The 66,671-nt window shown below is 32.1% G+C and overlaps 3 protein-coding genes across 7 annotated transcripts; 1 reads left to right on the top strand and 2 right to left on the bottom strand.

Moving 5' to 3' along the window:
- The first annotated feature begins 5,392 nt into the window (after positions 1-5,392).
- LOC18097025 (uncharacterized) lies at positions 5,393-10,564 on the top strand. 5 transcript variants are annotated; one of them, XM_024598214.2, is made up of 3 exons: positions 5,393-8,273; positions 9,201-9,296; positions 9,659-10,564. In XM_024598214.2, the coding sequence occupies exons 1-3, from the start codon at positions 5,963-5,965 to the stop codon at positions 9,700-9,702; spliced, it is 2,451 nt and encodes an 816-aa protein (XP_024453982.2). In that variant the 5' UTR covers positions 5,393-5,962; the 3' UTR covers positions 9,703-10,564. The 5 variants fall into 5 exon arrangements, with proteins under 5 accessions (XP_024453982.2, XP_006385740.3, XP_006385739.3 ...); XM_006385678.3 differs by lacking the exon at positions 9,201-9,296 and having other exon boundaries at positions 5,394-8,273; positions 9,662-10,564; XM_006385677.3 differs by lacking the exon at positions 9,201-9,296 and having other exon boundaries at positions 5,394-8,273.
- Positions 10,565-34,757: 24,193 nt separating this feature from the next.
- Positions 34,758-46,609, bottom strand: LOC7465807 (SNARE-interacting protein KEULE). The gene is made up of 22 exons (XM_024597536.2): positions 46,227-46,609; positions 45,540-45,598; positions 45,027-45,108; positions 44,441-44,519; positions 43,718-43,768; positions 43,512-43,608; positions 43,316-43,348; positions 42,238-42,363; positions 41,969-42,160; positions 41,796-41,879; positions 41,598-41,696; positions 41,443-41,519; positions 40,309-40,405; positions 38,663-38,788; positions 38,486-38,581; positions 38,217-38,336; positions 38,049-38,129; positions 35,781-35,971; positions 35,361-35,451; positions 35,189-35,278; positions 35,020-35,091; positions 34,758-34,879 (listed from the first exon to the last, which is right to left on the bottom strand). The coding sequence occupies exons 1-21, from the start codon at positions 46,300-46,302 to the stop codon at positions 35,038-35,040; spliced, it is 2,001 nt and encodes a 666-aa protein (XP_024453304.2). The 5' UTR covers positions 46,303-46,609; the 3' UTR covers positions 34,758-34,879; positions 35,020-35,037.
- An 11,597-nt stretch (positions 46,610-58,206) lies between these two features.
- LOC7479229 (IRK-interacting protein) lies at positions 58,207-60,084 on the bottom strand. The gene is made up of 2 exons (XM_002303498.4): positions 59,899-60,084; positions 58,207-59,721 (listed from the first exon to the last, which is right to left on the bottom strand). Exons 1-2 carry the CDS (start codon positions 59,998-60,000, stop codon positions 58,336-58,338), a joined length of 1,488 nt encoding a protein of 495 aa, XP_002303534.1. The 5' UTR covers positions 60,001-60,084; the 3' UTR covers positions 58,207-58,335.
- Positions 60,085-66,671: the final 6,587 nt, after the last annotated feature.

Below are 66,671 nucleotides of genomic sequence, written 5' to 3'. Positions count from 1 at the left end.
ATACTTTAGAGATTATCAACTTTTAAATAGAAATAAAATGATATTCAATATTTTTTCCTTCTGTTCAATTTTTGACCACTTAATTAATTAAGTAAATGCGGTAGAAGTTTGAACTAATCTTTTAGGTGAAACTTCATTGTAACAAATCAAGCGATGGCCCCTTTTCTATTTTCGTCCTTTGTTCGATGGACCTGTTATCATAATCCTTCAGCAGAAAATCCGTCGTGTGATACTATGCTTTTACTATTTTGAGAGCATTGTTGAATTGTTAAATCAAGATGCGATTGAGTTATTTTTGTAAGAAAAATAATGTAAATATATTTTTAGAGTTTTATCTCATAATTAAAAATTTTAGATTAATTTTTTAATATGATATTAAAATCTTAATAAATCAATTATGAAAACTTTTATCTTCTAAAATTAAAAATTAAGCACATGGACCCATATTAATTTCAAATCTCAAAAGCATTTATGTAAAGAAATATATTACAAATAATATAAATCATCAAGATTTTATTCAATAACTTAAATTTTCAAGTAAGAAATGATTCCTTCACATCTTTATAATGTATTTGTCATTTGTAAACTTTGTTATTTGAGCTTCGACACTCATTGAGAAGGAAACAATTTTCTTGACTTGAGACGCTACTCCAAAGTTTCCACGTTTTTACTCGGTTACAAAAAACATAAAGAATATCTATTCTCACTAAATGGTGAATCGAGAGCAAGAAAAAACAATATATGTGATGATTTAAGACCCAATTTAAAAGCTACGGGGTATATTTGAAGATGATCTAGGATTTGGGTTTTCGACAAGTGATTTTGAATACGAATTCTCAAGTTAAAAGCACTAATTTAAAACTGGATTTATCTCTAATTAATATTACCACCCTCATCATTTCCATGCGTTAGTATCATCACCAGCCAAAGATTACGAAGTGCGTTATAAGAGCCAACCACCCATGAAGTGTGTCTCACCAATAAACTACTTGTTTGTCTAATTTGCCAGCCAATTATGTGTGTGCGTGTACACACACATGTTTATAGACTAGCCCTTTCCTTTCTGCGAGGAAGATAATTACATCTTTTGATGATTTGCTTCATGCCCTAGACAACCTCTCTCTCTCTCTATCTTTCTCACGCAATTAATGGCTGCAATATGGAAATATTCCTCTATAATCCCACATTACATATACACATACATACATGCATATATGCATGCATATGTATATCAGTATATGTAATGTGGGATTCTAGAGGAATTCTATAATTTTTACAGTGAAATATACGAGCAGTGTTCCGTATAGATATTGTAGGAGTACCAAAAGTTTTTAGTTGATTTGGGAGGAGGGCACGAAGAGTACTTAGGTTTTACTGGAAACTTTTTCAGTTATATCTCCATGTACTTGTAGTGTAATTAATTTTGCTACTTTTGCCATTTTCTTATACGTTCCTAGCTCTACTCCATTATCATGATATACCTACCAGCTTGTATCAAAGCATTTAGTCTCGAATTAATATAGATAAAGTTGTCTTCTTGTAAACTTTAAATATAAACAAACAAGCAAACGAGAGATTAACTGAAATGCATCAATTATGTACGGAAAATTCGCTCGTAGCTCAATAAAGAAGACCCCTAAGAGTGAGATATCAGATATCAGATACATCAATATTACGTATGTTGAAGAGGAAAGAAAAGTGTACAGATGTTACTTAAGTTGGGAAGACACTGAGCAATCAGGGACGAGAACCTTGTTGGAAATTAATGCTTAGAGAAGGGAAAGCTAACATCCAGCATGCACTAAAGTTCTGAAAATAACAAGCCAGAGATGATTTCGTATCTTGAAATTTAATCCTCACCCCCAAACCTTCAAGACGATCTAAATTGGGTTAGAGCAGGAAGGTAGAGACCAACCCATATGGCCGAATATTCAATTTTTTTCCCCTTAATGAGCATGCATAGAGAACTTTTAGGTAGCTAGCGAGTCACTGCATAGCGACCATATTTGAAAACCTTCATCAAAGCTCTCCAAGGTATCTTTTATACTTCAAGTTTACACGTCAATAGCCAATCAGAGGCCAAAAGCTCTTGATTTCTCTTTTTTTTTTTGGGTGTTCTAAAATCCAAGGTCAGATTTGAAGGTGGGTGACAGTTGTGACATACGTTATTGACTAGTTGGATATTGGCAAACCAGAGACATGTAATAACTGAGCACTAATCAACCTCATTAATTTAATACTTCATTAATTGCTACCTCCTTTTGGCAGTTCAATATTTATTTTTTCACATCAAGGTTTTGAAATTTGAATAATAATATATGCTAGTTCATCATATATCAGAACTATCCCATATCAAAATATATACACTTAAATATTATCTCCTTTGAACTTTAGCTTCGTCATATTGCCATCCAATTACATAGAGGAAGCCACATTGAGAGAGAATACGCTTCCGTGACTCCGTCCCATCCAGTTTTAACGAAGCTTCAAACGTTTTTCCCACTCCCCAACATTATAGATTAGAGATTGCAAAAGAGAAAGTTAAGATGAAATTCCATGTATGCAAGAAGCTTTCTCGAATTTCTCTTTTCCTGGAACATTCTTCTCCTTAAATGCAAATGAGGGTATCCTTGAAACTCTTCTTTCGAAGAAAAGGAAAGACAGCTTGCTGGTAATAAATCATTTGACCATAACAACCACAACAATAAATAGTGTCATGATTTTAAGCACTTTACAGTGAAAGCTTATATACTTGTGACAGCCATTTTGGGAGGATATGCACAATCAAAGTAACTTTTTGGGCAATATAGCATAAAACTCCTCTGGGTTTCCAAAATCATGCTAAACTCCTTTTGATATCTCAACACGCCACATTCTTGAGTTCTCATGTTCATATTCCTTCCTACCCAGTGCCCTAATAGGACTCCTCTTTTTCCTTTTCTTTTAACAATATGTATTTACATATAGACGACATGTACGTAGTAAGAGATCATTAACAACTTACAAAACACACGCCAACAGTACCCTTGTAATTACTTCCTGATTAATAGTAATATAACAATGAGATTATTACCTTATATTGCACAGTACTAGCCTGCCACGACAGTAGCAAATGAATGGAATGTCACCTTCGCAAAGAAGAAGAGGAGGAGGAGGAAGTATGACACTATCCCCATTCTATAACTTTATGTTATTTGGTGACTAGATTTAAAAATAGCCCTCTTTAATCCTCGTGTTCGATCTCTTAAATTAAAGTTTAAGAAAACTATAAATAAAAACATTTTAAACCTAGAAATATAAATTAATTACACATTAAACTTAAAGTTGTATATCAAATTTGACCTCATTGATATTTTTTTGTTTTTTTTATATAATTAAATTAATATTTGATCACAAAACAAGTTAAATTTTATTATTACTAGCTTATTATAATGCAAATAATATTTTATATTGACACCGACGTCATCAGAAGAGTATCTCTAACATATTTATTTAGATATTAAAGATTTTTACTCTAAAGAAAATCTCTTAAATTTAACGTACGATGAAATTTAAACTTAAAGAACCACTTCAAAATAAGGGTTAGTTTTGTCACTCTAAAAAACATGGAATGAGAATCACAATAAAAAAATAAAAAAAAGTGAAAATGATTCCTTAAAAAAACAACTGCTCCAACTAGCTAGCTTTGGTTGATCGTGTACGTACCTTCTCCCTTGTTTTAGAATCCCCATGGCCATGGCCCTCCTAAAAGATAAATAAAAGAGGGAAAAAAGAGAGGATTGTGAAGTAGTTTGAAACTTATGTGTTATTTGCATGTGGTTTCCCATTTTATTTTTTTAATAAAAAAGGTAATTAATTATTAGATGAATCTGGTCCATCACCTAAGATTGCAAGAGAGCATATCATGCATCTTATTTAATTGTATCGTCAACTTTGAAATTATAATCAAACAACAACTATGATTGAATAAATTAAAAAAAGAATTGATTTTTTAAGAAGAGAGAGAAAATTGATTATTTTTTCTAATATGGCAATTAATAAGATAGATTTATAGTTCTTAGAATATCAGAGTACTTTCACTTGATTTTCTCTCAAAAAGAATTTGTTTTTATTAATTTAATTTGTATTCATATATCATTTATAACAAGGCAAAAAGAACATCACGATATTTGAAAACTATTGCGTTTATCTTTAGAAAATTTGGTAATTGGTTGTTAGTTTTTATTTTAAAAAATAGTTTTTTTTATCTTTATTTTATAAATTAGAAAAGAAAAGGAAATGGAGAACAAAAACAATATCAAAAGATGTGTTATTTAGACTGCTAGATGATATACGTACCCGCATATATATTCTAATAGTTAGTGTAGATTATATCTTATATGAAAGCATGTGTGGATTGTAGACTCTTAAATTTAACGTACATGAAAGAAGATATATATATATATATATATATATATATATATATATATATTTCTGATATACTTTTTCTTGTCAGTTTCATATTTATTTTTAATTCATTTTCTTTCTTGAAAAACAAAATCGAGATAGAATTAGGTGAAATGAGATATTGTAAAATAAAAAACTATCAAAATCGAGAATGGTCAACAAAATTAATTTTGGTAAACTATAAAGATTAAATTATAATAAGATTAATTTAAGAAATTCCACTGCACATATGAATTAGAATGTGCAGACCATTGTGTAATTTCTAGGTTGGTAAAAATCCTTACGAGGCAGTCCTATTCTAAAACTTGGGGGGGTAATTTGGCCTTGTTTGTGATTGAAAATCCTCTCTCTCTCTGTTTTCTTTGTTTTTTTTAAGAGCATGGTGAAAGCTCCTCGTGCACAAACAAAGTCAACAAAATTAAAACGATCAACAACGACTCCTGTGTCATGGAGTGGGAAACGGGACGCATTATAGTTACCTGTAAATTAGCCACCTCTTTTTTACGGTGTATGCTACCTACTCTTGAGGCTCTTTTAAAAAACACCCCCACATAATAATAATAATAATAAATAAAAAAGAAAAAACAATACAGAAATGAATAAAGAAGGGGAGAAAATTCCAACCCTTGATTGCATATGGCATTTGGTGAGCTTTTTCAAGGCAATTCTCCATGGTTGTCTTGGTCAACACTGCCCCCCCTCCATAACGGAGAGGCTGGTGGATGGTGGAATTCATTAAATTCCTAGGTTGCCCTTTTATGTCCACGTCATGAATAAAATCACATGTACAAGTCACAAAAAGGAAATAGCCAAATTATATAATACTCCCCATAAGGAAAATAAATAAATATATATATATATATATAAAAACCTTAAATTCATTTTTAAAGTGAAAAAAAATAAAGGGAGAAACAGACAAGAAGACTCCCTTCCCTACCAGACCCACAATACAAAAAAGAAAAGGAAGCAAGAAACATGAAAAGGATGCCAAAACTAGAACCTTTGTTTTCAATGCGCGTGAGCTTCCCTCTCCAATCAACAGGAAGTGACAGCCAATGCAGTGGTGTTTTCGTACGTCGGACCGTGGCGTTAGAGTGCTTCTTCAAGTGTCAAAGCTAGTTCCCATCAACATGGCTCTCTCCTGTTTCCCCCACTCGCAAATGAACCTGCGCGTTATACCACACTCCCTATGCCACCATTGAAACTCCTCTCTCAGTCGCTCATGCCTCCCTTATTTCTCTCTTACCCCATCACCTCTCCCTCTCCCTCCCTCTCCCTCTCCCTCTCCCTCTAAGAAAACAGGCCCTTCGAGAAAGACCAAACTAAGCCAATCCCCGTATTGAGAACAATAAGAAAAGAGACCAAAACTTTGACATGGACACTCGCCGGAAAACGAAAATCCGGCGACAACCACTCCGGCAGCCTTTCCAAGTTGAATGACAGTCTTGAATCTCCCGTAAGGTTTCAAACTTTGACCATTTTTTTTGTTGAACTACTATACATACAATATTACATAATGGCAACAAGTAACACAACAACTACACCACCACCACAACACCAACAAGTAGACACAGCCACGGCAGAGGAGATAACAGCAAAGGCAGCACACAAGAGATATGAAGGTCTAATGATGGTAAGGACCAAAGCAATAAAAGGAAAAGGCGCGTGGTACTGGGCTCATTTAGAACCTATGTTGGTCCACAACACCGACACTGGTCTTCCAAAAGCTGTGAAGCTACGGTGTTCATTATGCGACGCCGTTTTCTCCGCTTCCAATCCTTCAAGAACTGCCTCTGAGCATCTGAAACGTGGTACTTGTCCTAATTTTAACTCTGTACCGAAACCCATTTCTTCAATCTCTCCAAACACTGCCTTACTGCCTTCTCCTTCTTCAAGCGGTGGTGTTGGTGGTGGTGCTACCACAGTAGTGCATGGTAGTAGTAATAGGAAACGACCTGTCGTTTCAAGTTCAGGGCTTTCTGGTTCTGGTGGAGTTGCATCATCAGCGTATCCAGTGACAGCCGTTGGTAGTACGTACCAAGTAAGTCCTCTTGCTATTGTGGATCCATCAAGATTCTCAGGTGAGATGGCTATGCTGCCCCAACAGCCACATTTGATGTTGTCTGGTGGGAAAGAGGATTTGGGTGCTTTAGCTATGTTGGAAGATAGTGTAAAGAGGTTGAAGAGTCCGAAAACTTCGCCAGGACAGGCTCTGAGCAAGACCCAGATTGACTGTGCACTTGATTATTTAGCTGATTGGGTTTACGAGTCTTGTGGGTCTGTGTCCTTTTCGAGTTTAGAGCATCCAAAGTTCAGGGCTTTTCTGAATCAAGTTGGTTTGCCTGTGGTTTCAAGGAGGGATTTTGTTGGTGGGAGATTGGATGTTAAGTACGAGGAAGCTAGGGCTGAGTCTGAGGCAAGGATTAGAGATGCTATGTTTTTTCAGATTGCATCGGATGGGTGGAAGTTGAAGAGTAATGGGAGCTCTGGTGATGTAAATTTTGTGAATTTGACAGTGAATTTGCCTAATGGAACTAGTTTGTATAGGAGAGCTGTGTTTGCTAGTGGTTCAGTGCCTTCCAAGTATGCAGAGGAGGTTTTTTGGGAGACCATAACAGGCATTTGTGGGAGTCTTGTGCAACAGTGTGTAGGGATAGTTGCAGACAGGTTTAAGGCCAAGGCATTGAGGAGTTTAGAGAACCAGAATCATTGGATGATCAATCTTTCTTGTCAGCTGCAAGGTTTCACTAGTTTGATTAAGGATTTTAGTAAAGAGCTTCCACTGTTCAGGACTGTGAGCGAGAATTGCTTCAAGCTTGCAAGTTTTGTCAATAATAAGACCCCAGTTCGAAATAGTTTCCATAAATATCAATTGCAGGAGTATGGGAATGCAGGATTATTGAGAATGCCGTTGCGGGAGTATGAGAAGATGGATTTTGGACCTGTGTATACAATGCTAGAGGACGTATTGAGCTCAGCTCGAGCATTGCAGTTGGTTTTGCATGATGAATCGTATAAGATAGTATCCATGGAGGATCCTACTGCAAGAGAAGTTGCTGAGATGATTGGAGATGTGAGATTTTGGAATGATATGGATGCGGTGCATTCGCTAGTTAAGTTGATAAAGGAAATGGCTCAAGAGATTGAGGCAGAGAGGCCATTAGTCGGGCAATGTCTGCCGCTATGGGATGAACTTAGGGCAAAAGTGAAGGCCTGGTGTTCAAAGTTCCACATTGCTGAAGGAGCAGTGGAGAAAGTGATTGAAACAAGGTTCAAGAAGAATTATCATCCTGCTTGGGCTGCTGCATACATACTCGATCCACTTTATTTGCTGAGGGACAACAGTGGCAAATACCTTCCTCCTTTCAAATGCTTGACCTCGGAGCAGGAAAAGGATGTGGACAAGCTTATAACCAGGCTTGTTTCAAGGGAGGAGGCTCATATTGTACTGATGGAACTCATGAAATGGAGAACAGAAGGGCTTGATCCTGTGTATGCAAAGGCTGTCCAGATGAGGGAGAGGGATCCCATCACAGGAAAGATGAGAATAGTAAATCCCCAAAGCAGTAGGCTTGTCTGGGAGACTTATCTTACGGAGTTCAAGTCGCTGGGCAAAGTTGCAGTTAGGCTTATTTTTCTTCATGCCACTTCATGTGGGTTCAAATGCAATTGGTCTTTGCTGAGATGGGTGTATGCCCATGGGCAATCAAGGGCAGGCATGGACAAGGTGCAAAAGTTGATATTTATCGCTGCTCACTCAAAGCTAGATAGGAGGGAGTTTTTGAGCGATGAAGATAAGGATGCAGATCTCTTTGCATTGGCAAACGGTGAGGATGATGTGCTAAACGAGGTTCTTGTTGATGCATCCTCAGTGTAACATTTTTTCCACTACTTTTGAATTTTAAAATTGTAGGATTTATTTGGATTCTTTCCACTTTATATTTCCTTTTGTATTTCTTTACTTACTCTTTAGAAGATTTTGGGGCAGTCAGATTGGAGGAAGAGATGAATTAATAGGGATTCTGTTTCTGTATGCCTAGTAATGCATAGCCACATGATTTGAGCAAGGTCCCATGTTTCTTTCTAGAATGAATTTTCGAGGTTTTGAGTTTGTGAAAAAAAAAAAAAAGGAAAGGAAAATGTTCTTGTTTGTAAAGGTAGCTATTTCTTGCTAACAGATTTTTCAGAATGGGAACAATGTTAAAAAAATGTGTTCTTCAAGTAGTCTCCCCACTTTCTAAGATTGAGTTTAAACTAGAGCAATGGATACCAATCCTCTGAACATAACATGTTAGATACTCTCATTTAAGCATGGGTGAAGCATATCTGGGTTGCTTAGCTGATGATTTTCTGAGCATGATGCGCATGACTCTATTTTAGTATATGCTTTTTTTTCTGTGATTAACCTCAATGGTTATATTCTTCACCATTATGCCATGAATGAGGTTGCTGTTTGGTTTTTTTTAAAAAAAAGTTTGTCACTATTCTTTTTTATTTCACCCAAAAGTCCAGCTGAGCTTTTGAAGTTGATGCAATTGTGGAGTTTAGCGCTTGTTATCCTATTCATTGCAATGTGGATCCCTCATTTCTTGTTTGATGATCTTATAATTCCTTGATCAACAAGCATGATTGACTGCCTTGTATAATCATTGTTTCCTTCTTGAATTTCATTATTTTGCATGTTCGATATAATGATTATAGGGTCTGCTTGAAAACTTCTCATGTTCTTTGTGGTCCTTTATCTGCCCAAATAGGTTCCGGAGAATGGGATTCTAGTTTTGTTTTTCTCTTGGAAAACAGATCTTCTGTTGAACCTTGCCACATATTTTCCATGTATGTTCCAAAATTAGGTAAAGTTCCTGCCCATATGAGCACCTTCACATGCCTTGCTTAGAGGTTCCTTCATCACATCTACTCGAGCTGCTTGCTTAGTTCAATGTCGAATCACATACAAAGTACAATATCATTTCTCTGGGGATTCTTAGGCTGGTTCTGCTCCTTTCTTATTTAATATTTTTTTATGATGCATATAATTAGGCTTCTTTATGATGCAACTTGAATCAATATGCAAGCCTCTTACTTGGGTTTGTGATTGTAACGATCTAATCTGGGAAGATGATGATTTTCCACTTGTCAAGAACTTTGACCTGAGTGATAGTCGTTATTAATTGAACCTGAAGATATTATGCTAAATTAGTCTTTGTGGTGGCAGAAGAGCTCGACAAAGATATTGTTGAACTGGAGAAACCACCATAAGATTGTTGGAGGTTAGTACAATGCCATGGACAATGATTAAAGGTGGAATTCCGCCACAAGAATCCAAAGACTTCACTTGAAATTTTTGGAAGTGAAATGTCTGTTTGTAACCAGAGGTTGCTTCAACAAGCTGGTTTGGTGAATGGCGAGCCAAGTACCTCTACGTGCATCAACAACCTCGGAAGGACCTGAAAGAACACCTTTCTAGCTAGAAAAGCACTCCTAACTGTTATCTCCTGGTTTTGTGTCTTTGGGAAGGTGGAGACCCACCATGAAAGAAGTGGAAGTCTTTTTCCCAACTTTGGTTGTCATGGAGGGGGGGGGGGGGGGGGGGGGGGGAGGGGGGGGGGAGAGAAAGGGAGGGAGGAAGGGAGGGAGAGAGAGAGAGATTAGGGTTTTTCCCATCAAATCATCTTTCAGGTAACTTATCTTTTAAACATTCCAAAGCTTGTGACGTTCATGCAGGGTAATTGGGCAATGCTCCCCATAATTGCGAGAAAGGTGTTTAGAGGACCCAAAACAAATGAAGACTGTCGGCATGAAGCACTGCAAAAGATGCTTGAGAGCGATTCTTCAACAAATTCGAACTACTAATTTTATTGTCCCGTATCTTTAGCTGATCAAGTTGGGAAAATATAGTTTAACAGGAAGCAGTAGATTCAATCATCCGTCGTTTCATTATGCAATTCACCGATGATATGTTTAGAATTACATGCTGATTGGTATCGAATTGTTGTTGCTTCTAAAAAAATTTTCCATGTGTAGTTCCTGAATATAAAACAGATTATAGATGCTTTGTACATTTGTTACATTTGTTAATTTTATGTCTGCTAATAGAAAAGGGATAAGATGTCTTCTTGTTTGTCCGGGATGCTATCACATACAGGCGTCCGTTATCTACCATAATTATTCATGCTAAACGCACTGGAACATCAGTGCTTGATATCGGAGGAACGGTTTGAACCTCGGCTCTGTCAAAAGACTCCACATTCTGTGTTTGTGCTGGCCTGGGATGGAAGTTAGTGTCTTGTATATAGTTTGAGGAGTGAACATGAATCCTGCAGTTAGCCCTCAAACATCTATAACGCTTGCTAGTAAAATTTCTCCACCTGTTACACGTTCATGTCTTCATCCTTTTCCAAGGCATGGTTTCAAGTTTCATATTCAAGTTTCAAGTCTAAATTAACAGCAGAAAATGTGAACGTTTTTACCACATGATGGCACGGGCACAGGACATTAAACTTTCCATGATAATTGCTCAACTTGAATGTCCATTCAAGGGCATGCTTTCATAAATTTACTCATCAGGATAAACTAGGAGAGGGGGAATTTGAAACTTTGAGCCAAAACATGAGAAATGAAACGAAGACATGGAATTTAACAAGAGTGCTGTTTCAACCAATTTTTACTACAACTAAAGCAGTCTCCCAATTATGGAATGTAATAATTTTACCACCTTGCAACTTTTCATGGTAACCACTGTATTGACTTTACAAGGAAACTATCCACTTATGTCAACATATTCTTCAAAGCACCCTATACCTCTCTCTCTCTCACTTGATGAGTATGGGATTCACCCACCCACCTCCAAAAACAAACAGTAAAAAGGTGAAAAATGAAGTGAGGTTTTCACTTTCTGGTAAGCGAATGAAGAGAGTATAAAAGTAGTGTGGATTGATGAGTATGGTATTATTTTACCACTTTAGGGTCTTGTAATAACTCATTAAGTGGAGGGACAGAAATTGTTGTCGGCAAGGCATACCAGTGCTGACCGCTCACCAGCTAAGCTCTCCTCTTGAGCTTTTTTCATTAGCATGGTATGCTTCACTCCACTCAATTTTGGGTTAAAGGGAAAAAGAAATATAATGATTAGTAGAGGACGACACCCTCTCTTTATACAAGAATCTTCCCCTCTTCCAATGCTAACTCATTATACAAACTTCTTTTTTCCTTTTCCTTTACCCTTGTTCTTTTATCCACAACAGGACTTATTTTCTTCGATTATTCCTATACCCCATAAAAAAAAAAACAAAAAAATTGCACAAAGAGAGATTTTCCTTGTTTTCTATATGACTCTACGTGGTAAATGGTAATTTGGTTCATATTCTACTATGCGCACAGTTTCACAATATTATATAGAAAAAACCAAACTATAACATTTTGGGCAATGCCTTCTTTTATTTACGGAGAAAGACCACCAGGGTCTTGTTAAGTTTAATGATAGTGAGTTCTGTTTACCTAAACTTGGTCAATCTTCTTTCCTTTTTCTTGTTTTTTTTTATAACCATACACTCACAAAAGGAACCCAGATAGATAGGCTTCGTATATATTCTCAAAAATAGACTTGAAATAACTCCTTTTTAAAAATAAAAAAATAATCTCGATATGCATTGTTTGAATTAGAGTAATTTGAAGGTGTAATGAGACTAATGTAATGTAAAGAGAAGGAGGGTAAAACTTAAAAGTAAGGTGATGTTGGCAAAGCAAAATTTAGAAGAAGAAACACGAAATTTGCACCACATTGCACCTGTCATGATGTTGCCAGAATTACCTAGCCCGATCGCTTGCCTCTGCATTTTGGTGAAATGTCAAGAAATCAAATTATAATAAAAACGACTCTCGCACGATCATTAGTGATGGTAGTTGGATTAGGCTTTAAAGAAGTACAATAATTTCGAAGCCTTTTTATCTCAAATTTGTTTCACACACAGAAGTATCATTTGGAGTTCTTGAGAAAGATCTTCTTTTTCTTTCTTTCTCTCTCTTTTTTTTTCAAAATAATTTTTCGTAAATTTATTTGCACGAATATGCATATCTGTTCGTTGTCAAATTAACCTGAAATATAAGTTCTAAATTAAACTTTATTTCACTGTCGTCGTGATGATTCGTGGTCCACCCTTTTTTTTTCCTGGGGCAAAGAGAGGTCAGCTTCTTGGGTTTTCAACAACGAAGTTAATTAACATAGATAATACCCTGCTTTTAGAAAGAAAGATACGGTTCTACTTTAATCTCACTGTTCCTTCACATGGTATACTATTTTTGTCCAGAATAATTTACATGCTTATCTTAGAAAATAGTGCCAAAAAGTGTTCTCTCTTTATGTTTTTTTCCATCAAACCCTAATTTGGCAGGTTTCTTTATATCATCATGTCTTTATTTATCGTCGTGCAGGTCCTTCGAAGGTTGTGGTCCTAACTCCTAACTTATATCAACCCACTGTGCGTGCATTATATATAGAATTGCATGTATAAAAATGTGTATTCGTATGGGCAAATTTGTACGCGATCAATTCTTTTCCCTTCATCAGTGACCAAACTAAACCACTCATTAAGTGTTTATCTTGTAAATAGCTGGGAAAGATGGGTAGATAGAGATTCGAATCCCAAATTCAACCAAACAAGAATCGTAGAATTTGCTAAAATATACTGGAAAGAAATTAAAACATCGAATTAGATCTACTTATTTTCCTATAACCTTTTGGGTCCTTGATTTATCTTGATCTTTACGTGCAGAATATTGTTTCATATATCGAAATACAAAGTGGGAAGAAATGATAGTGGGAGTACTTTTGCAATCATTTCAGTTTTATTTTATTTTTTAACCTTAAGAAAAGAGTCAATGGCATACATTATCTCGACAAAGAAAAAGATACTTTGGTCATATCTGATATCGCAGCAATTACACATATTTAAGTTACAAACGACAATGGATAGGAACAGTTGATTTAGATGGGTTTTAAAGGAGCTTGAGGTATACAGCGAGATTTGAGAATATGACAACCAGATGAGATTTAAGAATTTAATTAAGGAAGTTTGAACTTCCCAGAGCCCAGGATGGCTGGATCAATATGTTAGGACTTAGGACTCGATCTCCTAATGCCTGGAATCAATTTTATTTTATAATATATGGGCTAAAATCATGTTTTTTGAAAAGAGGATTATGGCTGTGAATAGACACATGCATGAACTGTCAACGCTGCTAATGAATGTCACTTAAATCATCCCACCATGTCCCAAGACAAGCTTTAAAATAAACCCTTCGCACCATGTAAATGTGGTTGAAGAAGGAAAAGGAGCTACTTTACCACTCGATTAAAATCAAATAGCTTTGAGATTATTATTTTTTTTATGAATAAAATAGCTATTATAGGATTATTTACCATGCGTGTACGTGCATGATGGTATATTTAGCTAAACACAATTACAAAGATTCATGTTAATTAGTTTCAATCATAATTGATTGATGCATTAAAATTATATATATTCACAAGTAGATATTATGTCTTTCATATTTATACACTATTTAAGTAGGTCTCATTGTACTCATCTTATTCATGTCAGAATTAAAACTTAAAATATATAATTTATGAATGGAATTAATCAAACAAAAAAATAATTTTTAATAAAAAAATGTTATAAATAGAATATAAAACTTCAAGTTGAACAACTCCTCTCTTTATTACTTTTTTTTTTATTAACGTGGGTGTCCGGGTCAACTTGTGTGCACCTCGACTAATCTTACAGATCCTGAAGTTAACGACTATGTAAACCTCTAGTGACCATCAGATTAGAAACTACAAGACTCGAACTTGAGATCAAAAAGAGAGCAAACTTCTTAATCTTAAATTTTTATTATTGACTCACCTACTATATGGTTCTCCTCTTTTTATTACTTGAACCTACCTTGGGGAGCATTTATTTGTTAGTAGGTCGGAGTAATTCCTTTTCTTTCTGTTTAGAACATTAACAATTTGGATCAATTCCGAACTTTCTCATCCAAATAGAAGGTTTATTAAATATGGGTTCTCATAGGTAAACAGGGGCTAAACAGAAATATCATAAATTCTAAAATAAAAGGAAAAGATAAATAGAAAAGCTGAATTTTCAAAATAGGAGCAATTTGAGACGGTTCTAGAGATCCCGTGCACAAAAAGATCTAAAACTAAGTCTTATTCATATTGGATTTTGACCTAAAAAATGGTTGGATGATCATGGACACTCCATTACTGGATGGACTTGGGCTTTAAGTAAGTTTTAAAAATTAGTATAAGTTATATCAATTGGATTATAGCTTGTTAAAACAACTATGCTCGTTCGCACATGCCCCATATCCCATAGGTAAAAAGGTTAAAAAAAAACCCTGGAGATTGGCGGGTCATTATTGAGGATTGTCGCTAGATTATGGACATTGCTCGCTCATACAATAAGGATAGTCGTGTCTAAGAAACCTATGTGCTTTTAATACGTGTAATATTCGTACTTATAGCCGATGGAGAGTAGATATGCATTAAATTCAGTAATTTATCAAAATTGCGTAGGTTCATGTGCTGTTTTGAGTGACACGATGTAAACGAAGATTATTTAAGGCGCCATCAATCTTGTGAAGTTGGGAAACCGAGGCACGTGTCACAATCATGGCGTTTTATATTTAGCTCCCCAGCCCGTACGATTGGTCCACCAACAACAACAGCAAAAAATATACTTTATTGTTATTTGATTTATTTGGAATCGCAATACTCCCAGCTGAACCAATTAACATTCGTTGTACCATATAATAATAATAATGTGGGTACAAAAGCTGTCATCAGTAGTTGACCTCTGGTCGTGATTAAAACATGTTCCTGTTTAAAGCCCAAGACTCGGTGCTAATAAAGGCATCTTATATTGTCCTCTACCGGACCAACGATGAATATAGAAATTTAGGGATGATGGAATATCCCCTTTATAACCTAAGATACAGGATCTTCCCTGATACAGAATAATAATGCATGCCACCTCAACATCAATCCATCCTGTTTAATTTCTTTAAATATTGATTAAACTTTCTCAATAATAATAATAATAATAATAATAATAATAATAATAATAATAATAATAATCAAGTGTTAGTCTTTGTTTTTCCATTATAATCTAATTTGTTAAATGTTTTTTAAATTATTTTTCATGTAAAAAATTTAAAATAATTTGTTTTTAGATAATTTTGATGTGCTGGTAAAAAAACAAACAAATATTATTTTAATATATTTAAATTAAAAAACATTTTATATCATGATATACACAAACCGAGAAATATTCCGTGTAATATATTATTCCACTTTTAAGTAAATAAAATAGATAAATAAAAAGTGGATCTATATCGATTGCCAATAGGCAAGAGGTGAGTGGTGGTATAATTAATTGCAAGCAGAAAACATATTTTCAAGTATCGAGTTAGAATAGTCGAGATTATTCCAGTATAGTTGAAAAGAATGAACCTGTGTGCAAATCCAAACCTTGTGTGCTCCTAGCTTAAATATGATCCACGTGTGATGCTTTTTTTATCCTAGATGATTAATAAATTTTTTTTTTTAATTTAATATGGATATTCAGATCAGCTTCCGTATACCTCAACTAAATAAATTTTAAATTAAAAAGAAATAGTTATGATGGTGGACCAGAAGGATGCTACGTGCTAATAAATAAGACCACCATGCACCTTGATATGTATATATTTCAAATTGAAGTTGAAAAAGCGAAATGGCTGTGTTGCTTGGCGATAGAAAATCTGAAAGAATAATGGTGAGCACAAGAGCCCGCCGAGGCAGGGACATCTGCTGCCGGGGGAAAGGGACAAAGTTTTGAGCTAAAAATTATTTCTTTTTCAAAGAATTGTGAAGTCACGTGGTCAGCTAAAACTACTGCCGTTTAATGATGAGTTGTTTGTCAATGTCCGTACACATGACGACCCATCCACTCTTCCAGTGACGTCATCCCTGAAAGATTTGAATAGAGAGGAAATCTTGAAAAGACAAAACAAACCTTGATGGTGTTCTGTCTGCCTGTGTGTCTGTGTGGGCAGGCGGTGCAAGTGCAATAACCAGTATCAGTCGTCCAGAAAAACAAAACTAGAATGTAATATTCGTGGCTTTTAGATTTCATTTATTCTTATAGCCCGTTTAGATAATGGGTATTTGTTGGTTTTTTAAAGTATTTTTTATTTAAAAATATATTAAAATAAAAAATTTAATTTTGATATTAGTAAATAATCTGAAATATTAAAAAATAAATTTAAAATAAAAAAAATGAATATTTTTTAAAAACATTTTTAAAATACAAAAGCTAACACGCTCTTTCTTAATTAATTCCATCTCTTTGCTGAATGAAATTATTTTCATCTAGTTCTTCTTGTTGTAGGGGTAGCTTGTTTATTCTTCTATTTTTTTTATTATTCAATCTAGGACGAAATTAAGCCTCAAACTTGTTTTTTCTTTTCCTTAAAATGATGCAATCCTGCGTTGAAACTTGTTGGATAATAATTTTTTTTTTCGAGAAAATTTTATTTTTAAAAAGTGTATTTTTTGGGTTCAGGTAAACGAGTAAAACCCCGGTTGTTCATCAATAGATTATTAAAAAAAATAGAATCTCATTTAAATAGAATCATGGTAAGTTTTAGATTTCAAACATCTATCAAAAAATAATTTATTAATTAAAAATACAAGATAATGATATCAACAACTTGATCATGAAGTATTCAAATTTAAAATAGAGAAGTGCATATCATAATTGATCTTAACCATCTAGTAGAACAGAATGAATTACATTTAAACAAGTGGTCCACCAAAAATTTAAATTTTAAACAACCAAGCACTCACTTAAGTTATTTCAATAATAAATCCTATACAATAGGTGAAGACAATTTATGAAATAAAAAAATATATATATATTTAAATATATATAAAAAAAAGAGCAAATTTCAAAAATTTTATTGTCTAAAGTAAACCGGTTCAAATCACTTCTCAAAATATTTTTCAAACCGATATTCTCTTCAAAAGGATATAGATTGATGCTTTTAAAAAAATATTCGGAAGATTACTATGTTTAATATTAAAAATAAAAAATTATTATTTTAATATATTTTTAATTAAAAAATATTTTTATAAAAATATCACGTTACCAAACAAACAGGCGTTAAATCCCATGACTTATAGGTCCCCAGGCTAAAGAGTAGGACTTTGATTTGCCTAGAATGAATAAAGGTATCTTGGCCCAACTAACTAACAGGAGAGTCTCATCATGGTGTCTACTGTATAAGAAATCTTCGAGGTTAAGTTGCCTAATTAAGCAATCTTTTGTGTAATTATATCAAAACCTCCATCAAGATTAACACTAATACGGTCACTGGTCATTAACAAGTGGAGAGTGATTCCTCTGTGCAGGCACCCTGCATGAAAGCAGCTGGGATCCCCTGTGACAATACTCATACGACAACGTGGGTGGGATTGGTCATCATCTTCATCTTTTTATTTTTTTTCATTTCTTTCAATTAATTAAAGTAAATTTTTTATATATATATAGTTTCAGTTGTAACATAGCTTTCTCAAACAACGAAAGAAATGATTGCTGCCATCCTCTCCACTTATTTCATCTGCTTTATTGTTTTTTCAAGTTAATTTGATTTTTAAAATATTCAACTGGTAAGTATTAAATATTTATAGTATAGAAGGGATAAATAATTTAATTTTTTTGTCTATTTAAAAATTAAATATCTAAGTTACAAATTTGCCATCATAAAATTTTCATCTAACGGTCTATAACAATTAAAAAGAAAAGTGGGGCAGTGGGGTTTACGGTTTCTTTAATGGGCTTTTTTTAAAATGTGGGCTTGATCCCGGAGGGCAAATCTATCTTCTATTAACATAATTTGATACATAATTTGATTGGGCACTCTTATTTGAATCACTTTTCCCCATGCACTGGGTTCGGGCCCATGATTCACTGCATACCAGATTAAAATTCAATCACTGCATGAAAAAATATACGAGTTGCGCTATTTTTTTTATGCATAATATAAATTATTCGAAATAAGGGTTAAAAACTTAACCAGTGTATTAAATCAAATTACTCATCCACTATATGTGTTAATAAATTAAAAAGAAGTTGGTGCGACTTGATCAGGTCTCAATTAACCTTAGGTTTGATTAAAGAATGAAGATAAAATCTAAAAAATAAATAAATATTAAATGATGAAATTGAAAAAAAAACTAGTTAAAAAAAATAAAAAAAATAAAAAAACCCGAGTGAATCTTCAAAATTGAGTCAAATTTCGAAACTCGTAACTCGTGAAATTCTAGACTTAAATTCAAGTAAGAAACTCAATTCTCAATTAATTTAATTTTGGAAGATGAAATCATATACTAATTCAAATAAAATAACAATAACCCAAACATAATTCATGCATCAACATTTAATATCCAAAAAACAATCATAACCTAAAAACATAAACTCATAATTCAACACAAATAACCAAATTATTAAAAAAAAACTAGTTTAAAAAATAAGAAAAAAATAAGAAAATCCGAGTGAATCTTTAAAATTGGGTCAAACTTCGAAACTCGTAACTCGTAAAATTTTAGATTTAAATTCAATTAAGAAACTCAATTCTCAACTAATTTAATTTTGAAAGATGAAATCATATACTAAATCAAATAAAATAACAACAACCTAAACATAATTCGTGCATCAACATTTAATATCCAAGAAACAATCATAACCTAAAAACATAAACTTATAATTCAACACAAATAACCAAATTATTTAAAACCTTAGGGTCATAAAATTTTTGGAGTGAATTGCACTCTTTAATTAATTGAAAGTGAACTTCAAGAATTAATTTTATTCTTAAAAATCTAGAAATCACAAATTCAAGTGACTTACTTTAATGATTATAACTCTTAATCCATAACTCTGATTTGGGCAAACAACCTATCAAATCAAAAAACTGACGGCATGCTATAATTAGGTACAAAATTCTAACTATAATCATAAGATTAGATTTTAGTGGCCTAAAGTTACCAACCAATCATTTTCTTTTTTTTTCCAATTCCTTAATTTCACTTTTACTTCAAATTAATGTACCAAAAACATATGAAATCACTTCCAATGGCATTTTATCAATCTAAGACTCTATTAGTATAACACTACTTTTTAAAAGTGATTAAAAATTAAATATCATAAAAATCTTATATAATTTATAAACCTTTAATAACCCTAATATACATGCAAAAACTCAATTAAAAAGTAAGGATAAAGAACTCACACCTTAAATTGATAAAAAAAAATAAAAATTTTGATCCTTGATCATATCTCCTCCTTGATCTTTTTTTATATGTTGATGTAGGTTTTGATTGTCTAACAAAAAAAATACAAGTTACTATAGGGTTTTATTTTCTTTTTATTCTCTAAATTATTATATAATCACTAATATACCCACTAGTACTTATAATACCCTTGATTAATAAAAAAAGACATAATAAGAAACCTAATTAATTATTTTATTTATTAATATTATTTTCCCATATATATCAAATTATGTGAAATATTCTAATTGCCTCTCAACCATAGTTTTAAAACCCGACCCGGTCATCGACCCGGTCCAGTGATCGGGTCACGGGTCAGATGGGTTGACCCGGTTTGACCCGGGTCAACCCAAAAAAAAAAATTAGGTCTTCTTCTCACTTCTGAAAACATCACAGAAAACTGAAATGGCCAACAAACAGACGCAGAAGCAGAAGCAAACAGGGACATCCATAAAATCGATATAACATCACAGAAGCAGAAGCAAACAAACAGGGACAACCAATATCAACTTAAGCAGAAGTAAACGAACAGGGACAGCCAAAAATTAACAACAATATTCACAGCTACTTGCAGAATATTCACAGCTACAAAAATTAAAGAACGAAATATTCACATTTCACAGCAATATTCAAAGCAAACGAACATGTATTTGACCATTTGAAATCGCAGAAAAATAAAAGAACAGAGAAAACGAGATACATACCTGTGGGAAGAATCGATTGGTCAATCGATGGGAAGAATTGATGGGTCAATAGAGGGAAGAACAGATGGGTCAACAGAGGGAAGAATCGATGCCACTGTTAGTCTGTTATACTCGATCTCCTGCAAGTTCAACAGAGGGAAGAAGATGAAACAGAGGGAAGAATCGATGCCACTGTTAGCGAAAGAAGAAAGAAACCAGTAAAAACTCATCTAAACTTATGCTCAGAATTGAAACGGCGATCAAGGATTCAAGAGTCTTCTGCTCATCTGCTCTTCTTCGCGAAATGGGTTTGACAATTTCTTGAAATTAATTAGGTCTTCTTCTCACTTCTGTTGCTCTGCATTCTGCAATGCATTCGTCCCTCTGCTCTTGTTGTTTTGGCCTTTTAATTGTAAAAGGCCAAAACGACGTCGTTTCGGGCATGAGGATATAAAAAAAAAATATACTCGGGTCTCAGCCGGGTGTGGCCGGGCCGGCCGGGTCCCAGGTCGACCCTCCGGGTCGACCGGGCCAATTCCCAGCCTGTTTTTCTCTTAGACCCGGCCCGGCCACAGACCCGGGTCGCCCGGGTCCCGGGTCGACCCGCCGGGCCGGGCCGGGTCTTAAAACACTGCTCTCAACCATTGTCACCCGTAATTAATTACTCATCAAAGGATAATATTGTCCTTTCCTATTCAATTTTTCAGATTATTACATGTTGTTTGTATTTTTTATTTTTTTTATGAAGGCATGATTATATTTGTATAATAGCTAATTATACAATTAAGTAGCAGAAGTGCTGTTCTTAAAAAAAAAAGTGAAGTATATATACAATAGTGCAATGCGAGGCTGATGATTTAGGCACCCAATTTTTGACTTATTAAGCAAGTTGCCAAGTCTCTCTCCCCTGATTAAGATAAATTAACCAATTTAAGATTTGTCATATGAACTTTGTCTTATATTAATGATAATTTATACTTGATAAGATGTGAAAAAATTAACAAGAATGACTCAAAAAAGAAGAAGATGGATTGTATTGGAAGCCTTACTGGATTAAATATTGCTTAAAACAAAAGATATTGGCTGTAGCTAACTAGATAGAATTTTATGAGTGATACCCACTAGCTATTATTCTAGTCTTTATAGAAGAAGTTTTTTTATGCCGAACATGATCGGTTAATTATTTGGAAAATCTTATATTAAATACGGATATTTTTATTATTTTACTCACGGAAGAGCTTTTAATTATGCAAGGAAACTTTACTTTTAAAATAAATTAAAACAATTACATGACAATCATGCATATATGTTAATTTAAATTATAATTAAGAAAGTTGGGATTTAACAAGCATAATACATGATTATGTTCCAAAAGACATGAGAGAATACAACCAGAATTTTCCACTAGAGAAAGACAGATATTTTATGTTTATCATACATGAATTAAGAAACCTGGCTTCTAGACAATTACGTGAAGTAAGAAAAACGATGAAAAAAACTCGAGTGCAAGGGGCAGAAAAGTATATATAAAAAAAAAGATGATTATTGCAACTGAATATGGGGCATCATGGAGAGCTAATTAGGATGAATAAATCATTTACGTCTTGATGATTAGGGTTTATACCATTATATTATCTGAGTATCTCGTCTCTCATTAATTAATTAGTTCTTACTATTTCTCAAATGCACAGTGCTGGTTTAACTAGAACAAGAGAGAAAGCGGCAATAAATAAATAATAAAAATCATGGGACAAGGCCTTGGAGTCATGAACATGGTGATGGCAGTTGTGAATGAAGAAGGAAGAGTGAAAGAAAAAAAATACAAAAAAAAAGGCTAATAAATACTTTTGGTTTCATGGTTTTAGACCAGTTCCGCGACTTGGAATTAATTGAAGGACAAAACATGCATCAATAGTTCAAACTCTCTTGGGTTAAGGAAAACATCATGTCGTAACATGGTTTTGAAGCTCCAGAACAAGGAGGCTTATTAACAGTTTCTATCTTTTCAAAGGTTGTTGGCCAAGGCACTAACCAATCGTTACTGATTGACTATGGTTTTGTTTTACGTATAATTACAAGAAAGAGTAACCATTTTTATTTTATTTTTTGGCTTTCAATGATGATATTTTAGAGGTAAAATGGACAACACTCAAGTATGTTAGGTAAGAAATATTTGTTTAAAATGGTATATATATGCCATGTCATGTTTTTAAATTAATATCATGTATAATTATATATTTTATTTTATGTAAAATTCATAAATGATATTTAAAGATTTAGAATTTATTAAACTTTTAAGTAGTGGGCCAGGCACATCTACTATATATGGAAGTAAAAAATTAGGTTAAAGAAAGAGTCTCTCGTCTAGCCATAAAAATATTACATAGAGTCTTGTGTCTTCCATCAATAAATAAAAACCTAAAGTATTGATATAATTGTTTGAGCACTTAATTTTTACTGCAGTTATATGCATTGACATGTTTAATTTAGTTGGTTATTTAGCCTGGATGCACACCAATCATTTATGGTTTAATTTTATGATAATAAAATATATGATTAATGAATACCTATGTTTTACATTAATGACTTAACTATTAAACAAGCATAAATTAAAGAGTACTGACTTTATGACTTTATCTGTTGCATTTTGTATGATTTTAAAGGAATATGTTTTGACAGTGGATATATTGCTTGATGTTGCTAATGTTATCTTGTGCAAGGAATTTAATATATGCATGAAGTTTTTGAAATGATCATGTTAGGTTATTTTAAGTATGATGAAGTAGGGGTGTTCATGGTTCGGTTCGGTTCGGTTTAGACTTAAAAAACCAACCGAACCGTATTACAGTAATTTTGTAAAATATTAACCGAACCGGACCGAAAACCGGTTCAAACCGAACCGGTCCGGTTCGGTTAAATCCAGTTTTTTTGGCAAAAAACCAGGAAACCTAATCCCATTTATTTTGGATTTTTTTAAAGCTTACATTAAATTGAGCTTTTACAGCTTTGAATTCACAGATTGTTGCCATAACTTGATGTAATGAAGAAACCCGTATATGATGAAAAAATGCCTTGCCAACTTGAGAATTACAAAACTATTACAGATTAGCAACACAGTTGTAGGTTTCAAGAATATCATTAGAAACACTTAACAGGGAGTCTTGCTCGTAGATGGACATTTTTTTCAAACCTGGGTATAGGATCCATCCCAACTGCCTTCCAGTTAAGCATTACATCTTGTATAAATTGCTAGCCACTGAAGTATACCCCACCAAAAATAGATAAAACCGAAGAGAAATTGTAAATAAATAATTCTCACAACATCCATTACAGTAATCGCAACATGAGCATACTATGGCAAATCAACAACCTTGTAAATAAATATAGGAAATGAATACATAATAGATCTACAGAAATCAGAAAAAAAGCAAAAAGGAACAAAAAAATTAAGAGATAAAGATTGAAGAGAGGGGGGCTCCAGAGCTGTTGTTTGGTTGTTAATCCATGAGCTTAGTCGGCTATGCTTAAAGAAAAGAACAAAAAGATGGAGAGATGAGAAATATGGATGGTTCGTTCACCAGATCTACTTTGGGGGAGGAGGGGGGGTTGTGCTTAAAGCCTTAAAGAAAGGTTGAGAGAGATGAGAGATGAGAGATGAAGACGTTGGGTGGGGAGGGGGGGGCTGTGAGAAAGGTTGAGAGATGAAGATGAAGATGGGGCTGTGTTGAGATGAAGATGAAGAAACATGGGTGGCGGCTAGGGTTTACAAAGTATCTGGCGGAGAGTAAACTAGAGAGAAGAGAGGGATGTGGCACAACTTTTTCTATTTATACTAGCCTAGCCTAGGGACCTTTTTTTTGAACCGGTCCGGTTAACCCGGTTTCTGCACTACAAAACCGAACTGAACCGGGGTTTTTTCTACATAATCTAATCGGTTTTATTTTTTGGTTCGGTTTTTTCGGTTAATTTTTTGTCGGTTTTATCGGTTTACTCGGTTTATCGGTTTTTTGAACACCCCTATGATGAAGTAATCAAATCAAGTTTCTTTAAAAAATTGTCAAAAATCATTGGAAATAATTTTTTATCAAAAGATAAACAATTAAAGAGCAAATAAGGTGTTATTCTTTTTGAAAAAGTCACAGTACTATCAATTTCTTATCCTCTTAAGTATTTGATATGTGCTTATTAAAAAGAGATATATAATATTTGACTTTGTGTTTCCATAAGCTAATCTTGATTATACTTTTGTGGAATGGATTATTTGGTTTGGTAAATCTTTTTTCATTAAGATGTCTTTTAATGATGATAAATACTTGGTATTATAAATACTTGATTTGGTAAATCTTTTTAGCAATTTAGGTTATTATTCAAAAAAGTCAATATTATAATATTGAACAACAACTAATTTCAAAGCAACCAATTCATGAATAACTATTTTTTTACGAGGTAAACCTACATAAAGAAGCTGAGTTACGAAGATCTTCAAGAGTAAAGAGACTACCAAGGTATAAGGACTTGTATACCTTTATGAGTCTAACTTTGATGTTGGACCCAAAAATGATCCAAATTCATTTTTTACAGGCCATGAAAAATAAAAATAAAAAACTCCTCATTATGGTATAATTTCATGAAGGAAGAAATAGAATTTATGTCTAAAAATCAAGTTTAGGACCCCATCGAGTTATCAAAAGGATATTTATCTATTGGACACAAATAGGCTTATAAAGTTAAAAGACATCATTCTCGTTAAGGGATATATCCAAAAAATCTAATAAACAGGATAGAAAAAAACTAAGATAAATTAAAATCAAATATTTATTATAGATTTAAAAATTTATCAGTGTAAAGATAACTTATCTAGAATAAAAGGGTTGAAGGAGGAGAAGGAAGAGGAAGGGTCTTTGTTGGGATCAAGGGGCGATAAAGAGGAGCATATGTACCATCCAATTATAATTTAAGCTCCATATATATAATCACCAGAGTTTAGTCATCTCAGCACTAAGTTGTTTTGTCTCAGCAACAAGATGGGTCGTCCGAGCTCTAACTTGTTGGTTTAAAATCACCTAGAACTCTAGAGTTTGCATGCTCGAAATTAATTATAAGCATCCGATAGTTGAAACACTTTGGGTTGTCCACAACTCCTCGTCTGTAGTGTTTGAGATATTATAAACCTGATTTCTATCGAGTCCACTGGACAATCCTACCTCCAATCACAAATCCAGATCAAGTTCTGAATGGGTTGAAGGATCATCCCCATATCTCTTCTACAACCGGGTGTTATGTGTTTCCTGAAAATAAAAAGTCAGCTAATTCAAAAAAATTATAACTTAAAAAAAGAAATTGTTGAAATCCAACATACAATGAAGTTCTGAGCTCGGATATCCACAAGTTGTTGCACCCCTTTTCAACTGTCATCATTTTGCATGTGAGTTTCTACAAAAAGTTCTATGGGTTTTAGTTTGCGTAAAAGAACCGTGTCTACAAAAGAAAGAAGTTGTTAGTTAAACATTTTCATATAAAACAATAATTTTTTTAAAAAATGAATGTAATAAAAAAGAATTTTACTTTATGCTTTGCATGCGAAACAAACAGAATGGATCAACTGGTGTATATGGTAATAGAACTGTGAATCTCCATGTTCTAGTTCTCCGCATCAGATTGCAACCGTTGCATGCAAACACTTGGATATCATGTGTTGAATATATATTTTGCCTGTATCGCCTCTGAGACATACGGAAATCCGAAATCCCTCCAAACCATCATGTCTCTCAAGCCTTAAGGACCTCTTTCTTTAGCATAATTTTTTGTTTTTTTAAGTCTCATATCAAAAATCACGCAACCTATATGATATAAATAAGTTATAGTTAATAAATTAAAAATAAAATTTTAAATAAAAAAAATATAACATTTTGAATTGAATCTTATTTAATTGCATTGTGATTCTTCCAAACCCTCTTGACAACAATATTATCAGACTTATCTCGGTAAACTTTTTCCTTTCACGTCAAATTTATAAAATAATTAGTTCATTAAAATTAATAAACTAACCAAACTAACATAATAATAATAATAATAATAAATATTTAAGTATATATTAATCATGCTTCAATTAATTAAAAAAAAATCTGGCAGCACTCTTATAAGGAAACTATCCAAAATTTTATTATTTCTAAATACATATCAATAATAAATAACCACAAACCAGTCAATTTTGTTTACTGCAAGTTTTTATTCCTATCGATTTCTATATTCAAATCTTAAATTCAGTACAAAAAAGCTTATTAAATTTATCTATACACTAGGTTGATGATAGGATGACTAATCATCTGCACCATTTAATATTAGATAACTAAGAACTGTCATCTATTAATACGCTTTGTTTTTTTTTTTATTATTATTAATGTGGGTATTTGAGTCAGCTTGCTCGTATCTTGACTAATCACACGGGTCCTAAAGTTAACGATCATATAAGTCTTCAGTGACCATTATATTAGCAACCATATGGCTCGAATTTGAGACCACATAAAAACAAATTTCTTAATCCTAAACTCTTATCGCTGATTTATCTACTAGATTACTTACCCTTATCAATAATAGTCGTAACTTCTAATATTAAATCATTTAATATTTTTTTTAAATTTTATTATAATTGACCGAACTCCTAACAAACAATTTTAGAAATTATTTTTGCACCCCATAAAATTATACATAATAATTAATCTAACAGTTCAGCCCCCTTTTTTAAAATTTGAACCAGTAGCCACCTAAGTGCGTGTCCAATCTTCCCCTGCTCCAAGCTCTGCATCAATAACTTCTTCCTCTCGCCCAGTCAGTCCGGTGATCTCAGTTCCAGCAGCATCTCAGGCCGACCGCTCCTCCTCAGCACCAGCAGCCTCAGCCTATCTTCACGGCAGCTCCTCCTATGCACCAGCGACAGTCCGACAGTGCAGCACCGTGAGCCTCCAGCAGCAGTCCAGCACCTGCAGAGTCCTCAGCCTCCAGTCCCAGCACTTCATCTTCTCCTGTCCCATCCGAACACAGCACCATCTCCACTGTCAAAAACACTGCCCCAAAACCACACCTCTTCACAGCCTTTCCACTGTTGCCAGCAGTTCCTCTCTCATTTTTTTGACTGAAATCAGTCCTTCCTCTAGCGCCAGGGGACTAAAAAAGGTCAGATAAAAACAACACTGCCATGAAAAGATAAACACTGCCTGTAATCATTTCAAGCCTCAGTCCCCAGTTTTGGAAAACTTATACACTCACTCCAGTGCACATCACAGCCTCCATTGTTACCCCCCCCCCCCAAACACACACACACTTTTCACGCCATATATACTTAACTTCACTCATGGAGAAGTCGTCCAGTAGGGATGAACAAGAAGAGAACGATGGTGAAAAAGGCAAAGACCCACAATGAGTTAGGGGTGTGCAAAAAAACCAAGAAAACCGAGAAAAAATTAACTGAAAAAACTGAACCGAAAAAAAAAACCGATTAAACCGATTAGAATAGTTAGAAAAAATCCCGGTTCGGTTCGTTTTCGGTTTTGTAATGCAGGAACCGGTTAACCCGGACCGAACCGAACCGGTTCAAATAGAAATAAAAAAACCAGCACTATAAATACCTTCCTAACCCATCTACAGTTCTACATTTCAGTCTCTTCTTCTAACCTAGCCCCCGCCCCCCCCTCTGACTCTCTCTTTGATGAAATCTTCATCTCTTCTATATTCTCTCCCATCAACATTTATACTTCTACATTTCAGTCTCTTCTTTTAACCTAGCCGCCGCCCCCCTCACTCCTTCTTGATCAAATCTTCATCTCTATTCTCTCCCATCTACAGATCTGCTTTGTAGTTTCTTCTTCTAACCCTAACAAATCTAGTCGCCGCCCCCCTCCCTCTTATTCAATCCTCGATCAGATCTTCATCTCTCCCATATACAGATCTACTTGTTAGTTTCTTCTTCCAACCCTAGCAAACTCAGCCGCCGCCCCCTCCCTCTTGTTCAATCTCTCAATCAAATCTTCATCTCTTAATCTTTTTGTCTCTAAATCAAAACTAGCAGTCGCTCCTTCAAGTTCTTTATCTCTCCAAGTTGGATCTGTCTATTCTCTTTTCTATATTGTTTTTTCTTTTTTTTTAATTTTTATCAGTTTATATTAACCTATTTTGTTAAACTTTTCAGGTGAACTATTCAAGAGAACCAGATGAACTTTTAATGTTCATGCTTGCGCGCCTCAATAGTTGGTTTTTTTCTTTGCAGTTTCTTCTCACTTGGTTTCTGAGAAAATACAAGCAATAAAATGTTGAAGGCATATGGTTTACTTAACAATAATATTAAAATAGCAGCATCTTTCCTTTTGTTTTGTTTTTGTGAGTGCTGGAAGAGAGACTGTTGATGCGTTTTATTTCAATTTCAAGGACTCCTACAGATTGTATTTCTTTAGTTTTATCAGATGCGTTATTTTCTTGATTTAAGTGTTATTTGTTGTATAATTTTATTTTGCATTTTGATTAGAGTTGATTGGTTTGAGAAAACTGGAGTGCAAATTAAAAGATATTTCTCCTGTAATTTGAGATAAATTCTGGTAAAGAAAAGTTAAACAATGAATATAGGTTTTTTTATATCGATTACAAATTTTCAAGCCTTTTAAATGACCCCATCAAAAGTCATAAAAAAGCCAAAAAAAATAAACTGGTTTTTCCGGTTTTTCTCTTCAATTAACCGAACCAAATCGAACCGAAACTGGTCGGTTTGAACCGGTTTCGGTTTTTTTTTAAAAAAAAAAAACTGGTCTGGTTATTTTTTTAGATGAAAACCGGACCGAACCGGAAATTCTCACCCCTACAATGAGTTAGTCCCACCCCTACAATGAGTTAGTCCCATCACCTTTTCATCTTGTCAAGCACTGCCTCCACTTTGTCTTGCTACTACTATAAAAAAAAAAAAAAATAAATAAAACTCTCACCACCAGCGTTGCCAATGGAGAAATCTTGAAAGCTTCATGCCATTATAAGTTATCGTATCCCTCTGAAAGCAAGGCCGGAGGCCTAAAATTACAGGTAATATTCTTTCTCTCGCCCATTTATCACTTTGAGAGTTCCTGCTTTTATTTTACTAGTTTTTTTTTTTTTTTTTTTTTGCTAAAGAATAAGAATCATGTGTTTTCTAAAGAGATGGCAGCAGACTTTATGGTTGCAGTTGGTTTTTCTTTTAAGTTGGGTGTTAACTCCTTTTGATTGGGGAAGATATGGCTCGTTTTCAAAAAAAAGAAGGAAAATGCATGAAGTGAGCGTATGTCTTTTGTTGATTTTGAGCAGCAAGAAACAGTAAAATTCTGGGCAAATATTTTCTTGTTTGTTTCATTTTGATTTGTCAATGAGCATTACTTGTATTTGGGTTGTGTTTTTTAGACCAGGCTTTATCGCCTTTTGAGTAATAAATTTTAGTCTAGGCCTTTTACTTGAGACCATCCATTCTTGGATAAGTTTTTGCCTTTTGAGCTTTGTATTTGGTTCATGGGCCCGAGCTGAAAGCACAGCCCATGTGGCTGGGGCTGAGCCTAAGTTAAGGCAGTGTTAGGCCTAGTAGAAACTTTACAAAGGCAAAATGTTTTTTTTGTCCTTATCCGTAGTGAATTTTTGAGGGCTTTTTTTTAAAGGACCTTTTTGCAATTATTTTTAAGTTCCCCACATTATTCTCACTATCTCATATTTAATATTTAGATTATGACCTACATGCTAGGTATTTTTTTGATATTAAATAAATCAGTTTTTTTTTTAATTTAAAAAAATAAAAATTTATTTTGTTTCTTTTAATATACAGTATTATGAATTTATACATAAGATGTATTCCTGATATTGAATAAAAAAATTTTCTATTATTTATATGTTTTAACATTAAAACAATTAGGTTTTAACCTTATAAGATAATGATTTTTTTATTAAAGAGGATTTTTAAAAAAAAACTTTAGATAGACTTTCGATTAGAACACATAACAATATCTTAGTTTATATCAGACAAATAAATAATGCAGTTTATCTTAGATAAAGTATACTACAGATAATACTTTTTTTCTAGCACAACTAGTTTTCTTATCCAGATTCTGAGACCAGTTAGAGTTTTTAGTAACCAAAATACTAGGTGGTGACTCCATCAACAAAAATTCTTTGTTCTTTTCCCATCACCTGAGAAATCCTGACCCGGAAAGACGAACATCGTTATACCGTACACGTGCAATAATCAGGTTTATTTATCTAACCTTAAACTTTCTCTACCAAGCCTCAAGTATACTCATCCAATTAGGATGATCTTGAAGTTGACTCTATTAAAACATCGGCTCTTTGAATGATGATTTTATCATTGATGTTATTGTATAGGCAACTTTAATATTTGTAAATTGAGAATTATTTTATCAAATTCATTTTCATTAATGAAAAAAAATAAAATAACTTAATACAAATATATAATGTCAATAGCGAGAGAAAAAAAACATTAACTACATGGTGTGGTCGTCCTTCCACTTTGCAATAATCTTTCCAGAATAATAATCTCTAAAAGACAAGATTCTAGCTCTGCAACTTTTATTAGGAAAGTCTTGGTTAGTAGGTGTCTCTTCATGACCAGCACTTAAATGCATAATAGGCTTACTGACACTACTGTTTGATGAAGTAATAGTGCTCTTGTTTAACTTTAAACTTTTTCTCGACAACTGCTATACAACTACATGCATATCCATTAAGTCCATAAGATCACTTCTAATTTCCAACAAAGAAAACTCAAGGTGGCAATATTCTCAAACACCATAGAACTAAAACTAAGTTAAGCATCTTAAAAAGTGAGTGCAGAGCCACTGGAGACAATTAGATGCATATATCTTAACAAAGTAGATCAACATTAATATATGTTTTCTCAAATTGACTAGACATTAACCACATAACTTTTCACATATACAAAGCTAATGATTAATAGGATTATAGAATGGAAGCATGCATTTAAAAAGTTAGAGCTAGATTTAGTATATATGAAAAGTAACTCACAACCCAAGAATTAAATACAATACAATGATTGAAAAAAAAAAAAAAGGTATCAAATAGAGCATAATAATATTAATATTGCAAATAATGATATCCTTCATTTTGTAGGATTTTTAATCATTAAAAGAGAACTGAAATAAAGATAACGGGATCAATGTTATTTCTATTCTTAACAAATGATGTTTAAATAGTTTTGCTCCCTTTTCAAAGTTTATATTTTGCAATGCCCAGAAAAAAGAAAAGTAGAATGACCTATAAAAAAATGAATTAATTCACATACTAAGGACAAAGGTAGATTCAAGAATGAATTAATTGTAAGAAAAAAAACAACAACAAGAGCCCACAAATCATAGAGGATCAAATAGCTAAAACTCATTCTTGAAGGGTCCTGGTAAGAGAAAAGAAATTCTTTGGTGGTTGTTACTGGTGGCTTAGGCAGCGGTAGCTGGCTGTAAAAACTATAGAGAATTTAAGGGTTTTAAGATTTAGGGATTTAGGGATTTAAGGATTTGAAAAAATAAAAAATAGAGAAGGAAGAACAGTCGAATGTTATTTTGATTTTAAATCACCAATGAAATTCCTATCGGTATTTTCATTGATAATTTTATACGTCATCAAATGTTGATGGATTTTTTTATTTTTAATAATTTTTAATTCCAATGATGATTTTATTGCCAATAATAATCTTACTTTCTAATAGACTATTTCATCAGCAATTTCATTAGGGATATAAAACCTTTATGTAACTTTGCATGTCCATCAATAATCCCTAACCATTCTGTAACTTTCTGATGAAATTGCATTTTTGTTGGCAAATCTATCGGGAATGCTATTTCTACTGGTTGATCCATTGACATTTCATTAATTTTTTAGGGCTAGTTAAAATCTTGTAGCCAACCTAAATATACAGCAACAAAAGCATATTCAAACCAATAATTTTCCATATTAAACTCATAACCACAACAATAAACACTTGAAAAATATATAATAAAATATAGTAGATTAATATAAAGCATCAACAAATGTCTTAATTATATAATGCCAATTTATCACATAATGATGTTTCAGATATAAATCAATCCAACATCTTTTAATCAAAATCATCCTTTTTGTTTTCTTCATCTTCTTCTTCTTCTTCGTTGAATTCCTAGTCCATCTCATTATCTTCATCTACTTCTTTATGCCCATTGGTATTCAATATTACATGTAACTCATCGATATCAACATTAGCCTAACTTTTCTCAATGAAATGAAAATTAGATTTTCTAACTCGGTAGATGGAACAACTTGATATGGATCAACTAATAATTTCATTTGAAATACATTGTCTCCCTCAGTCACTTTATCATTACCTTCTTAACAACTTATACACGACTATTAAATCTAGTCATCACAATAGATAATCAATCAACTCTATTATGATCATTTCTAATAAAGGGATGTATCAATATCAATATCACTTATTGATATTGTTTGGTAAAAATAAAAACGTATCCATCAATAAATTGCAAACTCTTGAGTCATTTATAGATAAGAAACTATGCATTTTTGTCTAAAAAGAAGGTGGCTTTTGGCTTTGCAACACATAACTCATCATTAAGCAACTCTATATTTTGACGGTTATAATACAAAACTAGATCCATTTTAACTTTCATATTATCTTTGTTTTCCCTTTCATGTTCATGATCATGTTAAAAATATTATCAAACATATTCTTCTTGATACGCATAACATCCAAATTATAGTGCATTAGTCTTCAATAAAAAAAAAACTCATAAGAAATGCTTTGTTTTACCTAATTATAGGTCATATCAGAACAAGAAAACTTCTGCTTACCAAAATAAAAACCTAATACAATGCCCTCATATTGTGTAACTACATCACACAATTCTTCACCCTGTAGTACTAATGATGTAACATTCTTTTTAGATTTACCTTTCAATAAGTCATTTTTGTTGTTTCTGTTTTGATGATGACTTGGTAAGAATCTTTGGTGGCAGTAAAAAAAAGCTATACCATCATTTATTAAGGTAAAGGTCTTATTATTTTTCACAGTATTTACAAGTTAATTTTCCATGTGTGTTTTAACTTAAAATCATCCAATACGTCAAAAATCATTTATAATCCACATTATGTTGTCTTTATCTAAAAATTATGTTTTCTTAAGACATATTAAAGCCCTAACTTACCATATCTTATTCAACTCATCAATCAACGATTGAAAATAAACATTTATATTTCTACCTAGACTATAAGGACTCGCTATGACCATAGATAAGAAAATTAATTCTAGCTTTATGCACATTTATAAGTGCAAGTTGTAAATTGTTAATATAACCAACCAACAGGAACAGGGTGCCGTAAAGAACCTAAATAGATTGAATTCATCTCGACACAAGCCAAAATATATTTTATGGTTCCATTGAAAACTAAAAATGCTTCATATTAAATTGTTTTCAAGTTTTACTATCGAAAGATTGAACCACAACTCCGTCAAGAATGGATTATGCCCCAAATTATCCATGTGATTTGCACCAATGAAGTGGTTCCAACTTCCAACTTCCAACTCACCCTACCTCTCAACCTCGAGTCCAGCCAATACCTCGTTATTATGATGTAATTTAGAGGATTGCATCGTCAGAGCATCATAGGCATGTGGCCCAGATTACAGCGTGATGCAGTCTTATTATTTTAACACAAGATTGGTTATTTTAACTTTACGGATTCCAAGTTACGTGATTGACATCATGGCAATCAACTGTGCTAAATATTATTAGAACGGTATGGTAAACGTAGGAATCCACAAACGATGCAAAAAAGATTGGAATATTGGATTCTGATTTATGCAATCAGATAAAAAGAGAACCGGATTTTGCACCTTGTTTCTTGCCGCGTAAGCAAGGGGCATTCTTTCCTTGCCAGCTTGCTTGGACTGGCCTATTGATAATTAGAATTCTTTCTTCTTCATCCCCATGATAAAATTTGAAGAGGGGGGCTGTGTTGACTTTTATCTTTAAATTTCACTCCATGGTCAATGCAAAGCATGCAAGAACCGACCTCCTCAGGATGAAATGAGGAGCCGCTGAACCCAAACAACCTTCACAGTTCAGCACTCTGGAATACAGAGGAGAATTGTAGGTACACTAAAAACATAATATCCAACATGATTAAACCAGCATGCCATGACATCTGGTCACTATTATAGATTGTAAAGGACCTCGTAATTCAAATGATTTTTTTTTCCTGTTTTAATTAGTAAGGTAGCATTATAGACATCATAAATTTCCCAGCAGCTCCGGCATGTATTACAGAACACAAGCTACAGCCTTAGGCAGAATTTTTCCTGTAACATTAAACACGAACCACACTACTATGACTATCAAGGGGCAGATACTTTACATTAAAAATTGGATATCATAAAATGTAAGAATTGTTGATGAAATTACAAATGGGGTCAGAAACCTAGAAAAACATCACATTCACCTTCTAATCCCGACACATTTATATCTGCAGATCATCCAGCGAAAGTTCATTTGCTGTCAGCAGTTTGAGCTTCTGCAATTTAAAATCAATTGCATTATATTTTGGTCAGATGTTCAGCTCACATAACAATATATAAGGATCATTGGAGGCTCCAGGGAAAACTAGTTACCGTCATAAATTGTGGAGGATCATCAAGGCTTGAAGAACCCAAAATTACTTCCCTCTGTAACTTGCTCGTGAGCTTGTGGCAAACTCTTAGCTGGAGATTAGTTAGAGTTAAAACACTAAACAAGCCAAAAGGACAACCATAATCATTGATTTGGGATTCAACATCTTCTTACCTCAGATCTCGTAGCTCCACCTACAATGAAAACAAAAATACGCTGGCCCATCTTTTTAAAATCACTAGATGCGTGTCTTAGAATTGAATCACTGCAGGGTAGCACAAAGCAATGACATTACAAATAAAGCCACAGGATAATTAAGTTACTCTTAGCCTATCAAGTTCCTTGACACTCCAAAGACAGGCATAAAGCACTATGGTGGCACAACGAGCTCATATAAGCAATTAACTAAATCAATCAGGAGATCATAACCAAGCAGGGAATTCAATGACTGATAGATCACAGGAGCATAACAAAGGATCCAATAGATGTGTTCGGTTTAAATAAGAAATTATCAAGAGTTGAAATCCATGCTTTATTTTCCCACTATTCATGGAATATTCAATAGACTACGCATGGAAGAATAAGAAATATTACCTTGAATAACCATCATCGGAGTTCCGTGGTCGAGCCCATGTTGGTGTCCGTTTTGATCTCATTGAATGGGGTGCGGGAACATGATGCATTGGTGTAGACTGGGATGTCCCATGGAAAGATGGGCTTGGGTCATTCATACATGGATATTCATCCTTGGACAGTTCTCCTTTGTTAAGTTTATCAATAAGTTCCTGAAAAAAGATTTGCATTAGGTGAGTACCATCTTTTCATATAATCTTACCCACAGTCAAGACATCAAGGCTGTCAAAAATAACACAATTACTCAGCGACATATGATGTTTAGTTTGGTTTAACTTCTTGTTGGAAGATAGAGATTAAAAGGAACATGACTTCGTGCCTGCTAATTCTTAAACTTTTTTAATTTTTTCTCTTTTTTTTTTTTTGAGAATGCTACTTCATAATTCTTTAAAATGGTATTAAAGGGGGAAAAAAGGTTGGAATAGTTAAAGAAAACTTCATTATTTCGGTTGATGTAAGAAACATAAAAAGAAATATTATCTAAGAATACTTATCATTAGTATATTAAGTATATTATGATTTATTATAAATTATTTTTTTATTTCTAATTTTTGAAATATGAGAAAATCTCGATTTTTTCAATAGCAATATTCAATCAATTGTATCACAAATGTATAGGAAAAAAAACAACTAAATTTGTAGAATTTATTAATATGGAATACAAAATATATCAAAAGAAAATATCAAAATAATAGATACATTATCTAGATAGAAGAAATTATCTTAATTTTATAAGTATATGAGATAAGAAACTTTAAAATATTTTCTACTTGAAAGAATGCTTGAACTTATCCTTGTGTTTGCATGATTTAAGGGAGTGTTTTTGTTTTTGCGGTTTAACTTGATTTTCAAAGTATTTTTCAAACTGTTTTTCGCCTGAAAAGATATCAAATTAATATTTTTTCTCAAGATATCGTGATCTTTTCTTAAAAAAAAATTGTATGTTTACTATCATTGCTAATTCTTTTATCATCTAATTAAAATAAAATCAGATTATTAGACTCAATCGGGGGCTATAACCCAGGTCCTTATTCTTTTATTTTTTAAAACGTGATTGCAGCACCTAGACATCATTTTTTACAAAGAAAAAAAATGTCAACCCGCAGTATAAAAAAATGTCAACCCGCAATCATGTCTAGTAAAGACAAAACAATGTTATTATGCAATATCAAAATTTTGATTGTTTAAATCCTTAAAACTCTTAAGAATTTAATAAAAGATCAATTTTTTTACTAGGAATATTTGTTATGGTAGGATATTAAATCGTAAACATATAAAAGGAATGGATGATAGTTTAGTTGTACTATTAGTTTTCACATTTCTAACATCTAGGAAACTAAATTTCCTTCCTTTATATTAGGATATTGCTTTCTATCATACCAAGAGAAAGTAAGTAGTTTGAAAATGTAAGATTTTAAGGAATACAATATTTTTTAGCGTGAACAAATGCATGCAAATTATAAAATTTTAGATCTCATAAATCTCTTGAATTGATTAAGATTAAGTTCTTGATGGCATCAATATTTTATTGAAATTTGTTGATTTTGTCGAAGTCTTCCCCAAACTAGACTAAAAAAGTGAATTTTGGTCAGCGGTTCTTGTAAATTACAAAATTTGATTTTTAAAAAAATTTATATTTTGAGATTTTATTAAATCCATGATTAAATATATTTTATTAGTGCAATGAAATATTGAATTACCTTCCTCTTTTCAAAGAACAATGATGTTGAGTTACATGATTTATGAAATAATACATGCTATTACTTTACATTAATAACAAAATAAAATTTATAAATATCTATTGAATACATAATTTAAATCACTATATTGAATTTAATGAATTTTTAATTGACGGGAAAGGATTTCATATTATCACTTGGGAACAAAAAGATATCTCCATCACAAAAAAAATGAAGTTAAATTATATTTTTTTTATACTTAAACAAAAGATATTATTGAATTTAAAGTCAATATATTTAGGTTATTGAATTATTTTCATCCATAACATTGGTTTTGATTGACACCTTGGTGCTTTTCCTTTCCATGCATTCAAGTTTTTTAAATTCTTTAAAAAGGCTCGAGGCTAACATTTTAAAATAATAAATACTTTAAAGAGATAAAATCAACTTATCATGTGTGGGTCATGTGCAACGCACATGCAGAAAAACTAGTAAAGCATAAAAAGTGTAACTGTACATGAAAAATCAAATAAGAACAACTCGGATGTACCTCTATCATGGGGTAAAAGCGGGACAACTGCCATGTTGTTTCTTCCTCACCGGTGCGGTCTTTCCTGGCAGCACGCTTCTTCTGGCAATTGATTGGGAAGAAGAAAAGAAAGAGTAAGCTTCAAAATTGACAATTAGATACAGCATTTCAACAAACATTTGTGTTCACCTTATGAATATCAAACTTCAGGGAAAAAGCACCAGTTGATCTTTTTTTGGTATCTGATGCCCCCGCAAGCAATCTCATATTATTCACAGCATTCATGTCATCCTGCGGTAATCTTGCCAGCTAAAATAAATTCATAAAATTAGTTCTGATGTGCAAGGAAAATGTTCTCAATAACATCGAATCAGGAATTCAAAAGATCACAAAAGCTCTGCTGGCTGACCTCAAAACAGTAAGAAAATGAAAACCAGCACAAAAACAAAGATAAGTACCTTCATTATATTAAGACCCCTTTCACCCTCAAGCTTCTCAGGAAAAACAGCGGCAAGAATCATCAACAACCGCAACTTATTTTCACGAGTTGTATCCTGCAAAAGAGTGAGACTCCTACTTTATAAATATTATTGGCAAGATGAAATGCACCCATTACAATTTACGACAAGTTTTACCTCTTTCGTAGTCAGAAATTTAATAACATCTTTCATTCCTGCATCTCCAAAAACCAGGTCCTGCTCTAGTTGACCAAGCTCTCGAAGCCCCAACTCCCTGATAATTCTATTAATTTTTCCAGCAATCTGCATCCATAAAACACAATTTGTATAAAGCCATGGACCACTTGCAAATTTCATAAACCAGTGGGTCTTCTTTCTCTTTCTGATTACACACTATTCCAAACGTATTCAAAAGGGGAGAAAAACTTAGTACAATTTAAGCTAATTGCAATATGTGCTTCCATCTTGGAAAAAAATTGAACTTCATTTGTGCTCCCATGAATAATGGGTTCTAAGCAGAGGACATAATTAACTTCTTATCTGGAACCATGCAACAACAATAACTCCTATGGTAGTCTATCCATTGTACAATTTCAAAGTTACTAAAAACCATGCAAATAAAATACAGAACCAAATATCTAATGGCATTTCCATCAAGGAAAAAGTTCCACTCATTGGTATGGAAGGAAAGTTCATATAATGTGTTCTGAAAATATTTGAAACTCAAAAGCGACATGCGGAAAGGGAAGGAAGAGGAAGAATTGAAGAACCTACTTTTAGATGATATTTCCAGTGAAGCTTCATAATTATGAGACTTGTTGGGTTGAGTAAATTTATCAATTAACAAGTCACCTCAAATCAATTGAGCAAAGTCTTGATAAAATCTACGACGCAGCACTCAAAAGAACATGAGTAGGATGCCTAAACATAAAGCTCTAAAAAGGGCAACATTGAAAAGTAGTAAACCAGAAAAAGTTCCATTTGCCGCACTCTCTAAAAAAAAAAACATTGTGCTGTTCTAAACGGGGCTTCAGCAGCCTAACTAAAGTATGAGTAGAGATGGACAAGAAACAGAAAGCAACAATCAAGAAAGCACTCAAATAGTATCCTGCCTCTTTAATTTGAGTTAGTAATGGAATGGTTAGGGAATTCAATTAGAGCAGAATGCAATTTGGTCAATAACCTCAATCTTGTTTATTACTGATCAGATTTACACATAAAATCTGCATCAGCCCTCCATCAAACACCTAACATTTGAGCTAATAAGCAAAGAGCATCAACAACCTCTTAACCATTTGGGGGGGGGGGGGGGTTTACATTAAAGCCAAAGAACTTTAGGATTCAGAGATAACATCAAGCATGAGCATTAAATGGCAATATCATAGTGTCATCAGGCCAAGCATTGTTCATTTGCAAGACACCAACATTCAATCTTTAGGGATGAGACCTAGGCATAACCTAGTGGTAACTGCACTCCATCTCCACAGAAAAGGTCTGGAGTTCAAATACACATCCATTAAAATAGCTATTCATTCATCACAAAAGTTTTTCGGAAAGGATATCTAGAATGGAGAAATTAGTTTCAAATAACCACAAAGTATAATAGCTACACTATATGTCAAATTGCCTTGAAAAAAGCATAAGCTGGCAAAGTAGTCTAGAGCCCATGAGTCATTTTGCTAAACAAGTAGGAAGAATGAAGTTAAACTTCTGAACCAGGTTTGGAAATAAGAGCATCATATTATAATTGTATTCCTTATGTTACAAATGTGCCAACTAAAAGAGAAAAAAGAGCAGTTTGCTGTCAGAAGAAATAAACTAACCTCTACATGGAGAGAGAGCTTGTCAATCTGTTCACTGTATTGAGGCAATGCTTGAACCATCTGTTGCAAGTCCCGTGTAGAAAGTTCACCACCATCTCTACACAACAGTTAAACTTCAAGGTTGGAGATATACCATCACAGCAACTAATAATCTGGTATGGAAACAACCATATATCCATTCCTAAGCTCCAAGGGTACTTATATAAACAAGGAAGAACATTTCTCTTTAAGATAACAAATATCAGTTATTCTACTAACTCCACTGATATTTTTAACTTCTTACAGCATCTGCCATCCATCCACCCATTCCCCATACTTCACAGCCACCTCCCTCCTTGAAAAACAATCCCTCTCAATTACAAAACTTCACGTGTGTGTGTGTCATCCAGGAGGTCCCCACTTCCAACATCAAGTAGCACCTGAAATCATCGTCCATGCCATCATTAAAATACTTCTACTCATCATCCCAACCAGTTCCTACGAAAATCCAAAATTTCTCAACCCTCCCTTGACGTGGGCACTTCCAGAGGAGACAAATGAGTAGGTATGGATGACAGATTACTGTTTGCAATGTCAACTTCTCCCTGTTTTCCAATAAATAATCTTCTTTTCTTTTCATAAAAAATGCCTCTAGACCATTTGGTAATGGAATTTCAGGTTGCATAATATTATGAACCAGGTGGTTCCAAGCAAGACATGAAAAAATGAAGTTGAGATCACAAGAAGTGTAAATTAAATGAGCACACAGGACAAGAGCTCTGAAAAACTAAAAGAAGAAAAAAGAAAAAGAAGATTCGTAAAACCTTCCATAAAAAATAAATTGAAAAATAAACAACTTAATGAAACAATTCTAATATCAATGTAACACAGATCAGTAATTAGAGCAACATCTTATAACTAGCATGAGTCACTTCATGCATTTGAAAACTTGTGTCCTGATAGGTCTCCTTTTCTTACTCATCCCTTTATTGTTAGGCAGAGGGACTGGGTTTTCTATTAAATTAACTCATTTGTGAATTTTGAACCATTAATCAATGCTCCTATGAGGTTAAAGTTAATGAAACTAACAAAATATAACACGAATGACATCATGATAATGGTCAGCAATTTACATAATAAAGAATTTTCATCAACCTTGAACCATGTTGGATTTTGGCAGCTTTATTTTTTGATACAAAGTTGGTCATCTTCTCGTGCAACCGCTCACTAGCCTAATAAGGAAACCAAGGATTAGAGCATTCACCAGGTGGATGTTTAAAATCTAACAAATGCATAGGAACTATACATACAAATGCTATGTGTGCATGCCGAAGCTCAAGCCAAACAGGATCATGTTCCTCCAAAAGAACTTCCTTTTTTTCAGGTGGACCACCTGCTTTGCCAGGAACCTGAATAGGGAAACTCCTTGATGAATAGTATCCCAAAGAGATCCAACAGCAAATCAGAAAATCCAAGATTATAGATAGAACTCTCAACTATTGACTTACCTCATGCACATATTTATTTCCCTCCATATTCAACAGATCATGGCACATGGCATCATATGTCCACTCATGTATGACAGGAGCAATCTAAAAATTGTGAAATTAGCACATGAGCAACAAAACCAAGCCATGCAAAAAGCAAGTAATGAGTTTATAAGCAATGTGCATTTAAAGACCTGATCTATAGATCTATCCAGGATGAGCAGTTCACAGGTTTCTGTCTGGGGAAAGTTTTCAATCTTTTGCTTATATTGTGTTAGAGAATCCCAAATTCTAGCAGCAAGCTTTGTAGGAATTAGATCACGGGAAGTTGTCATTGTTGTTACATCAAGGGACCTGGCAGCACGAAATCTCACAAAAGGAAATTCCTGAAAAATAGACATAAGCATGCCTAAGAATATTATCAAGAGATTGTGAATCAACATATGGAAGCCATTATATATACCCGTAGTGAAGCAAAAACTGTAGCGATGCGAGAAGCCATCACATTCAAACACGCATCACCTTTGTGACTATCCTCATCATCCCCAAAAAGTTCTTCTAAAGCCCTTTCATTGTCAGTAATAAAACCCTGTGTGGAACAACGTATCACCACTAATGGGAAAAGAATAACATAATGAAGATAGGCGCAAGAAAAGGAAATTATGGATTTACATAAGAAAAATTCACATACAAAAGAAACAAGCTTCTTGAACTGTGATCAGAAATTTGTGAAAAGGATCAAACAATAAGTTTATATAAAAAAAAATTGTTTTAAAAAAAATGAAAATAAAATACTAGCTGCTTTCAATTGCTCAAACTATCCCTTAGGGGAGTTATTTAAAAAACAAAAGAAAAACAAAGATTATTTTCCATAAAAAGGTTGTGCAGTTTCAAGTTATCTGTGACACATTGGCATCATCATTGACTGGATCTTCAGAAACCTGGCATTGGAGCTTGGTCATTTAAGTTACCCTAAAAATAATCACTGGTCACTGTGGCATAAACACCAGGTGCATGAACAATTCCATCTTTATTTCTCTCTCTTTTCCTTTTCTTTTTCACAAGCTCTTTATTTTTTATAAGCTGACTGAAGCTTCCAATCCCATCTCTCTCGTGGAGTTATAGGCTCAAGACACCAGAGGCTTTCTTGAGAAGAAGAAGAAGAAGCATAAATACCAAAAAAGCTACTTAGTGTCAGAAAATGGAATTGTTACAGATTGCCATGTCATGTGCCTTTTGACATACCGTGTTGCACTGGAGAAAATAATGATGACTACTTTCAAATAAAAGATAGTATCTAGCTCTAAAAATCAATCTTAGTGACGCTAATTTCTGGATGGAAACAAAAGAAACATGGGAGCTGCTAAATATCATTGATGAAATCAGGCATCTCTAAAACATTGCTGGAAACTCAACCTGACAAAAGTGCTTTTCCTCGGCAAAATAGCTATTGTTATAATTTAAAGAATAAGAAAATAGAAAAGATAATCAATATTTTGCATATGATATTGAACCGGAAAAATGAAGTAGCATCACCAAACCTGGCTATCTATAGCAAAATACTCCAAATTCATCTGCATAGCTCACACATCAAAATAACAAATATGTCAATATCAATTTGTAAGCTTTAAAACAATGATGGATCAAGAGAACATATATCTAGCTGATAAATCAAATTGCTTCAGCACAATTATTGATCCAAAGGACCAAAATTTTTAATGAGAAAGAGACCTATACCTCTCTCAATGCACCTATGCGAGTTAATACACTTGAATCTTTCTTGATATGAGAAACCAGTTCTCTTGATATAGGGGAACTGAAGAAAACAAATGCCCTTCATATACAGACAAGAAAAAAAAATAAGTTGACAATAATTAGTAAATTTGGACTTTCGAAAGTTAAAATTGACTCCCAGAGAACAACGAATAAAATTATTCACATACTTTTTGTACAAAGGCGATTTCCCAGCCATGTCTGACAAGAACATGATAACACTGCAAAATAAAACTAATAGTAAGAACACAACCCCTTATGATAACAAAAAAAAAAAATATATATATATATAGGAAGAAAGAAAGAAAGAAAGAACACCACCAGCATTATTTAAATAAAATAAGAGACAGAATTAGCAACATGATGACAGAAAAAACAAGAGTCAGGGAGACAAGTCCCCATACATTGCCTTCAATGCAGATAAGAACTTCAATTCTTTCTTTAAAGATGTGATAAAATTGCACAGACTACTAGGTATCACAAAAAGTAATGGGTGGAAGAATTACTAAATAAAAACAAAAACAAAAAATTCAACGTGGAGCACAGGCATCATGAGGTTAAGTCCCTTAGTCAACCTATCAACTAGAATAAGTAAACTAGTTAACAATAAGAGACAATACCCAAAAGGGTTGAGGATCATGTTTACTAAACTGAGTGCATTTCAAAAAGTCGTTCACCTGCCTTAAGAACTAAAATTCAGATTTATAATCTCTCTCGTGCTCTATATACAATCTATTCAAGATAAATTAAATATGCCTTAATGTTCTTCAGGCAAGTCCCAATTGCTGCGAAGCAATTAAATTGGAAGAGCTCCAAAAAACCAATATTCCTTTTTTTCTTTTTTAAGGGCAGGATAATGAACATGGAAAGTCAACCAAAGGAAAATATATTACTTCTCTTTTGTTGGTTGGATGAAGTATATAGCATCCATGGAGGGCAACGGCTGCCTTCTTCTGTATATGTCTTCTACCACTGCAATGAGAAAAATGATAATCAAGCAACTAGGTGAATGGTGAATGCAGCAATTAAAATTCAAATGCTCATTCTATCGTTGTTTAAACCATATAATCCCATTTGCAATGCAATTTGAGGAATTTTACACATAAGCTAAGAGAATATCATATTGTAGAGCAACATGTTTCAGTAATTTACAACAATCAGAATTCTGGTATGGTTGTATGGAGAATGAAATGCTTCAATGGATAGCCATGTGTGAAATTAAATCATTTATTTTAATGACATGATATTCAATGAAATTACTCCATCTCAGCAAATACTAGAATAATATTCTTTGATGCTAGCAACCACCTGCTCTCTAAAGTGATCTAAATGCATACAATACATGCCAAGCAATATTTTGCACATAAAAACTACAAAAAAGCAAACATTTCTCCAACTGTCTCTCAAATGGATTTTAATAATTGTAATGAAATGTTCTGAACTATCCCAAATTTTAAGAGTTTCCCTTTTATTCCTTACATGAAACTCCTTCCTGTGTGATATCAGCCATCTTGCATGAGTATGACATGATCTTCACAGTAAGTCTGTCCATGATGAGAACCTGCAGGTAAGAGATTCAAGAACCAACATTAACGAGAAATGCACATTCTAAAAGATGGAAAACGATGGTAGGATAACTCTAATCACGTAAAAATGTAACAAAACACTTGTCTAAACCGAGCAATCATTGGGTAAGGTAACCATGCAAGATTCTAATAGAGTCCCAAATTTTCACTGACAGTTAATTTTGTCTGGATACACTCAAGCTACAGTTGACACGAGATGGACATGTACCATTTGTATCAAAACATAAGTGTCGTGTTTCTAAGATTGATAGGAAAATCAATTTGAGATGCTGTGAAATGTTGGGATTTTTATTTGAAACTCCATCAAATACAAGAACATTTACTCTATCTAAGTGGTATTGAGAAAACAGTATAGATTACAGGCATTGCAAAATTATGACGAATTTGATAGGACCAGGTGAGGTACCTTCCAAGTTGATTTTGAGTTCCCTGTTTTGGCTGATCGAAGCATTTCATGCAATAAACCTGAAAAGAAATATCAACTTAGAATGACAGACGACATTCCCTTCCTAGTTTTCTCACAAATTCAACAAAAGAAATTAACAGCATCAACCAATTCAAGGTGGTCCATTAAGCTTTCGTCTGTTTAGCAAGCAACTTGTTCCAATGGGCAGAAATTTTCTCATATCAAAGCCATTCTTCTTAGAGAAATAAGATATTCAACTCCAATAATCTCAACTTCAAAATTTATAGAATCCAAACAAAGATACAGATATCGCATTAGCGACTAACCTTCGCCAGATTAAAATCGAAATCTCCAGCACAAATTATTTCATTCGTATCGATATAAGGTAGCAATTCAACAAATTCCTAGCGACTGAGATGCCAAACCCTAACTAAATTTGGCCAGTATCTCTATTTATTAGGTGCTGATCATTTATCAGAAATAACAAAATTACCGGTCATTTTACATTACATTACAAAATACTCAACTAAGTTTGAAGCTTAAAATAAATAAATAAACTAAATTATAACTCCATTGAACTAAACAAAAAAAAAAGAGCACAAGATCATATTAAATTGCTTGCTTTAGAATCAATCAAACTGAACCTAAAATTGAAAGCATGGATAGAGAAGGAGATATTGAAGTTACGTTCACGGCTAATTTGTCTAAAATTCCTGTAGTCGCCACCGTAAGCAGACGACGAATCAGAATCCGAGAACGACATGTCGACGATTAATCAAAACTCCAAAGCCTCCGATTCTCTCTCTTTCCTAGTCTTTGCTTGATCGGCGGATCCAAAAACGATAGTTGCAGAGATCGTTTTCTAGTGATCGAAGTAGGGAGGGAGAGAGAAACGGTAGAGGGAGGGAGATCAAAAGGAGGCAAAATGGGGGCTAGAGAGAGAGAGAGAGAGAGAGGATGAAAAATTGACTAATTTAGAAGTTTTTTTTATTAATTGAAAAAAAAATGAGTTTTTGAAATTTATAAAGGTTGGATTGTGGTGGCTAGCGTGTTGACCATTGCCGGTTCAATTTCGCGTTGCCTCGTGGAATAGAGGAGTTGAAAGATATATACCGGCGTCAGCAATGGAATTTTAGCCGTTGCTTATCGGATTAGTTAAAAATATCAATTATTTAAACTTAAGGTAGAACTTAGAAGTATTTCTCCCTCTAAAAAACTACAATTAAGAATCGTTCTCTATTAGAGAAGAAAACGAAAATTCCGTCAATTTACTAGAGAAAATTACATCAATTTCACACCTACATTAATCGTTTTCTCTCGTAAAAAGCACCTTAATCGTTTTTAATGCAAACACGACATTAATTCGATGGGTTGTCTAGTTTATTTTCTTTCTTTCTTTTTCTAAGCTGATAGGAATTGTTTCGTAGTTATAAGTTGAAATGTAATAAAATATGACTTATATGTTCTCTAAAATATTTTTTTAAATGAGATGTACCCTTTGTTTTGGGTGCAAAAGTGTTTTGAAAAAAATAATTTTTTTTTGATACAAATTAATTTTTTTATATTTCTAGATTATATTTATGTGATGATATCAAAAATAAATTTTAAAAAATAAAAAAATATTTTTTTAAAGCATTTCAAAGCAAAAAAAACACTTTAAAAAGAAATTGCTACCAAAATATTAAACGAGCCTTTAAGAATAGATGTGTGTTTGGTATTGTAATACAAAATGTTTTTCTAAAGTATTTTTCACTTAAAAATACATCAAAATTATTTTTTTATTTTTAACATCACCATATCAAAATTATTGAAAACACTAAAAACTATTAATCTTATTTTTTAAAATAAAATGTATTTTTGAAACACATTCAAAACACAAAAAGTTATTGCACTACCAAACACTCACTAGATCTATAGTTAGCATAAAGTCGAGTTCAAAAAATTACCTGAGATGATGATTGAGTAAAGAGTCAAATCACAAAGGAGTTTGACTTGGATTGGATAAAGGACAAGACAAGAACTCCAAGTTTAGATAACACTAGTTCATTAACTTGTGCTTTGTCGCAGGATAGATTAATTTTTTTAAATGTAAAAAAGAACACTAAGAGCATAGGAATATTTTGGCAATGCTATTAAACCCAAGCAAGCAGATAAATCTTGAAATCACTTTACCTTACTCTCTGCCTAGCCTGAGTTTCTAATTAAATGATATAAGAGCTAGCCCAATTGGTTTAAAGGAAACTCAGATGACCACAAAAGCATGGATTCACTCATAAAGAAAAACCAAAAAAAAAATATTGAGATGATGACATATTGGATGACCTCAGTCACACACAACTCATGAAGTTGTGTTTAATAACTTTTTTAAAAAATAATTTTTATTTAATTATATGAAAAAAATTATATGCTTATAATTTCGAGCATCAATCCTAAAATTAACATTTGTTTGAGACCGTGGTAACCCACAAACAAAGCAAAAAAAAAACATTCACGAGGTCTATTTTCCAACCAATTCAATATTGATGGATGAAATCAAGAAAAAAGAATAAAATAGTTTTTTTAAATTATTATCAACATTAAATAAAAGACCAAACTGCTCTTAAGATGACGATTAAGCCCTTGAAATCAAACTTTAAAAGTGAATTTTTTTATAAAAAAAAACTTAGACTCAAGTTAAGTTTTATTTTGCATTTATGGGCATTATAGTAACTTAACTTTGCAAAAAAAATAAAGAAGACAACAGTAACCTCAATCAATTAAGAGGTGGCTAGTCCACAATAATTGAATGTGGGTAAGTATGAAAGTCATTGTAGACATCAAATATGGAATGAGAAAAAAATAAAGGGTGAAATTGAAAAAAAAAGACAAATTCAAAACGAACTTAAATAAAAATATCAAAATAATGATAACAAGATCTAATAGACAAGAAAAAATTAAAGGAGAATGAATTTGTAAACAAAACAAAATTTTATAAATTAATCAAATAAAAAAAAGAAAAAAAATAAGGGACAGTATCAAAAGAAAAATAACTTGAAGGGTTTATATGAAAATGTGGAGGGCAAGCATGGATTTACAGGAGGAAAGAGAAAAGAAAAAAAAGGATGTCGATGACACGATGAAGGTCCAACGACTACACGTGCTGCACAGAAAGAAAGAGGAGGCTGAGACAAATCGAAAGGTTTGGTGAAATCACATTTTTTACAACCAGAGTCATTCATAGGTGTTGCTCAAAAGTGGCAGAGCGGCTGATACATGCAATACACATGTCACCAGCTTTTTGTTTTTTTCAAAAATACTATGTTAACCTCGGGAACCCAGTATCATTACAAAAAAATCATTTTAAAATTATAAGCGAGCCCCTCAAGTCAAACTTTTGAAAAATTGAATCAAGAGGTAATAGAGTAATTATACTATAGAAAAAAATATGGAATGTTAAAAAAAAACTCTAGACCATGATTAAATGATTATTTTATTTAGGGGTAACAAAATCATTTTACTATGCAAAAAAAAAGAAGAAAAAACCAGGACATCCTTTGACAATTAGAAATGACATATGAAAAAGACCATTTTATCTCTAAAAATACAACTTATTAAGAGTTTTTACTAGGCAAATTTGTCATTTCCTATTACAATCAACGATAAACAGAGGCGCGCACACACAGATATATATATATATATATATATATATATATATAGTGTTTTCCTGCATGTTAACTTTCTCTTTAATAGTCATCAATTCAGGTAAATTGAATATCTGATTTAGATTAAGTCCCCGTTTGTTTGTTGGAAAGTAGTTTCTTTTTAGAAAATGGTTTTTTTTAAAATATAGATTTTTGAAAAGTGAATTATTTTCTGATGTTGGGTAGTATCATGAAAAATAAGTTGGAAAATATTTTTCAGCGTTTGGCTGTGTCATGATCAAGAGGTAATAGAGTAATTATAATATAGAAAAAAATATGGAATGTAAAAAAAAAAACCCTAGACCATGATTAAATGATTATTTTATTTAGGGGTAACAAATCATTTTACTATGCAAAAAAAAAAAAAAACCAGGACATCCTTTGACAATTAGAAATGGCATATGAAAAAGACCATTTTATCTTAAAAAATACAACTTATTAAGAGTTTTTACTAGGTAAATTTGTCATTTCCTATTACAATCAACGATAAACAGAGGCGCGCGCACACAGATATATATATATATATATATATATATATATAGTGTTTTCCTGCATGTTAACTTTCTCTTTAATAGTCATCAATCCAGGTAAATTGAATATCTGATTTAGACTAAGACCCCGTTTGTTTGTTAGAAAGTAGTTTCCTTTTAGAAAATGGTTTTTTTTTTAAATATAGATTTTTGAAAAGTGAATTATTTTCGGATGTTGGGTAGTATCATGAAAAATAAGTTGGAAAATATTTTTCAGCGTTTGGCTGTGTCATGGAAAATGAGGTAGAAAATAAATTGTTAATTTTTTTTTTCAAGTTTATTAAAATAATGAGAAACAAATCTTACAAATTAAAAGGTTGAATGAGAATAAAATTAAAAAAATATATAATTTAATAAATTATCTAAAATAAAATAATTAACTATCAAAATAATAGAGATCAAATCTAACATATAAAAAAGTTGAAAGACGATGAAATTAAAAAAAAATACAATTTCATAAATTATTTCAAATAAAATAAATAACAATGAAAAGAATGAGGACCAAATCTGATAGATAAAAAATTTCAATTAAGAAAATGATAAGAAAAAAGAAAATAACAATAATAAAAACGAGAACCAAAAGTTGATATAAAAATCAAATTAAATCAAATTTTAAGGGATGAAATTGAAAAAAAAAATCAAAACAAAATATATAGCAATCAAAAGTTTGAGGATCAAATTTAATATAATCAGTAAATAACATAATATTTCTAATTTTTTTACAATTTATGGAAAGTGTTTTCCCTCTAAAATAAAAGGAAAACAATTTTCTGAAAACCAAATAAATTTTTTTTGACCGGGAAGTATTTTTTATTGATCAATTTTTCTAATAACAAATAAATACAGAAAAGTTTGGAACCGTGAAACAAAAAGGGCCTAAATATTGAACAAATAAAGAATTGTATGATAAAACAAATTTTAAATTAAAAAAATGAAAAATAGAAAATTAAAAAAATTAAAATGATACGAAACAATCCTTAAATTTTTACTAAATGATACGAAACAATCCTTAAATTTTTACTAACATTATATATAAAAAATGATTTTTGTTGACATTAATTTAAAAACGAAAGCAATGATCATTGTACAAGTTTCCATATTAGTATAAGTTGCCATCTGGCTTCCAGTTATTCATTCATTAATCATAGTGTTTATCTACATCAATGTAAGGTGGCGGGAGTTCCTTGTTTGGGAATACTTCGTTGTTAAGTATTTGACTATTTTACATGGAATAAAAATCCAAGAAAGTTCCATCCTTGTGTGATCTTGTAGGAGTCTAAGAAGCTTCCTTCTCCACTATTTCAGTATTTTTTTTTCCTTTAAATATTTTTTTTTTCCAATCCAATAATATTACTGTTTCGCTTAAGGGAACAAAAAAAGAACACGCGGGCATGGAAGGTACATGTGCTGACTGTGATAACGGTAATTTTATGACATCTCAAAAAAATATATTATAATTTAATATATCCTTCTCATTCAAATTAACCTGGTTTTAGGAGGATAATGTGGCAATACATTCAGATTTTGCTTGGTTTCTAGATAAGCTCACTAGTTTATATCGTGCTTTGTTTTTGGAGTATAATAGATATTATTTTTTAAGATATTTTTATTTAAAAATATATTAAAATATTTTTTTTATATAATTTTTATATTGTTGATACAACACATTAAAATAATAATAAAATATTAAAAAAATATTGATTTAAAGTTTTTTAAGAAAAAACAAAAATTTAGAAAAGTATGGTACGACCGCTTTTTCAAACGGTGCCTCCCCTTGCTAACTTTGGTATTATGGTAATTTTTATGATTATAATTTTTTTTTAAATGTTTTAACTACAAAATTAAGTATTGAAATACAATTACATGAGGGATCTAATGCAAAAAGCATTAGATTTTTGCTTAACTAAACATTTTTTTTTCTTGGTGGTTAAGCAAAAAATAAAAATTACCATGATACCAAACATCATCTAAGAGAAAGGAACCGCTAGGTGCAAAAACTATTAAAATTATTTGGTATTGTGGTAATTTTTGCTTTTGTCTAGCCACGTAGAAAAAAATTGTTTTGTTAGCCTGCTATTTACACTGGACCTTGCTTGTAATTATATTTTAAACATTAGTTTTGTAAAAGTTAAAGTAACATGTTTTTCATTAATGAAGATTTGCTTTTCACTTATTTTGCATACAAAAAACTACAGTAATTGTTTTAACCAAACACATTCTTTTGAAGAATTATTTTTTTAAAACCACAACTAGAAATGATTTTTTAAAAAACCTGTTTTTTTAAACCGTAATAACAAAAGCTATCACCAAACATAAACTTAATCATCAATATTAGAAAAACAAATCCAACTCTCTCAAACTCTCACATCTAATCTTCTTACTCAATAATAATGGAAAAAAACCATAAAAAATATAGATAATTCAAAATATTTGAGAAATAACAATGGAAGTGTTTATAGAGGCAACACTATTCATTCGCTATATTGGTTAATTAACATCATATCCATGAAAAAACTACCAAAGAAATTTTATGGATAGTTGAAAAGGTAATTCGAGAATTGAACATGAGACTAAAAGCCAACTAGATATGACAATGAAGATCTATCCAATGATAGTTTGTATGTAACTCACCGATAAAGGCATGCATGAAGGAAAAATTTTACACACAGAGGTAGGAGAGAGATAGGTGTTAGGAACATGTGCAAAGGGAAAGATATATACAATATCCAATTTGTAATTTTGTATATCCTTCATCGTCTAGGTGATGAAGTCGTGAAAATTTAAAAATTGGATTAGGCTTTACACAGTTACAATTTGAATTGGTAAAATGAGTAAACTTGATCATTGGTCCAGTGAGTTAACGAAGTGACTTTCATACTTCCTAGCAAAACAAGTCTCTTGTCATAATAAAAAAACCCTCCAGTATAATGAAAGTTAAGAAGAGTATATTAAGCACGAAAATAATAAGTGGAGCAATAGAAAAATATGTGTAGAGATTAGCAAAGCAAGAGTATAGGAAACTGCTTTATATGGTTTGTTGTGTTGTTTTGTATGGCGTTATTTTTATTGTATTCACCTCAAAAGACTTATCCGGTGACTCGAGGTATCTGTAAACTTTGGTCTCAATAGCTTATCTTGTGAAGAGTTATGTAATGATGAAGAATACTTACAAGTGTATTGCAGTGAATAAAGAAAATAAGTTATTAGTCATTGTGCTATTCGTAAAGAGGTTGGTGTTTATCATTGGTTGCGGTTCCTTGTCGTGTCATTGGTGGTTTGGTAGGTTTTCTTTGAGATGACATGTGGGGAGGATATTTGTTGGGTTTCTTAATATCATACACGCAACGGAAACAATAAAACAAAATTATTCAAGAGTCTCAAGAATCTCGTTAGACAAATCTAGAGTTGTTTAGGGATTTATTACCTGAATATCTAATATTCTTCGGCTTTGAATAATTATTTGAAGGCTGGGTTTGCAAACCACAAACCGTCCAATTGTCCAACCTCTAATTATAATACATATGAACTACAAGTGAAAAATCTTCTAAATCCCTATTTATGATAGAGGGGTTATTATGTCTACCTCTAAATCTTCATTATTTGAAGGCTAGCTCTCTATTATGTGACTTATGTAGTTTTTATGTCTAGTAGACAATCATTATAAAATAGAAGGCATATCTTACTATTTATAGGAAAATATGAAAAACCTTATAAATTGACAAAATATCAATTTACCCATGAATAATATCCATATATTAATTCAGATTAATTTTATAAATTAACTCAATCAAGTCTTTACTTGATTTTTCTATGTTTAGAAATATAATATTTGTATTAACTATATTTTAATAGTTAATTCTGAAATATATTTTAATCAAGTCATATTTAATTAAATCATCCTGGTTTTATTTTTTACTAGTGGTTCTTAATACAGGTGACCCATTAGATTCCTAATATGTTGATCTACATATAAATTATAATTATAATTATAATAAAATAGAATTAAATAATTTAATTTATTATTAATTTAACAATTGATTAATTTATATTTAAAGATCAAGTGCATTGTCTAGTAACGTATCATGATTCCTAAATATTAAAAAAGTCATTAATGGTTTGACTTAACATTTTAGTGATCGGTTTCTCGATGTAATTAATATTCTTTCATCAATAATGTTTTGATTTAACATTAAAGCATCGAGTATGTCTTTCATGTTAAATCATGTTTATTCTTTACATAATAGTCATCGACTCATCGATCATTTGAATATGATTTGAAACCTCTTTTCAGATCTCATTCCATCTTTGACAAGAATCTCTCAGTTAATACTATTTGAGAACGAATAAAATATTTTTCATAATTCACCAGGGTGATGAATCATCTATTGATCACTCAAATATCTTCATATAATTCATGCAGTGCCCAATGTCTGTCATTTCGTTACCTCGATTAAGATAATATGTAAGAAGGTCAAAGCATTGCATTCTTTATATAAGATATCTTAGTGATCTCGAGTCTAAGGATTACTTACACAACCGTCACATAAAACTTTCCATAGACATGGATGATCTCTCCATATAAAAATTTCATACGAGTCAATTTATTGTGCATGTCTTATGACAAACACCGACATATTAGTTATATGTATCTCTTATACCCCGACTTAGAAAAACAGCTGCTTCATTTCATAAAGAAAAGAATATAAAACATATCAGTTTCTACAACTCTAATAAATATATTGTATTTAAGAAAGCATCGACTACGAACATTTTAGAAACAATGATTTAATGCAATAGAAATTTTAAATTATAACAACTTTATAACTTTTTTTACAAAATATTTTTGTCCCATTAAATTTATATTTACTCTGGATTTATAAATCAAATATTAGATTTCTTAATATAATATTATATAAATATTAAAAATAAATTAAATTTTTATTAATAATAAAAATTTATTTATAATAATATCACGTATAACCCATTAATTAATCATGTGTTATATTAAACTAACAATATTATCATTAATAGAGAAACTAAATGTTGCACTGACTGTGAGCAAGTCAAGGAGAGTGCATCGTCTCACTGACTATCTTTGAACTCATCACCCTGCACCGCGGTGTGTGTCATGGCTGGATTTCCCACTGGTCGTATGGCCCAAGCCCAAACTATTGAAATTTTAAAAACCAAGACATACTAGTTCTTTTGGACTAGTGAAAGCCATTTGGGCTAGGCCCAGTTAGCTTTTTTTTCATCACCACATATTTTATACACGCGCGCATAAATTTTATATTTATGATTTTGTTATTTATTCTGTGAAATGCACATATATTTTAAGATCATAACAAATATGACAGAAAATTGTAAATTTGTGCAAAATTAATTACCAGTAGTATAGGAGAATTAAAATATCCCGTGTTAACTAAAACATATATATGCATTTCACAGGAGATATGCATATATAAACTCAATGGTCATCTAAAAAAACTATTAAAAAACCAGTAGATATATAAAAATCGTCCACCTTTGGTATTGAGTAACGTGGAAGTGTGTTTAATAACTTCGTTTATGGTATTTTTTAATTAAATAAATATTAAAATCATATTTTCTTATAATTTTTTTTAAATCAAGACAACCTCGAAGATTTGGTATTGAAACGACTTTCTCGAATGAGGTTTAAATCAAAGATTTGGTGTTTGAACTAAAATAAATAATCTAACAATTCTCTTTTAAAAAAATATAAAGATAAAGTTGAAAAAAAAAAAAAAGCTCTGATTAAGATGATTATTAATATAGCTAGGAAGATATGTGAATTAATTATTAAGCTTTTCTAATCAGTTATAAATTATGTGATTTTGATCATGATTTTAATTAGTTATAAATTCGGTGTTTTGAAGACTCAAAAAGTCTTGGTCTCTCTCGAAAATATAAATTATATTCTTATTATGATGATTCTATCAATCACCATCGTTCCCTAGTTATTCATAAAATAAATAAAATATCAATGTCAATATAAATACTGCCTACCCCGTACCCATTCTCATCGAGTTTTATGCACACACATGTCAACCAACATGATTAAATTTCAATCCTTTTTTAATACATCAACAAAATTTAAGAATATAAAGTTTTGTTATATTCGACTACACGAAATTAAAATCGCTTGAAATTGAGTCAAATAAAACTCTAATTACTTAATTTCAATCACGTCAATTCGTGTAAAATACAAATAAATATGCGAAAAACCATTAAAAAAATAGATCAACACACGAAATCATAGAAAATTTCACCAATAACCTAAATTGAAAGAGAAATGACAAGATAAAAGAGTATCTCATACATAGGACCAAATTAAAATAAAACAGGGACAATAAAGAGTGCGTATGCGCGACATGTGGATGGTCACAATGAGAATTTATTTCATGTTTGACATTGCGGTCCAATAGTGTTTTTTTTTAGCTTCAAATTATATATATATATATATATATATATATATATATATATATATATTATTTTTATACATTTCCAAACGAAAAATACTTTGAAAAACAACATCTACCATACACTCAAACAAGCACTTAGAAGGCACATATGGAAATCTAGGCCATTGACTAGAGGCCATGTATGTGGCAGTTAAATCGTCTGACCAAGAGGAATTTGATGGTCTGGCGTGTGTCAGTGATTGGTAGTTGAAAGGTAGTTGCCAAGCTTCAACAAACTTCTCTCTATTATATGTGGGTGTGTATTTACCCCCTACCTTGATTGGTTCAGGGTTTCTTATAGTTATTAAATTCAACCTGGAGATTGACTTGACCAGCACGGGTTGATCCAGGTCAACTTAGAAAAATAGAAAAAAAATTATATTTAAGATTTTAATATATCACATAGAAAAGTTTTGAAACAAGGTATGTAGATATATGCTATAAAAAAGAATGTAAAATGTAGTATGGTATAGTTATTTCACATTAAAAAGTTGAGAAATAATTTACGTTGATATAAATTATATAAAAAAATATGAAGTGTAGTATATTTATAAAATACCTAAAACTTAAGAAACAATCTTTATAAATATATGTTATTTATAACTATTTCACATTAAAAAATTTAAAAAACAATACACGTGACTGTAGTTATATATAGCTATTTCACATTAAAAAATTAAAAAACAATGCGTGTAAATATTGACTTAAATAAAATAAAATATAATATAATTGTAACGGGTCATTTGAGTTTTGAGTTTACCTTAAAGGTCACTCAAATTTTACTGAGCCAATTACAAATACAATAATTTGAAACTAAAACCTTGAATGAACCATGAGGCAGAGTTTCATAACTATTGTTTCCTTGTTGTTTAAGTTTTTTTTTGGAGTACCCAAACCAGGTGTGCCGAGGCCTGGTGCGTTGCCTGTTGTGCACGTGCTTGGGTTATCCAGCCTCAACCTGTGGTTTTTTCTTTCTTTTCAATTATATATATATTTTTCTTTACAGAATTTTTCTGGAGGGAAAGAAGTGGGGGCGATGACAACTTATATTTTTATATTCAAGTTTTCAGCCTTCATCCGACTCTATGTTTTTACTTCTTATTTTTTCATTTCAATGTTTATATCTCTATTTTTTTCAATAAACTAATGTCTAAATTATTAATAGAATGTCCATTAAATATAAAAATTAAATTCTTATTGTGAAATCCGTTATTCATAAAGTGGAAAGAATTGAAATTTGATTATATAAAATTAATCTTCACTCTTTTTTAATTTAATAAATTTAATAATGTTAAAAATAAAATGTTAGCACAATCTCCTTTCTCAAAAGAAACATTTTCAAGAAAAAGTCTACTAATTTATGAATCAAAATTTAATTAAGGTTAAAGGCTTTTGATTTTTTATTTATTTTAAATTATTATCATTATAGATTATTTTCATGTAATTATATTAAAAATATAATAAATAAAAATAAATAAATACTATTTTAATATATTTTTAAATAAAAAATACTTTAAAACATTATATATTATAATAGTCAACATCACCAACCCGTACACCAGTGATCAGAAATGAGGGATGATAGCAATATATCAGTGCCAATTGCCGAAGAATGTACTGAACAGCTGACATGGTAATCTCTTTTGCCCCCAACATTTCAAAATTGGCTGTTAGGTAAGATATTTTGGTGATCATGTAGGGAGCGGAAGAAATTTGAAGGATTTGCATTTATGGTTGCTCTACCCTTTAGTTATTGTTATTGTGTTTTTAAAATGTTTTTTAAATTTTTTTATTTTAGAAAATATTAAATTGATTTTTTAAAATGTTTTTTATTTAATTTAATATGATAGTGTGTGTATATATATTTAATTTCGTAATTTGATCCCATTCCCCATTTCAAAGGCCCAGGAACATACTTGACATCTCATCTTTCTTTGATATATTAATATATATCAAAATCATTAAAAAATATTAATTTAAAATAAGAAAACATAATCAAATATTGACATTTCCATATTGCAATTAACAGCAAAAGTATTAGTACAGACTAATCAAAATATTCAAGATTTGGATCGAACAAACCCTAAGGAGAAGGGGTGAAACCCTAATCATTATTAACACTATGATTACAGTACCTGCAAAGGACCTTGCATTTGACAACGTTATCATAAACATAGAACCCAGGTGCTACCATGATCCGAACCATGGTTGGGACCAACTTCCTTGCCCTGTCTCCATCCATATCCTCCATGTAAATTGAGTCGAAGTTCACCCCTTTATCCACCCTGAAGATTGGAAAGCCAGGGTGCACGGAATTGGCCAGAAGGTGCACCAACCATATGTTTTTAGAAGCACCAAAGAATGCCTGCAACAATGGCTCAGGCCAGGCTCTATTCCACCCCAACATAGCCACAATCTCACTCATTTTCCTATCACAAAACTTGCTAAACTCTTCACTGAAATGCCTTGTCCCTTGATTCAATACCTCCTCCCATGTCAAATCTCTAAGCACGTTAAATGACGCGTAGTTTGCTTCACATCTATCAATTGGGTTCAATATTTGATTCACAGATGTCTTTTGGAACCCAGCAGATTCAAAATCTTCAAAGAAAGCTTTGTTCAACAAGGCCTCGAGGTAAAAGAGCACACCTTTCGGATTCTTGGAGAATGAAATCTTTATATCATAAGGTTGCAGCAACACAGATATTCTCTCGTAAACTTTTACTCCCATGTGCCTTAGTTGCATAGTAAGTGACCTGCTTAATAGCCTAACAGAGGACCTAGCTTCTGATACTGAAATCAAAAATTGCTCTATCACTTTTTCACTAACCCCCATAAGACCATTTTGTTGATATTGGTGAGTATTGTAACCTTTTCCAATCTGATAAAGGGGGTTGCTGCTGCTGCATTCATCAAGTCCAGACTTCAAATTATGGCAATAAATTTCAAGCTTGTTAAGCTTCTTTTCAAGTTCAGCCATTGAGTACTTGAGCCTTGAAGTTTCAAGAAGTGCTTCATCTCTCTTTCTTGTTGCTTGGATCAACTTGTGAGAAAGCTCAGCTATTGCAATCTTCCATTGCTCTTCTCTTGCTATTGACACATCACCAGTGGATTTTGGACTCTTTCTAGTCAATGAAGAAAATATGGACTTGAAAATCCAATTAGGACTTGCAATAGATGAATGCTTGTTTAAGCCATTAGTGTCCAAGGGAACCACCGAGATCTTCTCTCTTGCATGTGGACGGCATTTGTTACAAGAAATTGAACCACCACCACCACCACCGCCACCACCGCCACCATCTCTATCATTGCTATCACCATGTCGTTTCTTGGCGCTCGGCTTGCCATTTTTTTCACGGAGAGGTGTTGGATGGTGCTTTGGTGTTGCTCTCTTGTCTATAAAATTAACTGGTGTTGCTTTGCTAGTAGTAGTTTGGCTTCCCTCTTCACTGAATTCATCATATTGTTCTTCTCTTTCACATTCTTGAATCTGCCACACCAATTAGAAGAGAAACAAACAACGTCAACAAAGTTAAGAAAATTGGTAATTAAGAAAGAAATTATCGCAAACTTTCAAGTGCTAAACATGTGGTCTGACTAAAGTAGATAATTCTTGAATTCTCCATTTATTTTCAGGGAAAAAAATAGTGGCTGTAAGTTAACTTACAGGAGTAATATGAGGAGATTGAAGAGGGAGTACTACTGTTGGTGGTGGTGGAGGAGAGGAAGGAGATTTAGAGGGAGGAGGAGGAGGAGATGAAATTGCCATGATTATTTGTTGCCTATCTCATATTTGGCAGTTTTGTATATAACTAGTGCTCCATGTAAATCTGACCATCTAGTGATATATACGAGGATATATATGATGGGTTTTGTTTTTTTTAATTAGTTCTAGGATATGGTACTGATGTAGCCGAGTTTTCTCAGTTTCGGTCTCTTTTCGTATTTTTCTCATTTCTCTTCGGTTGTGTCTTTGTCGTCTTGTAATCATGTTGATGAATCACAGGTAGACATCAACCAAGTATTTTACCGAGCTCTGCGATACTGAAAAAATGGCTGTGTGGTTAGATTTTCGTGGCAAGGATACGTATGATAGTATGAGACAGCATAAGCAGTAACTTGCACGGCACATCCAATTATTTGGACTTTTTATTTTAAATGTGACGTATTATTGAGTAAATTTGTTTCTGGTACATTTAATTAATATTTTTAAAGATAGATCATCCTTTTAAATCAATTGGTGAGTTAAAAAAAACAAAAATTTCCGGTATCTTGCAATTTGATTAAAGTTGGCATGAGTTTTTTTTAGGAAGATAGATATTTTTATAGTTAATTTTGTTTATTTTATTTTATATTATTATGTTTTTCTAGTTTTTTTATTTGAATTAAATAATTTTTCTAGTTAAATTAGAGTTTTCTAGTTTTTTTATTCCATATTATTCAATATTAATGGAGTTTTCTAGTTTTTTTATTCCATATTATTCAATACTAATGGAGTTTTCTAGTTTTTTTTTATTAATAAAAAATTATAATAGCCTTTTGATAAATGAAGATTTGAATAAATAAAAATTAAATATTTTGAATGTCTCTTTATTGTTATGGTGCTCTTGGTCTTTGAGGGTTTTGATTTGAAATAAACCTCGTTATTCTACACTCGCGTTTGCGTCAGTTCATATCAAAGCTTAATATTTTCTAACGGATTTTGTTATGTGCTGTCAGGTCATAACGGTTGGAGGTTGTAGAGGATGTTTATCGGAGCTCGATGATTTTAGGTGTTAATTATTGTTTGTTATTGAATAATTATTGCTGGAAAAGGTTGTTGAACATGACGTGCTTGTGTATGAGAGGATAAAAAGGTTCCACTTGGGAAAGAAACATCTAATAAACAATGTGTTGTTTTCATCTACATCAGTTGTTGCTATTGAAAATTCTAATGGTGGGATCTATGATAGGACAACTCACACAAAAATATTGTATTAAAAAGCTATAATAAGATGACTCGAACAAATATATTAGAAACCTATTACACATAGAAGGATGTTCATGGTGAATAATGATTTTTTATTAAGGTATGAACTCAAAGATAAATTCTTTCAAACTTGGAAGACTAATGCAATTTTTTTTTTTAATATATATTTTTCTCGATTAATTTTATATTTTTCTATTTTTATTTTTTTTGTTATTAATTATTATGTTTTCTAGTTTTTTTTTATTTGTTTTTTCTGTTTAATATTATTAAAGTTTTCTAATTTTTTTATACAAAGAGTTTTAATAGCCTTTTAATAACCAGAAACTTCAATGGATAAAAATTAAATATTTTTAGTGTTCTTTATAATTATTATGATGTTTTTTATTTGAGTTTTACTACTCTCATATGTGTTAATCATCTGCATATTCTTTTTGTCCGCTTCTAAAGAATTGACAGTATCTAACATTACAACAAAACATAAATACGCGGGAAAAGGAGCGGTGTTGTGCATTATTCACCCACTTCCAATTTATTGTAAACTGTAACAGTGATTTTTTGTACGTTTTGTTAGTTGAACTTTCTTATTTTCCAGTTTCATCTTTACAAGTGTTTTTTCTTATATTTTATATGTTGATATATTCTCTTCTATTTGTATATTATTGAGAATTCAAGTTATTTGATCAAAATTAAGAAATGTATTGCAGGCCAATTTAATAGAATACAGTTTAAATTTATAGTATAGAAACACAATTAAAAAAAAAGAGACCAGACTTAAAACATAAAAAAAACATAACGAGACTTTTCTTAATTTCACGCTAAAAATTCCACTTTTGTCCAAATTTTCATTATTTACTTATTTTTCATCCCTTTAATTTTAAAATTTTATGTTTAAATTCTAAATTTTATTTTATTTATGTTTAAGTCTCTGCATTTAAGAAAATAAAAATCATAAAAAAATGAGGAGAAAAAAACAGTTGATTGACGAGTTTTCAACAATAAAAAAATTAATTTAAGTGTTAATAGATTTACTCAATGAAACGAGTGATATTGAAGTTTTTTAAATTTTTATCTTGTAAAAAAAAAAGGCTGGGGCTCAAATATTTTTTAATTTGGTTTAATTTTAAGTTTCTCAACCAATTAAAAAATATTTTAACATTAAAAATGAGTTTTTTAAGTTTTGAGGTGATTCTTAGATGTTTTTCATGACAAAAAAATAAAATAAAATTGGATTCAAGTATTCGGACCTGAACTTTTCAAAGGTCTTCTATTGCTGGAATCTTTACTAGGAGACGACGCATCAATCTACATTTTTTTTTTGTTTTTAAATATAGCAGATAATATTTCATCTGCTTTATTAAATGAAAAGAAAAGGTCAGGCGCGGGGTGACGGGCTTGCAGACTCCAGCGCATCTGGCGTTCTTTGTATCAGGCCATATATGTGGCTCATTTTGGCCATGTGCTGACTTCTTTTTATACAACCTTTAGTTTTTCCCCCCTTAGTTTCAATTAAAATTTATTACAATAAAATACTTAAAATTATATTTAAGATATTATTTCATTAAATACTAATTAAATTTTCCTTATTTTCAAATATGATTATAACATTATTTTTTATAATATTAGCATTTGTTTCATTAATTATTATATATGAATTTGCTAATTTACTCATCTAGGGACTATGGTTGATGTGTTTAATGAAATCCCTAGTTTTTTTAATTTAGAATTTTAGGCTAACTTGCATGTATTTTGATTAATTATACAGATCCTAAAATTAACAATTATATAAACCTCTAGTGACCCTAAAATTCATAAAACTTGAATTAATAATATCTAAATAATAAACTAGAGAATAAACTTAAAACTCGAACTTCTTACTGGTATTCTAGGTTGCCTCTAACAGAACCTCTAGCTAGAAATAAAATAATGCTAATGGATAGATACATTGCAACAGCCATCCTAAACGAGGAAAAGATAATTAACCATTAAATATTTTTCATCGCACAAGTAACTGAAGGTATATTAGCCGATTAAACAATACGCTGCGATGCTGATTTTGACGAATTGGGCAACCCATCGAACTAGTTGTAGGTGAGTACGCGTTCTGAACCCCTCAAAAGTTTTTTACTGAACGATTGAGGGAAGAGCCTTCCTTCTTCTTTTTTCCTTCCTTTCACCCCTCAAAGTAATATCATACGTAAAATATTTCCTGTGAAATGAATCAATGTTGTAAAACGAAGACAGTGAATTGTTTGACTCTTTCCATAAATGATTAAGAGGCCCACATAGAGATCTTGATGGAAACAGGAAGGAAAATCTTCCGTTGAGCATAAATGAGTCTTTCTTCGACAGTGGCTCACTGTGACATGGCCGAAATCTATGGCTTGTAAGCTCCCTGGCGGGTCAGAGTCGTGGCCCAACAGTTTAATTACTGTTGTCCAGTCCCTTTGGGAACATCACCCTGGCGTTTAAAGTTGTTTACTGCCTTCAAAATTGAACCAGAGAGAGAGAGAGCACTTACCACGGAAAAAGTCTCCAGCGGCTGTGAACATTCTAAAGAAAACGGGAAAACTAATTCCGTTGATCTATGAATGAAAATGGCAAAATTCCAGTATTAATGTGTGAAAAGCATTCGATAGCATCGAGCTTAATGCGACTCCAGAATATCAACGGGGGTTCCTCTCTGTTAAAATCAAGCCATAACTGGCCTGTGTCCGGGTAAAAAACAATGCCTGTGGCGCACCATGCATAATCATGGATCTTAGTTTCATTATCGTTGATGTTATTGTGTTATGGACATTGATTTCAATCAAGTTATATATATTATTAATGTAAGACGGAAAAAGTTTTATTCTTAATCGATGTGAGATTCCTTATTAGTCTGGGGAATTTAACGTCTAAACAAATATTACTCTCATTGAAAATCTTGAAGTTAATTTCAGAAAACTCTACACATTGAATAAGTGAATCCCATCGATATATTCCACAAATCCAATGCTTGGTATTTTCGGAAAATGATTTCAAGAAAGGTTTTCGGTGTGTTTACTATGGTTGTTATAGTAGAACATGGAGCATCGTGTCTCAAAATTTTATCAAAACAGGGCAAAGCATTTATGAAATTGCTAACATGTATGGATTCCAGAGTAAATATGAGCACCAGTTCGGTATGGACTATGGATAGACCCCCCAAAAGAAAAATCACGTGGTGGCTGGTGATAGTCATAGAAGAAGCAAGAACATGTCTTTTCTCGTCATCAAGGTTGTAGAAGCAGCCAAAGGAGTGGACTCTGACTCGAACTCAATCAAATTTCTCGCACATTAATGAGATTGTTTTGCAGGGGGCTTGTCACATTTATTGCTTTCTCGATCCATCTTAAGCCCTCAACTGCTACCATTTATTCCACAGAAACAACTCCTTGCGTGCGGTGGCTCTAAATGCCAACAACCAAAAATTGCAGAGGCGGGGGGGGAGAGAGAGAGGGTTGGTTTTGCATGTGAAGTTAATAAATGAGACACTGGGGCAAGAGAGTGACCCTATTAATTTGAGCAGTGGTCCTTCAATTTTTGGAATCATTTGTGCCAGCAGAGTGTAGCCGCTGCTGACCTGTGTGAAGTGTCATCTATCTTCCTTTGTATTTGTACTGCACTTATACTGTATACAGAGGTTAGGTTCACATACTCTTGCCCCCAACTTATCCTGGTTTACAACTTTACATGGATAAGTCTCGACGAAAACAACACCTTCAAACCACTGTAATTAAACCTGACAACACTGGCTGATAGGTCACCTTAGTTGACTCGCCTCGTAACATGAGTTGAGTAAAAAGAAAAAAAAGTTAATTTAAAGTTGGTTTCAATTATTTTTTTAAAAGAAATTTAAACAATTTTATTTTATATTTTATTTAAAAATATTATTTAAGTTAACTCGCTTAATTAAAAATAAAAATTTGAATGCGTGCACATACTTTGTGCATTGCAATTATATTGATAGAAAAAACTGATTAACCTAAGTTAATAATCTATCCGGATTTAATAACTATGTTTCCGAACCATGATCACGTGCCTTTGTGCATTGTAATTGTTAGGACTACACAGTTCGCGACACCATGGTGATAGAAAGAATCCACCCGGACCATTAACCCGATTTTGTAACTCTACTTCGACAGTTATTTTATTTACTGGTTTTCTTGAAACTTAATTCCTATCTGAATTTTAAAACACGTGAAATAAATTTAATTGCATTGAAATAAAAATCAGGGGCATAAGTAGTTAATAGTTAGGACATGTGGGTGTTTTTTTTTAAATCACAAGAACTCTTATTAATAATAATAATAATAGTAGTAGTAGTAACGTGGTCAGTAAAGTTGTAAAATTTATAATATGAATTACTTTTAAACTTCATTATAGTAACGTCGTCTACTCGTTAATAATAGAACTGGATAGAGATTACTTTACATGTCTGGACTGTGCTTTGTGTGTACCAGTAACACATATTAATCACCATTGTTGGTTTTATGACACCTGGATCCTGTGAATCAAAGGACGGTGACTATAAATATGTGTTCGCTGCGATTTTTTTTTAAATAATTAAATATTATATATATAATTTTTTATACCAATATATTAAAATTATAAAAAAAACATTTTAAAAAGTATCATTTTGATTTTTGTACGTAAAAAATAATTTAAAAACTAATTTAAAAAATAGAAGTTAATAGGGATGAGCAAAAAAATCAAAAAATCGATTAAACTGAGAAAACCAGAAAAACAAAAACTGAAAAAACCAAACAAAAAAAAAACCGATTAAAATTTTGAAAAAACCGGCCGGTTCGGTTCTATAAACAGAAAACCAAAAAAACAAACCGAACCGAAACCGGAAAAAACCGGAAAAACCGAGCCAAATCAAAAAAACCGAGCCAAACCGAAAAAACCGAGCCAAAACAGGAAAAAACCGATAAAACCGAGCCAAAACCAGAAAAACCGAGCCAAACCAGTTTGAACCGGTTTTTTCCCTTAAAAAATCAAACCGAACCGAAACCAGTCGGTTTGACCCGGTTTCGGTTTGGTTTCAGTTTTTTTTTAAAAAAAAATTTTTGGTTTGGTTATTGTTTTTGATAAAAACTGAACCGAATCGAAAATGATCACCCCTAGAAGTTAATGCTAAATGTATTCTAAATTTCTGATTGATAATGTAGTGTAAGATGTTTTTGAAAAAAAATAAATTAAAATAATATTTTTTTATAAATTTTTATTTTTAATATTAACCCATAAACTCATTAAAAAAAATTTTAAAAAATTTTAATTTAATATTTTTAAAATAAAAAATAATCTCAAAGCACAAACGGTCACTAAATCCACCCATCGATTCCAAGCTGAAGAAACATTTTATATTTGACTCTTAGGGTATGTTTCTGCACAAAAAGTTTTACCCCACGAAAGGTGTAAGTTGTAACATTAATTCTTTCTCACCGACT

This window comes from Populus trichocarpa, chromosome 3, assembly GCF_000002775.5.
Source record: "Populus trichocarpa isolate Nisqually-1 chromosome 3, P.trichocarpa_v4.1, whole genome shotgun sequence".
NCBI classification, from domain to species: domain Eukaryota; kingdom Viridiplantae; phylum Streptophyta; class Magnoliopsida; order Malpighiales; family Salicaceae; genus Populus; species Populus trichocarpa.
The sequence above is the reverse complement of the archived record's forward strand: the minus strand, read 5'-3'. Positions and strand labels throughout refer to the sequence as shown.

Coding starts and splice junctions, on each gene's coding strand:
- LOC18097025 (XM_024598214.2), top strand. CDS start 5,963: ATGGCAACAAGTAACACAACAACTACACCACCACCACAACACCAACAA. Junction 8,274..9,200: donor TCTCTTTGCATTGGCAAACG/GTGAGGATGATG, acceptor CTGCCCAAATAG/GTTCCGGAGAATGGGATTCT. Junction 9,297..9,658: donor CATGTATGTTCCAAAATTAG/GTAAAGTTCCTG, acceptor TTGTGGTGGCAG/AAGAGCTCGACAAAGATATT.
- LOC7465807 (XM_024597536.2), bottom strand. CDS start 46,302: ATGTCGTTCTCGGATTCTGATTCGTCGTCTGCTTACGGTGGCGACTAC. Junction 35,972..38,048: donor GCTTTTACCCCATGATAGAG/GTACATCCGAGT, acceptor ATCTTTTTTCAG/GAACTTATTGATAAACTTAA. Junction 35,452..35,780: donor TCCGATGATGGTTATTCAAG/GTAATATTTCTT, acceptor GCTACCCTGCAG/TGATTCAATTCTAAGACACG.
- LOC7479229 (XM_002303498.4), bottom strand. CDS start 60,000: ATGGCAATTTCATCTCCTCCTCCTCCTCCCTCTAAATCTCCTTCCTCT. Junction 59,722..59,898: donor AATCTCCTCATATTACTCCT/GTAAGTTAACTT, acceptor TTGGTGTGGCAG/ATTCAAGAATGTGAAAGAGA.